Raw genomic sequence first — 72,089 nt, 5'->3', positions numbered from 1 at the left:
TAAATGCATTTTTAATTTATGAGAAAGAAGAAGAATAAAAGACTGGTTTAATTTGCCTCCCAGAATTTTCACACATGTATAACACACTCACTAATTGGAGGACAAGTTGGAAACATAATGGGACATGTTAAAGAACACAAGCTTTCATTTATAGTATGCAAAATGAGAAGAATTTATACAGGGAAACTCACATTTACAGAAGCGTTACTTCTTTATACCCATAAAAACATAATATAGGAAAGAAATACACGAGTTATAATGTTAAATCTATTTAAATGAAATTGGAATCCATGACACAGAAAAGATTATATTTAATAAAACAAACAGAAAACATTTTAAAAGAAAACTTGATTTAAATAAAGAAACACAAAATTTCCAAAGAAATACTAACAAAAAGGCAAAGATAAGTTTAAAACATCCTTAAGGGTATTTGGATAATAATTTCCATTAAAAATTAAATTACTACTATACACAACAAATTATTGCTAACAAAGTTGACAAGAAGAGTATAGATATATTAAAATAAAGAGGATAAATATACTATACTATACAAGATATAAAAGACAAATCCTGCAAAAATAAACCAGGAAATAGTATAGGAGGAACAACAAGCACATGGAAAGCACGTTTACTAAAAGGACTCAATGCAAATGAAAACACATTTGAAAAAATCTAGTTACTATTTTTTTTTAATTTAATGCCAAGTTTTTCTATGATGATATGCATATATTGCTCTTGCTATCATATTACACGTACAATTCCATACCATTGTTTTTATTTATAGTATTGTGAGCTTTTTAATTGTTATTGAATATCCACAATTTATTAAATATTGTCCTTACAATCGAATATCCACAATTTATTAAATATTTTCCTTACAATAGGAAGGTGTACATTTTTTCTTTAATTAATACTTGCATTTAGCATACTTGCACAAGTTTATTTATTTATGTTTTTAAAATATTTTTTAATGTTTATTTATTTTTGAGAGAGTGACAGAGCTCAAGCAGGGGAGGGACAAAGAGTGAGGGAGACACAGAATCTGAAGCTCCAGACTCTGGGTTCCAAGCTATCAGCACAGAGCGCTATACGGGGCTGGAACTCACAAACCTGAACCAAAATTGGAGTCTTAACGGACTGACCTCCCAGGTGTCTCACATACTTGCACGATTTTAGACTATGTTTACTATTATATATTTATAAAATAACATTTTTAGAAATACAATAGGTAAACCAAAAACAGGGATACATAACTAAATTTACACATACCATCAATTAGCTTCCTAAAATCATTTTCCAGGAGTGGTGGCTCAGTCTGTTAATTGTCCAGCTATTGATTTGGGCTTGGGTTATGAGTTCACAGTTCATGAGATCAAGCCCCATGTTGGGCTTCACAGACTTTGTGGAGCCTGCTTGGGATTCTCTCTCTCCCTCTCTCCTTAACCATCCCCTGCTGATGTGAACTCTCTCTCACTCTTTCAATTTAATTAATTAATTAGTGAATTGAAAAATTAATTAACTTTCCATGTTATTCTTACAAGAAAATGGCAGTCTTGCCTATCTATATAGTCATTCAATATTGTAATTTGAAAGTATACAATGAAAATGGGGTAATGTATGTATGGTTGTACCACTCCTCCAAAAACCATTAAATGACAGAAATGTGTTTTTTTAAATAATAAGAACACAAGAAAATGATACCTTTTGTCAGAAATATTGAAAAATTCAAGACAAAGAAAAAACATATAGAATATCTTAGAAAATAAAATTGAGGGAATCCATACCACAAAACCTAGCCCAAATGGTAAGTAAAAGAAATGAAAAGGCTTTGAATTTTTAAGTTCATTGACTCTGATCACTAATACAGGAATTACAAAGAGGTTGATTCAGGAATTTTTCTAGAGGAGCTGAAGATAATGACTCTTATTCTACATATGTGCCAAGAAAAGTTATTCAATTCCAACAATGAAAAATAAAGAAAATAAATCACAATAATGTTCAGCAAATAAAAGTTAGTCTTTCCTATATATGATATGGGGAGTCTCACAAAGCAGATGCTTTATTCTTTGAAATCTCATGTATAAAAATTGATTTCTATTACATAGAAATATCAACTTTTACCACATTTTTATTGCAAGAGAAACAAATTTTCATAATTTTTGAAGATACCATGTTGTAACTTTTATATTATGCTCTTATACTTCTATTTCTTTTCATATGTGATGTGTCTTTACATATGCGATGTGTGTATACTTTAAATAAATATGTTTGTACTCCTAGCTAACAAGGTATTTCATATGGATATTGGTTTTGATATGTATGTAAATCATGTTAGATTTTTTATATATTCTATAAAACTTTCATAGAACAATTAATAAAATGTCCTATTGTATTTTATATACTTAATGTTAATCATGATTATATGCCTGAGACACTTTCATATCTTCTAACATATTCTCAAGTACAAAACCTCAATTTATAATTTATTTTATACTGTGCGAACATAGCTTCAAGTTTTCAATCTCATTCAACTATATTTAGTTATGTAATAGCATATGCAAGTGACTTCAGACTGATAAAGAAAATCATCTCAATTTTTTAAAAATACAATTTATCAAGTTGGCTAACATTCAGTGTATACAGTGTACTCTTGGTTTTGGGGGTAGATTGCCATGATTCATCGCTTACATACAACACCCAGTGCTCATCCCAACAAGTGCCCTCCTCAATGCCCATCATCCATTTTCCTTCTCCCTTGATCCACCCCACCATCAACCCTCAGTTTGCTCTCTGTATTCAATAGTCTCTTATGGTTTGTTTCACTCCTTCTCTGTAACTATTTTTTCCTCTTCCCTTCCCCCATGGTCTTCTGTTAAGTTTCTCAAGTTACACATATGAGTAAAAACATATGATATGTCTCTTTCTCTGACTGACTTATTTCACTTAGCATAATACCCTCCAGTTCCATCCACATTGCTGCAAGTGACAGGATTTCATTCTCTTTCATTGCCAAGTAGAATTCTATTGTATATATAAACCACATCTTCTTTATCCATTCATCAGTTGATGGACATTTACACTTTTTCCACAATTGGTTATTGTTGAAAGCACTACTATAAACATTGGGGTACGTGTGCCTCTATGATTCAGCACTCCTGTATCCTTTGGATAAATTACTTGTACTATTATTGCTGGGTCATAGGGTAGTTCTATTTGTAATTTTTTGAGGAACTTTCACACTGTTTTCCAGAGAGGCTGCACCCATTTACATTCCCACCAACAGAGCAAGAGGGTTCCATTTCTCCAAATCCACTCCAGCATCTATTGTTTCCTGAGTTGTTAATTTTAGCCACTCTGACCATTGTGAGGTGGTATCTCAGTGTGGTGTTGATTTGTATTTCCCTGATGATGAGCGACTTTGAGCATCTTTTCATGTGTCTGTTGGCTATCTGGATGTCTTCTTTGGAAAAGTGTCTATTCATGTATTCTTCCCATTCTTCATTGGATTATTTGTTTTGGGGTGTTGAGTTTGGTGAGTTATTTATAGATTTTGGACACTAACCCTTTATCCGATATGTCATTCGTAGATATCTTTTCCCATTCTGTCTGTTGCCTTTAGTTTTGTTGATTGTTTCCTTGGCAGTGCAGAGGCTTTTTATCCTGATGAGGTCCCACTAGTTCATTTTTGTTTTTAATTCCCTTGCCTTTAGAGACATGGTGGGCAAGAATTTGCTGTGGCTGAGGTCAAAGAGGTTGTTGCCTGTTTTCTCCTCTAGGGTTTTGATGGTTTCCTGTATCACATTTAGATCTTTCATCCATTTTAAATTTATTTTTGTCTATGGTGTAAGAAAGTGTTCTTATTTTATTCTTCTACATGTTGCTGTCCAGTTATCCCAGCACCATTTGCTAAAGAGACTATCTTTTTTACATTGGATACTCTTTCTTGTTTTTTCAAAGATTAATTGGTAATACATTTGTGGGTCAAATTCTGGGTTTTCTATTCTATCCAATTGGTCTATGTGTCTGTTTTTGTGCCAATACCATACTGCATTGATGACTACAGCTTTGCAGTAGAGGCTACAGTCTGGGATTGTGATGCCTCCTGCTTTGATTTTCGTTTTCAATATTAGTTTTGCTATTCAGGGTCTTTTGTGGTTTCACACAAATTTTAGGATGGTTTGTTCCAGCTTTGAGAAGAATGCCAGTGCAATTTTGATTGGTATTGCATGGAATGTGTAGATTGCTTTGGATAGTATTGACATTTTAACAATATTTATTCTTCCACTCAATGAGCATGGAATGTTTTTCCATTTATTTCCTTGTGTCTTGTTCAACTTCATTCATAGGCTTTCTATAGTTTTCAGCATACAGATCTTTTACATCTTTGGTTAGGTTTATTCCTAGGTATTTTATGGTTTTTGTGCAATTGTAAATGGGGTCAATTTCTTGACTTCTCTTTCTGTTGCATCATTATTGGTGTAAATATATGCAACCAATTTCTATACCTTGATTTTGTATCCCGAGACTGCTGAATTCATGTGTCAGTTCTAGCAGCTCTGTGGTGGAGTCTTTCAGGTTTGCCATGGAGAAGATCATGTCATCTCTGAAAAGTGAAAGCCTGACTTCTTCTTTGACAATTTGGATGTCTTTTATTTCATTTTGTTTTCTGTTTTCTGAGGCTAGGACTACCAACACTATATGAAACAACAGTGGGGAGAATAGACATCCCTGCCATGTTTCTGATCTCAGGGGGAAAGCTCTCAGTTTTTCCCCATTGAGGATGATATTAGCTGTGGGCATTTCATTTATGTCTTTTATGATGTTAAGTTATGTTCCTTCTATCCCTATTTCTTGAGGGTTTTTATTAAGAAAGGATGCTGTATTTTGTCAACTACTGTTTCTGCATCTATTGACAGGCTCTTATCCTTTCTTTTATTAATGTGATGTATCACATTGATGGATTTGAAAACATTGAGCCAGACCTGCAGCTCAGGAATGAATCCCACTTAATCATGGTGAATCATTATTTTTATATGCTGTTGAATTAAATTTCCTACTATCTTGTTGAGAATTTTTACATCCATGTTCATTAGGGATATTGGCCTGTAATTCTCCTTTTTGGGGGTCTCTGTCTGGTTTGGGAATCAAGGTAATGTTGGCTTCATAGAATGATTCTGGAAGCTTTCCTTCCATTTCTCTTTATTGGAACAGCTTGAGAAGGATAGGTTGTAACTCTGCTTTAAATGCCTGGTAGAATTCCCCTGGGAGGCCATATGTCCCAGATCTTATTTGTTGGGAGATTTTTTATAACAATCAATTTCTTCACTAGTCATGGGTGTGGTAAAATTTTCTCTTTCTTACAGTTTGAGTTTTGGAGTGTGTGGGTGTCTAGGAATTTGTCCATTTCTTCCAGGTTGTCCAGTTTGTTGGCATATAATTCTTCATAGTATTCTCTGATAAATTGTTTGTATTTCTGAGGGGTGGGTTGTGATATGTACAGTTTCATTTGTGATTTTATCTATTTGGGTCCTCTCTCTTTTCTTTTTGAGAAGTCTGGCTAGTGGTTTATCAATTTTGTTTATTTTTTTCAAAAAACCACCTCTTAGATTCATTGGTCTGTGCTATGTTTTTTGTTTGTTTGTTTGTTTTTAGATTCTATATTGTTTATTTCTGCTTTAATCTTTATTATTTCTCTTCTGCTGCTGGCCTTGGGGTTTCTTTGCTGTTCTGCTTCTAGTTATTTTAGATGTGCTGTTATATTTTGTATTTGAGATTTTTCTTGTTTCTTGCCTGGATTGCAATACATTTTCCTTTTAGGACTGCCTTTGCTGCATCCCAAAGGGTTTGTACTGTCATGTTTTCATTCTCATTTGTTTCCATATATTTTTTTAATTTCTTTAATTACCTAGAGCCATTTATTCTTTAGTAGGATGTTGTTTAACCTCCATGCATTTGGAGGTTTCCAAATTTTCCTGTGGTTGATTTCACGTTTCATAGCATTATGATCTTACAATATGCATAGTATGATCTCATTTCTTTTATATTTATTGAGGGTTATTTTGTGACCCAGTATGTGATCTATCTTGGAGAATGTTCCATGTTCACTCAAGAAGAATGTGTATTCTGCTGCTTTAGGATGAAAAGCTCTGAATATATCTGTCAAGTCCCTCTGGTCCAGTGTATCATTCAGGGCCATTGTTTCTTTATTGATATTCTGCCTAGATGATCTGTCCATTGTTGTAAGTAGAGTATTAAAGTCGCCTGCATGCCGTAGTCTTATCAATAAGTTTGTTTATGTTTGTGATTAATTGACTTATGTATTTGGGTTCCTTCAGGTTGGGTGCATAAATATTTACAATTGTTACCTCTTATTGATGGATAGACCCCATAATTATAATATAATGCCCTTCTTCATTTCTTGTCACAGCCTTTAGTTTAAAATCTAGTTTGTCTGATATAAGTATGGCTACTCTAGCTTTATTTTGATTTCCAGTAGCATGATAGATGGCTTTCCATATCCTCACTTTCAATCTGAAGTTGTCCTCATGTCTGAAATGGATCTCTTCTAAACATCATATATACGGATCTTGATTTTATATCCATTCCAATACTCTATGTCTTTTGATTGGAGAATTTATTCCATTTATTCAATGTTATTATTGAAAGATTTGGGTTTAGAGTCATTGTGTTATCTGTAGGTTTCATGCCTGTGGTGATGTCTCTGGTCCTTGGTAGTCTTTGCAACATTCCACTGACAGAATTCCCCTTAGGATCTCTTGCAGGGCTGGTTTAGTGGTCATAAACTCCTTCAGTTTTTGTCTGGGAAAACCTTTATCTCTCCTTTTTTGAATGACAGCCTTGCTGGATAAAGGCTACTTGGCTGCATATTTTTCTATTCATCACATTGAATATTTCCTGCCACTCCATTCTGGCCTGTGAAATTTCAGTGGAGAGGTCTCCACTGGCAGGAGTGCCACTTCAGTGTCCCTAGTTGTTTTTTTTTTTTCAAAATTCTCTTTATCTTTGTAGTTTGCCAGTTTCACTATGACATAGAACAGGTATAAATAGAATTTATTAAATATGTCCATTAAACAAACCAACTACCAGAAAAACCAGACTAGAGAAGGGAAGGAATAAGGAGAAAAGGAAGAACAAATATATGTATATATACATATACCAAGAATTGTCTAAAAATTAAATCATAAAATGCAAAACCGCTGGGTGCTTTGGAACTAGTGGCAGTGCTGATCTGGAAGAAGGGCTATCTGGTTGATCAGAGCCAATCTTGCTCTTGTAGATAAACAGTTGACATGTGTGGAAGGGTGTGGTTTGGTGTAGGCTGGTCTTACCTCCACTATGGCCCCTTGTCCATTCCCTGAATCTCCACCTTGTTGATGATGGGGAGAAAAATGCGACACCCCAGTCTCTCCTCCCTGGGCCAGATGTTCTAAAACACTCTGTTCAGGCTGTCCTCACAGTGCTGTGTGAGTGTAAGCGGGCCTTTAAGTTTTGCCTCTCCTCAGTCTCCCACACCTCCCTGGCACTCGTCTAGGATTCAAATCCAAATGTCTTAAAGGATCCCATTCCACACTCCACAGTAGTGGAGAAATGCCTCTCCACCCTGCCGATAAAGGGCCTCTGACTGGCAGGTGCAGGCAGGGATCTTTGTCCTTGGAATGGCTATATGCCTTTTACCCACAGCACTCAAGGGATGGGATTATTATTCCAGCTGCAGACTACACCTCTGGGCCACACTGAGCCTGGAGCTTGGTCCCCTCCTCCCCAGGTGAGCAAACAGGGCAGCTGGCCCCTGTCTGAGATCTTTTTTCACTTTTTTCTTGATCCCCGGGCCACTGTTTTTCTCTTGTCCAAATACAATTCTACACTTTTACACCCTTTCTTTCTTTTATTATTGTCTCTCTGCAGAAGGGGATCCCTCCCCTCCATGCCTACATTACCCATTTTATATCTCCCAGGTGGCAATCACACACCTATTGCCCCCCAGGTTGTCCCCGTGAGCTCCTGGAGAGATCTCTGTCTCTCTGCAGCCCAGACTCTTGGAATTCCAAGGCTTCTCGCCTCAATATTGCTGTGTTTCAGGGACAAGAGATATTTGGGTCCCCCTACTTCTCCACCATGCTGAATTCAATTCCCTAAAATTTAAAAAAAATATTTATTTATTTTTGAGAGAGAGAGACAGACAGAGCATGAGTGGGAGAGAGAGAGGGAGATACAAAATCTGAAGCTTTCTCCAGGCTCTAAGCTTTCAGCAGAGTCCGATGCAGGGCTCAAACTCATGGACCATGAGATCGTGACCTGAACCAAAGTTGGATACTTAATCAACTGAGCCACCCAGATGCCCCATATAAAGAATATCATCTTAATTCTATTTTTTTCTTGTCCATTACATCTTCAGTGACTAGCACAGAGATGTTCCCACAAGAGACATTCAGTGACATTTGTAAAGTAAGTAAACCAATGACTATTGAAACATAGCATGTATAATCAATATATTGATGACTTAATTATGTTAATGATTGATTAATTGAAAATAGTCAACTGAAAACTGTTAAAATGGTAACCTGTTCATTTACTGGAAACAAGAAATGTTTTTATGTTTTGTTTTGTTTTGTTTAAATTTCTAAACCTTTGCATTATTTCTAGACTAGGAATTGCAAGTATAGAAAGCATGAGTATCCCCTGAGGACCCCAGTTCCCTCTGTGCCCTCTATGCTCTTTCTCTAAATAGAAAAAAGTGCTCAGATATTTTCTGACATCCCCTAATGAATACATAATGTCAAATATTAAACCAGGGATCACTAAGGAATGGAGATACCTGAGGAAACACCTCAGGGCAGGAAAGTCTGCAGCTATCTCCTAACAGGTTTATTTGTTGTCTAACTCTGCCACTGATTTGCTTTTAAACTAGGTATGGCATGTACACTTCAGGCAAAGCAGTTAGAAAATGAAGAAAGAAAAAATCAGACTTGCACAAATTTTGTAAGTATAACAGTTCCCTGGATTTGAAGGGAACTAATATTAGTAAAATAATATAACTATATTAGTAGAGCCTAGTGAAACAGGGGTATTTTAAGATGCACAAATTATTTTGTGCTCTTTTCTGCCTCAGTGATCTTATGCCACAAATTTATTATAAAATGTCAAAGTTAAAACACACATATGAACAAACTCCTCACTTTTTAAAAAAAATTTAATGTTTATTTATTTTTGAGAGAGAGAGAGAGAGAGAGAGAGAGAAACAGAGCATGAGTGGGGGAGAGGCAGAGAGAGGGACACACAGAATCCATATCAGAGCAATGAATTCTCATATCAGAGCAATAAATTGTTAAAATCTGTCATATTGGTCATGGCAAGAGATCTGATAAAAATAAATACAAGTAATATGCCTGATGGGGAATTTAAAACAATAATCATAAAGATACTTTCTGACCTTGAGAGAAGAATGGAAGCATTCGGGTAGGCTCTTACCACAGAGAAAAAATAGAAAATTATTGGTCAAAAATGAAATATGCAGTAACTGAGATTCAAAACAGTCTGAATGTAATGAAAACAAGCATAGAGGAAGCAGAGGAAGGAATATGTGATATGGAAACTTAAATAATAGAAAATAATGAAGCTGAACAAAAGAGAAAGAATTTTGGATCTTGAGAATAGACTTAGGGAATTCAGTGACTCCATGAAACATAATAACATTCATACCATAGAAGTTCCAAAAGAACAAAAAGAGTAAAGGGGGCAGAATATGTATTTGAGGAATAATAGCTGGAAACTTCCCAGACATTCAGTCAAGGAACCACAGAGAATTCTCATTAAAATTAACAAAAGTAGGCTAACATCAGGATAATTTGTAATTAAACTTGCAAAATATAGTAATAAAAGAAAAGAAAAAACAAAAACTAAACGCAGCAAGACAAAATAAGTCCCTCATTTATAAGGGAAAACCTATAAGGCTAGTATGAGATTTTCGAACAGAAACTTAACAAGTCAGATGGGAGTGGAATGATATACTTAATGTACTGAATGGGAAAAATCTGAATCCAAGAATACTATATTGAGCAAGGCTATATTCAGAATAGAAAAAGAGATGTTTGTCCAATGAAACAAAACAACCAAACAAACAAAACTAAATGAGTTCATCACCGCTAAACCACTTCTGCAAGAGATATTAAAGGACACTCTTTGAGCAGAAAGGAAAGATCATAAATGACAAAGACAAGAAAGGAACAGAGAAAATCTTCAAAAACAATGAAAAAACAAGTAATAATATTATACTAACATATTTACCAATAATTACACTGAATATAAATGGACTAAGTGCTCCAATAAAAAGACATATTGGGGTCTGAATGAATAAAAAGCAAGATAAATCTATATGCTGCCTACAAGACAATTATTTCCAACCTAAAGTAACCACTAGATTAAAAGTGAGAGGATGAAGAAACATTTATCATGCAGGTAGCAATACTTAAGCAAACTAGCTTTTAAACCAAACTGTAACAAGAGATGAAGAAGGGCACGATACAATAATAAAGGGGACAATCCAACAAGAATATCTAACAATTTTCAATATTTATGTTTCCACATGGAAGAAATTAAATACATAAAACAGTTAAAAAACATAAAGAAACTCATCAATTATAATACAATAATTGTAGGAGATTTTAACAACCCACTTATATCAATGGACAGACCATCTAAGTAGAAAATCAACAAGAAAACAAAGGCTTTGAATGACACACTGGACCAGATAGACATAACAGATATATTCAGAATAATTCATCCTAAAGCAACAAAACACACATTCTATCTAAGTGCATATGGGGCAGTCTCCTGTCTAGATCACATACTAGATCACAAATCAGGTTTCAACAAGTGCAAAAAGACAGATCATACTATGCATATTTTCTGACTACAACACTGTGAAACTTAAAGTCAATTTCTTTCCATTTTAAATCTTTTTTTTGTAATAATTGGTCTTCCCTGTTAGTTCCATTAGCTATTTTAATTGATGCTTTTCTGTTGTAGCTCTACTCTCCACATCCTGAGTCAATATTAATAAGCAAAAGGATCAGAATAAAGGTAAGAGTTGTAGAACAGGCACAGTTTCTATTTGGAAATATTTGGAATCTGGAAAACAATAGGATAGTTAGTATTTGCTTTATTAGATCTAAAACAAAGCAGAAAACTAAGCTGCCAACCAGGAAAGCTTAGACACAAGTTAAATCATGCTGGATTACCAAGTACCTCTTAATAATACAGGTATAACTGTAAGGGAGGCTGGGGTATTAGTCTCTCTCTATATAGACTACATGTAAAATTAGGCCTCCAATTCTCACAACCACTTTATTTAGCTGGGCAATTGCTCTTCCTCTCCCTGGCTCTTCTATTGTTATTACTTTTTTATACGTAGGGCCAGTGTGCCATATGCCCCAAGTAGCCTTATATAAATTTAAATTGACACTGGCCTTTATTATTGAAGGATTCAAAAGAGTAAACATTAGCTCTGATTGGAAGAAGAAAATCAGAATAATGTGTCTGCTATTTATTCAGCCTAAAGTCTCCACAGATGAAACATTTCATCTTAAAACAACAGAACACACGTTCTTTTTTCAAGCACAGGCAAATATTCATTAAGATACTCTATACCCAACAAATAAATAAAACTTAAATAAAAGGTAGTCTCTACCCTTGGCCATAAAACAAACCTCAACAAATTTTAAATACATGAAATCTTACAGAATGTGTTCTCTGTAAATAATTGAATAAAACCAGAAATCAATAACAAACACCAACAGGAGAATTTCTAAAAACACACAAAAAAATATTTTAAATAATCTATATGGCAAGCAAGAAGTCTTTTAAAAATGCCACTGTCACTTCTAAATATTCAACTCAGCTAAATTATCATTCAAACTAAGAGCACAATTTAAAAAAAAGGCATTTTCAGTTTCTTTTTTCTTCTACACATTATTCTTTACCATTCACTGAAGGAACTATTGAAAGCATAATTACACAAAGACCAGGAGATTGTGAGAGAAGACAGAAGCATTAAATATTTGGAATCTGGAAAACAATAGGATGGTTAGTATTTGCTTTATTAGATCTAAAACAAAGCAGAAAACTAAGCTGCCAACCAGGAAAGCTTAGACACAAGTTAAATCATGCCGGATTACCAAGTACCACTTAATACTACAGGTATAACTGTAAGGGAGGCTGGGGTATTAGTCTCTCTATATATAGACTACATGTAAAATTAGGCCTCTAATTCTCACAACCACTTTATTTAGCTGGACAATTGCTCTTCCTATACCTGGCAAAAAACATTTTATAGAGATGTTGAAACCAAAGGATTTTGTATTTCAACAAATTGCCATAGCATGGGCATGTACATGGAAAGTCAATACACTGAATTGTGACACACTTTTTCCTACTTTAGTTTTCAAAATGCTGGGAAACTTCAGTCTGACTCCTTTCAGAGGAGAATAATCCAAAGAATATATCTAGAGATAATGACATTTTGAGTTTCCATAGTTCAGTGTAGCTTATCAATTATTAAGACTTGATTATGTTCAGGGATATTCCCAAGAGAATAGATACAGGCATCAATAAACTTTTCAGGAAAGATTCTAAATAAAAGAAAAAAAAATAAGTAGGAAAAATAATAGAGTACGCATCAAACAAAAGAACTCAAAAAGGATGTATAATTAGTCTGTTCAGAATTAAGAACATATATCAAATCAGAAAAAGATGTTATAAAAATGTATTTAGATGAGTAAAAACAAAAGAGCTCCTGAACATTTAAGTTATGACAATGGAGATAATAATGTTAAAGAGATAGGAAAAATGTGGAAAAGATAATAAAGTTAGAATTTTAATTTGAAAAAGTCAAAATTCAAATAATAGGATTTCACAGGAAAATAACAGAAAATAGCAGAAGACAGGAAAATATTAAAGTATTTCAGTAGCAATACTGAAGGTTAGAAAACAATGGAGTGATTCCTTATAATGATGAAGCAAAAAATTTCATCTTAGAATTCTACTTTTAGCCAAATTTACATTAGGTAGGAAGATAAAGTCATTTTCAGACATTAAAGTCTCAAAAGTTTTCCTCACATGCACATATTTTAGGAATCTATTGAAATATATGCTCCACTAAGAGGGAGTAAATCAAGAAAGAGGAAGGATCTGGATATAGACATCAAGGGATGCATAGCAGAGGGGTGATGGTGAAGGATTCCTTGAAAACATCTGTATAGCTAAGGCCCAGGTAAGTAATCTGAGCAGGAGAAACAGAACAGAAGCTGCAGGTCAGATGGCCTAGAAAGAAATTTGGATAAAAATCCTGAAGTATTCACAATTTACAGAAGATATTTTTCAGGAAGGTATGTACATTTCTGGCAGAGAAGCAAATTAAAAACACACACACATACACGTAATGTGGTTTGAAGTGGGGTTTGTGAATCAAGAAGAGCCAAGAAAAAAATTTTGTGTATCTTTTTGGTGCAAAAAGGTGTTTTTATTATAGCACAGGGACAGGACCTGTGGACAGAAAGAGCTGCATTTTAAGGGTGAGGAGTGACTCACTATAGAAGAATTTCTATCCTGTGGAGGGAAGGGTGATATTAGGGTTCCAGAAAATTAAGTCTATAGGTTTTTGAGAGTCTTGCTATTGAAAAGATTGCTTTTTTTTTCTTGTAAATTATTAAGACAGTTGCAATCTGATGGAGACTCATGTCCTGCATGATTGTAATCTGTATTGGTTAACATGTGTTTTTCCCTTTCCTTTGTTCTTGGACTGCCTGAGGAATGTCACCTATACCCCACCCAGAGAGGGGTTGTGGGGTGTGAGTTTGTATTTTGCCCTCAGCTCCCTTTGCCACCTCATCATTTCCCCCCCGAGAAAGTTTGACCCTTAAATATCTAAGGCTGTTGAAGATGGAAGGTTTCATCTTTGGTAGCTTCTTGTTGCTGAGTAGGAATATGGAAATGTTCCTATCTATGGGACAATGTTTGTCACTCAGGGGATGTATATGGAGTTACAAAAGACAGAGGCCACTAAATTAACTGAAGATGATAAAGTAGTATCTCTGTAGGTCATAAGAGTGAGCTGTCCATTCTGTCTATGTGAAGTCATTGTAGCAATGGAGTGTAGGCACCAAGCAGAGACATTAAAAAAGGCAACATATTAAGATTAATATGGCTATAAGAAGGAGAAATCAAACGAAGAGACCTTTAATAGTTGACCATAATCCCCCTACAAGCAAGGAACTAAACCAATAATTGACAGAGAAGGAAGGATTTTATAGACCCTCAGTTTGTGTATTCATATCTTTTTTTAAAATTATTATTATTATTATTGTTTTAATTTACATGCAAAATAGTACATAGTGCAACAATGATTTCAGGAGTAAATACCTAAGTGCCGCTTACCCATTTAGCCCATCCCCCCTCCCAAACCCCTCGAATAACCCTCAGTTTGTTCTCCATATGTACAAGTCTCTTCTGTCTAGTCCTTCTTACAGTTTTTATATTATTTTTGTTTCCCTTCATTTATGTTTATCTGTTATTTATTTTAAAGTCCTCATATGAGTAAAGTCATATGATCTTTGTCTTTCTCTAATTTCACTTAGCATGATAACCTCCAGTTCCATCCACGTAGTTGCAAAGGGCAAGATTTCATACTTTTTGATTGCCAAGTACTCTCCATTGTATATATATATGTATGTATGTATATATATATGTGTGTGTGTGTGTGTGTATAAATAAAACACACACATATATATGTGTATATATATAAATATATACAAACACACATATATATACATATATGTGTATATATATAAATATATACAACACATCTTTATCCATTCATCAATCGATGAACATTTGGGCTCTTTCCATACTTTGGTTATTGTTGACACTGCTGCTATAAACATGGGGGTGCATGTGTCCCTTCGAAACAGCACACCTGTATCCCGTGGATAAATGCCTAGTAGTGCAATTGCTGGGTCATAGGGTAGTTCTATTTTTAGTTATCTGAGGAACCTCCATAGTGTTTTCCACAGTGGCTGCACCAGCTTGCATTGCCACCAACGATGCAAAACAGATCCTCTTTCTCCACATCCAAGCCAACATCTGTTGTTGCCTGAGTTGTTAATGTTAGCCATTCTGACAGGTGTAAGATGGTATCTTACTGTGGTCTTGATTTGTATTTCTGTGATAATGAGTGATGTTGAGCATTTTTTCATGTGTCAGTTGGCCATCTGGATGTCTTCCTTGGAGAGGTGTCTATTCATGTCTTTTGCCCATTTCTTCACTGGATTAGTTGTTTTTTGGGTGTTGAGTTTGATAAGTGCTTTATAGATTTTGGATACTAAGCCTTTATCTGATATGTCATTTGCAGATATCTTCTTCCATTCTGTCGGTTGCCTTTTAGTTTTGCTGATTGCTTCCTTTGCTGTGCAGAAGCTTTTTATTTTGATGAGGTCCCAGAAGTTCATTTTTGCTTTTGTTTCCCTTGCCTCTGGAGACGTGTTGAGGAAGCAGTTGCTGTGGCCAAGATCAAAGAGGCGTTTGCCTGCTTTCTCCTTGAGTATTTGATGGCTTCCGGTCTTTCATCCATTTTATTTTTGTGTAGGGTGTAAGAAAGTGGTCCAGGTTCATTCTTCGGCATGTTGCTGTCGTTTTCCCAGCACCACTTGCTGAAGAGACTGTCTTTATTCCATTGGATATTCTTTCCTGCTTTGCCAAAGATTAGTTGGCCACACGTTTGTGGGTCTGTTTCTGGGTTCTCTATTCTGTTCCATCGATCAGAGTGTCTGTTCTTGTACTGGTACCATACTGTCTTGATGATTACAACTTTGTAGCACAGCTTGATCTGGGATTGTGATGTCTCCTGCTTTGGTTTTCTTTTTCAAGATCGCTTTGGCTATTCGGGGTCTTTTCTGGTTCCATACAAATTTTAGGATTATTTACTCTAGCCCTGTGAAGAATGCTGGTGTTATTTTGATAGGGATTGCATTGAATACGTAGATGGCTTTGAGTAGTATTGACATTTTAACAAAATTTGTTCTTCCTATCCAGAAGCATGGAATCTTTTTCCATTTTTTTTTCTGTGTATTCTTCAGTTTCTTTCATAAGCTTTCTATAGTTTTAAGTGTATAGATTTTTCACCTCTTTGGTTAGATTCATTCCTAGGTATTTTATGGTTTTTTTGTGCAACTGTAAATGGGATCGATTCCTGGATTTCTCTTTCTGTCACTTCATTGTTGGTGTATAGGAATGCAACTGGTTTCTGTGCATTGATCTTATATCCTGCAACTTTGCTGAATTCATGAATCAATTCTAGCAGTTTTTTTGGTGGAATCTTTTGGGTTTTCCATGTAGAGTATCATGCCATGTGCGAAGAGCGAAAGTTTGACCACCTCCTGGCCGATTTGGATTCCATTTATTTCTTTGTGTTGTCTGATTGCAGAGGCTACGACTTCCAACACACTGTTGAATAACAGTGGCGAGAGTGGATATCCCTGTCTTGTTCCTCACCTTAGGGGGAAAGCTCTCAGTTTTTCCCCATTGAGGATGATATTAGTGTTGGGTCATTCATATATGGCTTTTATGATCTCGAGGTATGCTCCTTCTATCCCTACTTTCTTGAAGGTTTTTTTTTTTATCAAGAAAGGATGCTGTATTTTGTCAAATGCTTTCTCTGCATCTATTGAGAGGATCATATGGTTCTTGTCCTTTCTTGTATTGATGTGATGAAACACGTTAATTGTTTTGTGGATATTGAACCAGCCCTGCATCCCAGGTATAAATCCCACTTGGTCGTGGTGAATGATTTTCTTAATGTATTGTTGGATCTGGTTGGTTAATATCTTGTTGAGGATTTCTGCATCCATGTTCATCAGGGAAATTGGTCTATAGTTCTCCTTTTGAGTGGGGTCTCTGTCTGGTTTTGGAATCAAGGTAATGCTGGCTTCATAGAAAGGGTTTGGAAGTTTTCCTTCCTTTTCTATTTTTTGGAACAGCTTCAAGAGAATAGGTGTTGCCTCTTCCTTACATGTTTGGTAGAATTCCCCTGGAAAGCCATCTGGCCCTGGACTCTTGTTTTTTGGAAGATTTTTGATTACTAATTCAATTTCCTTACTGGTTATGGGTCTCTTCAAATTTTCTGTTTCTTCCTGTTCCAGTTTTGGTAGTGTATATGTTTCTAGGAATTTGACCATTTCTTCCAGATTGCCCATTTTATTGGCATATAATTGCTCATAATACTCTCTTAGTATTGTTTTTATTTCTGCTGTGTGGTTGTGATCTCTCCTCTTTCATTCTTGATTTTATTTGGGTCCTTTCCTTTTTCTTTTTGATCAAACTGGCTAGTGGCTTATCAATTTTGTTAATTCTTTCAAAGAACCAGCTTCTGGTTTCATGGGTCTGTTCTACTGCTTATTTATTTTTTATTTTTGGTTTCGATAGCATTAATTCCTGCTCTAATTTTTATTATTTCCTGTCTTCTGCTGGTTTGGGGTTTTATTTGCTGTCCTTTTTCCAGCTCCTTAAGGCGTAAGGCTAGGTTGTGTATCTGAGATCTTTCTTCCTTCTTTAGGAAGGCCTGGATTGCTATACACTTCCCTCTATTGATCACCTTTGTTGTGTCCCAGAGGTTTGGGGTTGTGGTGTCATCATTTTCATTGACTTGCATATACTTTTTAATTTCCTCTTTAACTTCTTGCTTAGCCCATTCATTTTTTTAGTAGGATGTTCTTCAGTCTCCAAGTATTTGTTACCTTTCCAAATTTTTTCTGGTGGTTGATTTTGCATGTCATAGCATTGTGGTCTCAAAATAGGCACAGTATGATCTCAATCTTTTTATACTTACTTAGGGCTGATTTGTGTCCCAGTATATGCCCTATTCTGGAGAACATTCCATGTGCACTGGAGATGAATGTATATTCTGCTGCTTTAGGATGAAATGTTCTGAATATATCTCTTAAGTCCATCTGGTCCAGTGTGTCATTCAAAGCCATTGCTTCCTTGTTGATTTGTTGATTAGATGCTCTGTCCATTGTTGTGAGTGGGGTGTTGAAGTCTCCTACTATCATGGTATTAGTATCGATGAGTTTCTTTATGTTTGTGATTACTTGATTTATATATTTGGGTGCTGCCACATTTGGCGCACAAATGTTTACAATTGTTAGGTCTTCTTGATGGATAGACCCCTTGGATTATGATATAATGCCCATCTGCATCTCTTGATACAGTCTTTATTTTAAAGTCTAGATTGTCTGATATAAGTATGGCTTCTCCAGCTTTGTTTTGTTGACCATTAGCATGATAGATGTTCCTCCATCCCCTTATTTTCAAACTGAAGTTGTCTTTAGGTCTAAAGTGGGTCTCTTGTAAACAGCAGATGGATCTTGCTTACTCATCCATTCTGTTGCCCTATGTCTTTTGATTGGAGCATTGAGCCCATGGACGTTTAGAGTGAGTACCGAAAGATATAAATGTATTGTCATTATGTTTCTTGTAGAGTTGGACTTTCTGGTAGTGTTCTCTGGTCCTTTCTAGTCTTTGTTGTTTTTGGTCTTTTTTTTTTTTCCTTTTTTCATCTATTCTCCCCTCAGAGAGTCCCCCTTAAAATTTCTTGCAGGGCTGGTTTAGTGGTCACAAACTCCTTTAATTTTTGTTTGTCTGGGAAACTTTTTATCTCTCCTTCTATTTTGAATGACAGCCGTGCTCTATAAAGAATTCTTGGAGGCATATTATTCTGATTCAGCACACTGAATATATCCCGCCACTCCTTTCTGGCCTGCCAAGTTTCTGTGGATAGGTCTGCTGCAAACCTGATCTGTCTTCCCTTTTAGGTTAGGGACTGATTTTCCCTTGCTGCTTTCATGATTCTCTCCTTGCCTGAGTATTTTGTGAATTTGACTATGATATGCCCTGTTGATGGTCAGTTTTTGTTGAATCGAATGGGGGTCCTCTGTGCTTCCTGGATTTTGCTGTCTGTGTCTTTCCCCAGGTTAGGAAAATTTTCTGCTATGATTTGCTCACATAACCCTTCTACCCTTATTTTTCTCTCTTCCTCTTCTGGGACCCCTCTGATTCTGATGTTGTTCCTTTTAATGAGTCACTGATTTCTCTAATTCTTAAATCATGCTCTTTTGCCTTCATCTCCCTCTTTTTTTTTCTGCTTCATTATTCTCTTTAAATTTGTCCTCTATATCACTGATTCTCTGTTCTGCCTCATCCATCCTTGCTGCTGCGGCATCCATCCATGATTGCAGCTCAGTTACAACATTTTTTTATTTCATTCTGACTAGTTTTTACTTCTTTTATCTCTGCAGAAAGGGATTCTAATCTATTTTTGACTCCAGGTAGTATTCTTATCGTGATTCTAAATTCTGATTCAGACATCTTGCTTGTACCTGTGTTGGTTAAATCCCTGACTGTCGTTTCTTCATGATCTTTCTTTTGGGGTGAATTCCTTCGTTTTGTCATTTTGAATGGAGAAAAGGAATTAATGAGATAGAAAAATCAAAATTACAAAAATATTAAAATTGAAATTAAAAAATTAAACACACACACACACACACACACACACACAAATCGAAGAAATGATGCTCGATCCTTGGTGTGTTTTGGTCTGGGTGTTGAAAGTGGTTGGACAGATTAGAGAAAAAAAGGGGGGGAAGGAAATCGTTTGAGAATTTGAAAAAATGAATACACTGAAAAATGAGATGATGGGAGTAAAATAGAATTTGAAAAAATCACACAAAAGTAACGGATATAGTAGAAAAAATTAAAGAAAAATATTTTAATTAAAATGAAAAATAAAAATGATTTTCATCTCTTTCCACATTCAAGAAAAAGAAAAGACATGAAAAATAGAAAAAGAAAAGAAAAAGGAAATCATTTGAAAATTTGAAAAAGTGAGTACTCTGTAGTAGACTAAAATAAAATGATGGATGTAAAATATAATTTGAAAAAATTTACACAGATATAAAAAATATTGTAAAAAATTAAAGAAAAATAGTTTTAATAGAGATTGAAAGTAAAAATGATTTTTTCTCTTTCTGCATTCAAGAAAAAGAAAAGAAACGAAACAAAGAAAAAAGAAAAAGGAAAAAAGGAAATCATTAGAAAATTTGAAAAAGTGAACACACTGAAGTAGACGAAAATAAAATGATGGAAGTAAAATAGAATTTGATAAAATTTACGCAAAAGTAAAAAATATAGTAAAAAAATTAAAGGAAAATATTTTTAATAAACATTTAAAATAAGCATGAATTTTTTCTATTACTGTATTCAGGAAAAAGAAAAGAAATGAAAAAGACAAAAAAAAGAAAGAAAGAAAATTGAATAGATGGACCTGCTAACAGATTGAAATAGAACTGAAATTACTTCGTTTTTCCCCTAGAAGTCAGACTATGAGTGCTTTATAGTCCATAAACCAAGCAGGTGGTGAGACTTGTGTTCTTGAAGAGCAAGGTTGGCCCAGTTGGGCGGGGCTCAGTGTAACAGCTCCATTCTCCACTACATGGCGCTGCTAGCCTACTGGGGTGGAGTGTTGTGGCGCTCTTAGGTGCATATGCCCATGCGCAGGAGTGGTAAAAATGGCGTCACCCAGCTACACAGTCTCTAGTATCGGAACTCTGTTCTCCCCGATCAGCAATCGTGCACCCATCCTCTGTCTTCAGCTTTCGTCCACTCCCCGCTTTTTCACTGTCTGTGACCAAACCCCAGGCAGTACCTCTCTCCCGAGTTTTGTCTCAGATGTGCCTGTTTTCCCTGGCCCTTTACTTCAGAAGGACTGTGGCTTTGACTCGTTCTGCTCCTCTGTGGGAGGGTCTCACCGAGCAATGTCAGAATGAGCAATGGGCCGAATGTCGGCTGCACCCAGAAACACTTTCTGGACCCTGCTGCTGCCGGTGCCCCGAGACTGCAGTCAGGTGCCAGCCTGCCCCAGAAAAAGTTCACGAGATAGTGTACCAGCAGCTTTTCAGGGATTATGGAAAATCACAACACACATCAGGCACTAGGCTTCACCCTTAACGACCTTGTTCCAGCACCAAAGAATGTGGCTGTTTTCTGGGGTCTGCTGGGACCAGGTGGCTTCAACAGTCTCTACCAAATGTCCTTCCAGCAGTGGAACGGCTTTTCCCTGTGTGGCCTGAGAACCTCCCGGACCCCACTCTGTTCCTGGGGATTCGCCCTTACCACCAGAGCACCGCCAGGTATGGAGCTGCAGAGTTGCAGACTTTGTGCTTCCCTTGTTTGCAGTCTTAATGGAATTTAATCCCTCTCCTTTCTCCTTTCTCCTTTCTCCCTTTTTAGTTTAGTCCCTGCAGCTGTTTCCAATTTTCCACTTTCTCTCCAGCTGCTTTTGGGAAGGAGTGCTTTTCCCATATTCTCCCCCCACCCCCGTCTCTGTCCTCTCTCCACCCACAAAAGCACCTCCCTTTCCGCAACTTCTTGCTCCCCAAGGTCACCTCTCCATGCCATGTACCTGCTGAATTCTGTGGTTCAGGCTGTGCAGATTGTTGTGTTAATGCTCCAGTTTTCTATGTGTTCTGGAATGCTTTAGTGTTGATCTGGCTGTATTTCATGGACGTGAGACACAAAAAACTTCCATGCCATTCCGCCATCTTGGTTCCTCCTGGAATATTTTCATGAGAATATATATTAACTCCTTTTAATGTTAGAATTTACTTGTGAATCTCTCTGGTCCTGGTCATTTATTTTTGACAGGTTTTGATTACCAATTCAATTTCATTATTTTTAATCATTGTATTTAGAATATCTATTCCTTCCTGGTTCAATATTGGAATATTGAAATTTTCTAAGGATTTATCCCTTTCTTTAGGTTGTCCAGTTGTTGGTATATACTTTTTCCTAATATTTTTATAATCATTTGTATTTTGGTGGTAGCAGTAATTATTTTATCTCTCTCATTTCTGGTGTTATTTATTTTTGTCCTTTTTTTTCACTTGATGAATCTTGCTAAATGTCAATTTTGTTTGTTGTTTGTAGAACTTACTTTTGGTTTCAATGAGTCTCTGATTTTGTGTCTACATTTTTAAATTTATTTTTCTCTTGTCCTCATTATTTCCTTTCTGCTACTCCCCTTGGGCTTTGTTCTTATTTTTATAGTTCCTTTAGGTTTAAGATTAGATTGTTTATTTGATGTTTTGTTTGTTTTTTGAAGTAAGTTTATATTGCTCTATACTTCCTATCTTGAACTGTTTCCACTGTCCAAGAGATTTGAAACATTGTGATTTCTTTTCACTTTTCTGTATGTATTTTTGTATTTTTGTTTGCATTTTTTTGACCCATTGTTTGTTTAGTATTATGTTGTTTTTCCTCCACGTTTTGCATTTTCAATGTTTTTTCTTGTGATTTATTTCTAGGTTCATAGCATTGTGGTTGAAAAGATGCATGGTTTGATTTTAATCACCTTAACTTTATTGGGGCCTGTTTTATGACCTAATATGTGACCTATTGTGGAGAATATTCCATGGGAATTTGAAAAGAATATGTATTCTGTTAGTGTTGGATAGAATGTTCTGCATATCTGTAATGCCCATCTAGTCCAATGTGTCATCCAAAGATAGTATTTCCTTATTGATTTTCTGTCTGGATGATGTATCCTTTGTTGAAAGTGGATACTACTATTATTGTATTACCATCAGTTTTTCTCTTGATGTCTGTTAACTGTTTTATGTATTTAGATGCTTCAATTTGGGATGCATAGATATTACAATTGGTATATCTTTTTGATGGATTAATTCCTCTATCATTATGTAATGTCCGTCTTTATTTCTTGTTACAGTCTTTATTTTAAATTATATTTCATGTAATATAAGTATTGCTATACTGGCTTTTTTTGGGGTGGGGGCGCCCTTTTGCATGATGAATGTATTTCCATACCCTCACTTTCAGTCTGTGTGACCATCAGAGGTGAGTTTCTTGTATGCAGCCTATAGATCTGTCCCAGTTTTGTATCTATCCTGCCACTCTGTATATTTTGATTGAAACATTGGTCATTTACATTTAAGGTGATCATTGATAGGTATGTGCTAGTTGCCATTGTTAAAATTTGTTTCGTGGTTGTTTTTGTAGTGATTTGTTCCTTTCTTTTCTTGTTCTCTTTCTTTTTATTCAATTAGTATCTATATAATTTTGTTTTTTTCTCTTTATTTTTTGTTTTTCCATTATAAGTCTTGAGTTGGTGGTTACTATGAAATTGATATATAACATCCTAAATAACTAATATTTCATATTAATTATTAATTTGATGACCATTTAAGTTCAAACATATTCTGAAAAAAAGAAAAAAATTATTTTCTTTCCTTTTTTTCCCTCTCTTCTTAGCATTTTATATATTTATTGACTTATTTTATCTTTTTTCAAATGTTTATTTTTGAGAGAGAGAAAGAGACAAAGTGAGTGGGGCAGGGGCAAAGAGAAAGGGAGACATAGAATCTGTAGCAGGCTCGAGGCTCTGAGCTGTCAGAGCCCAATGTAGGGCTCAAACTCACAGACCACGAGATCATGGCCTGAGCCAAGTCAGACGCTTAACTGATTGAGGCACCGAGGTACCCCTGACTTATTTTATTTTTTTATTTATATTTTTCTAATATTTAATTATAGCCCTTTATTTTCCATTATAAGAAATCCCTTTAAAATTTCTTCAAGTCTGATTTAGTGGTAATAAAAATTCTGTATATTTTGTTTGTCTGGGAAACTCCTTATCTCCTTCACATCTGATTTATAATTTTGCTGGGTAGAGTTTTTTGGTTGTAGGTTTTTGTTTTGTTTTATTTTGTTTTGTTTTCATTTCAGCACTTTGAATACAGCATGCCACTCACTTCTGTCTTAAAAAGTTTCTGCTGAAACAGTAGCTGATACTTATAAATTTTCTCTTGTAGATAATTTAGATTCTCTCTTGCTGCTTTAATATTCTCTTTATTTTTAATTTTGACATTTCAATTATTATATATCATGGTGTGGGTCTCCTTGGATTCATTTTGTTTGTAATTCTCTGTGATTCTCTGTGATCTATTCCCCTCCTAGGTTAGGTAAGTTTTAAGTTACTATTTCTTCAAATAAGTTTTCTATGTCTTACATTCTCTCTTCTTCTCCTGGGACCCCTATAATGTAAATGTATGTTCACTTAGTATTGTCCAAGTGATTTCGTAATTTATTTTCATTTTGACAAATGATTTTCTCATTTTACAGTTCAATTTCTGTGTTTTCCACTACTGTGTCATCCAGATTACTGATATGTTCTACATCGTCTAATCTATCATTGATTCCTGCTAGTGTATTTTTTAATTTCAGTTATTTATTTACCCAGTTATTTATTATTCAGTTCTGATTGATTCATTTTATTATTTTTTATCTCTTTATTAAAATTCTCACTGAGTTCTTCCATTCTTTTCTCCAGCCCCTGAGTATTTTTATGATCATTCCTTTAAATTCTTTATCAGGAATATTACTTATCTCTGTTATACTTAATTCTATTTCTGAGGTTTTTCTTGTTTTTTATTATGGATAACATTCCTGTGTCTCCTATTTTGCTTGATTTTCTATGTTCTTCTCCCCTTATGGATTAGGGGAAATGGCTACTTCTCAAGTTTAAGGAGTGGTTTTATGTATACTTTTCATTGTGTAGACTATGAGTGCTTGGTTCCTTTTGCTGGCTGACTGAAACTGTGGTTGTATATGCTAGTTATTCTTTTAAACTTTGTCTATTCACAGAGAGAAAAGAAAACAATAGTAAATTTGAAAAGAAAATTTATAAAATAAGGAAAAGGAGAAGTCATTTAAAAAGAAAAGAAAAAGAAAACAAAAAAAAGAAAAAAGAGAACTTGAAAGAAAGAACAAAACCAATAAGAAACAAAACAAAACAAGAGAAGACAAATTAAATATATATATACGAAACATGATATTTATATCTGAAATATATATACATATATATATATACATATACACATATATATGTAAATAAAGATGAAATAAAAATTAATTTTTTAGATGCAATATGATGGCTTGTTTTCTGTGTCCCAGCAGCACAGGGTGGCTAGCACAAGGTTGTGGACCCTGGTCTGGCTAAGGTTGTAAGCTCACTCTGAGTTAGACTTTGCTCCAGATATGCTTTCAAGGGGGAGGGGGAGAAAGTGTTGTCACAGTTCCTCAGTCCTGTTAAAGCATAGATTTTTTTCTATGCCCCAGTACATCTAGGGTTTCTGTGGGCTTGTGGAAACTGGGCTTGCTGAAGTCACAAATTCATTGAGGTGGCCTGACCTGTCCATTATGGTGTCTGGACTCTGGTCTAGTCTAGACTTCTAAGGTGGGGTGAGACTATAAACCATGTTGTTCTCTGATCCCTCTGACCTGAAGAGCTTTCCTGCAGCTTTTCCACCACTTGGTAGTGTTCTAAATTGCTTTTCAACCCATGAGTTTTCTTCTTTTCTGTGTCTAAGGGCAGGATTTGTTCTTGGTCCCTCAGCACTATCCCTCCACATTGCTGTCTACCAGTTTTGAGGTGGTATTTCCTTTTGTTGCCATGTCTCCATCTCTCTTACTATTCTCTTGCTGTTCTGTCTTTAATAGCTTTCAGTCAGCCCCCAGTTCTTCTTCAGGAGAAATTCTTCTATTAAGAAGTCTAATTTGCTGTATTCCTGGAGGAAGTGTATTTAGAGTCTTCCTGCATATCCATCTTGAACTGGAACTCTAAGATAAAGTTTCACTTTCATTCTTTTTTATTTGGATATCCAGTTTCTAACACGATTTATAGAAAATTATCCTTTTCTAATTGTGTATTCTTGGTTTCTGTGTCAAATATTACTTGAACATGCACATGGGTTTATTTCTGGGCTGTTAATTCTGTTCCACTTATTTATGCATCTGTTTTATTCCAGGTTCATACTATTTTGAATTTATCATAGACTGTAATATAGATTGAAATTGAAAAGCAGAATGCTTTGGGGAACCTGGATTAAGCATTCAACTCTTGCTTTGAGTTCAGGTCATGACTTCATAGTTGGCAAGTTCAAGCCCCACATTGCACTCTGCACTGACAGTGCAGACACTGTTTAGGATTCTCTCTCTCTCACTCTCTCCCCCTCCCGCTCTCTTTAGAGGTGCTCAAAGCAGCAGCACACCTAAAACTGCACCCTCTCAGGGTAATCAAGGTACACGAAGAGCTCTATTTACAGGAACTGAGTGTTGCTTTTGTAGTAGGACTTACCGTCTTCCTTTCTGATACACACCAGCCAGGTGACCCAGATGGAGGTGCCACTAGCTTCATTTCATTGTAAATGTCGTCCAAGAATTTTAGGAGCTCAGGATAAATCTTGATGAGCTTATCTGGATCAATCATATCAGGGGAGGTTGTTTTATTCATTTATTTTTTCCAGGGGAGGTTTTTAAAAGTATATTAATGATTTGGCACCAAATTACTCTCCATTATCAACATCTCCTACACTTCCCGTATCTGCTAGTCTGACTGGACCCCATTGTTGATGAATGCCCAGAGTCAGGACACAGCCACAATGCGGGTGGCTGAGGCCATCTTTTCCACATGCCAGTGAATATTGGGGAGAGAGATGTCCTTTGTCACAGTGTCGAGGTAGTGGTGAAAATACCATCAGGAGTTGACAATTGGTTTTGCACTCAGCAGCACCTGCAACAGGGAAGAGAACATCAGGCACATCTGTGGTCTCCAGCCAGTTGGAGGCAGCTCCTGAGGACCTATAACAGATGTGGCAGCATTTCTCCCAGTGCAGGGCCTGCATGGGTAACCACCACATTGAACCACGAAAGCACTGTGGAGTGGTCAGTCCAGTGGTGGTATGATGCCACCAGCTACTCTGTGAGTTGACCCAAGTACTCTCAGTAGAGATCTCTGCTGCCAGTGGCATCCTGCATGGTGGCCAGCACATCCATGGCATCCTGAACCTTGTCACCGAGGCCCATGACACCAAGAGAGCTATTATGGTCACCAGCAACTCCATGACTTGCATGGTGGACCCTGTGCAGTCTTCCTGATACAAGAAAACTGAAGTCCCCACACAGAGAAGAAGGTGCTGCCTGTAAAGGTGGTTTTCAGACCTTTGCCAGATTTGGGACTGGGCCTGTTCTGCAATGATGACCTTCAGGTGGGGCTTGAGGCCCTCTGTTGGGCAGCCTCAGGTGCTGGAAGCAAGAACCAGGAGCCTGGAGTGGCAGGGTGACTTCTTCAGTGCAGACAAGATCAGCTTCAGAAACGCTTCTAGGCTGATGAACACCCTGAACAGCTCTGTGGATATGGTACAAGTTTCTCACCACTGCCCTCTTGTGGTTGGCACAGGTCTGGTGCAGGGTTCTGAGGGTGACCGACAGGTGCTGCATGATGTGGTCTTCCGCAAGGAGAAATAGCAGCACTGACAGCAGCTGCACAGCCTTCTCCCTGAAGTAATACTTAAAACTTGTCACTTTAAACCCAGCTACCATTATGCCTGGACCTGACCATCATACATCTATGTTGAAACATGACTGCTCAGAGATTATTGATCTTATTTATTGTGACCAGATTTAAAAAAAATACCCCTATTGAAAATGCAGATGATAATTGGTTTACTGATGGCAGTAGCTTCGTGGATAACGGAGAGAGAAAAAGCTGGATATGTTATAGTTGAATTAAGATCATTGAGGCAAAAGCCCTCCCAATAAATACTTCTACTCAAAAGGTTGAATTAATAGTACTTACCCGTGTTCTTCAACTGGCAAAAAAAAGCCTAAAAAATAGTATTTATACTAACTCCAAGCATGCTTTTCTGTTGCTACATGCTCATGGAGCAATTTAGAAAGAAACGGGATTGCTATCAAGCCATAATTCTCCAATCAAATGTGAGCCTGAAATTATTCTTCTGGAGGCCATACACCTACCTACAGGAGTAACTATAATTCACCTCAAAGGACACCAAAAGAATATGACTTTAGAATCTAAAGGAAACAATTTGGCAAACTTTGCAGCCAAACAGGCAGGACAAAATAAATATTAAGTCTTATACCAGTCTTAATTCCAATACAGTCCATAACTCTAGTCTATTCAGACCATGAAATTTTCATAGCCCAGGAACAAGGATATTCAAAAAATGTGCAGGACTGTTTTTTTAAAAAATGAGGAAAAAAATCTTTTTTTTTCTTTAAGTTTATTTATTTATTTATTTATTTATTTATTTATTTTGATGGGGTCCCTGGTGGCTCAGTTGGTTAAGCATCCGACATTGCCTCAGGTAATGATTTCATGGCTTGTGAGTTCAAGCACCGCATTGGGCTCTGTGCTGAGAGGTAAGAGCCTGGAACTTCTCTGTGTCCAGGATTCTGTGTCTCCTTCTCTCTCTACCCCGAACCCACTTGCATTCTGTCTCTCTCAAAAATAAATACACATTAAATGTTTTTAAGTTAATTTATTTATTTTTGAGAGAGTGAGGGGGGCAGGGCAGAGAGAGACAAGAGAGAGAGTATCTAGCAGGCTTCTTGCTGTCAGCACAGAGTTCAATGCGGGGCTCACTCTCATCAACCATAAGATGGTGACCTGGGGTGAAATCAAGATCCAGATGCTAAACTGACTGAGAAACCTAGGCACCTCATGGGAAAAATCTTTATGCCCCCAAATAACCAATTGAAGATAATAAAGGTTTTATGCCAGGGTACTCACTTGGGCAAAAATTCTTTAAAAAATTTAATTAAAAATATATTTGATGGAGTAAATTTAACAGCTACAATAAAACAGGTCTACTGATCCTGTATTGTTTGTGCACAAGTAAATCCAGAAGGTGCACTTCACCCTCCCCCTTTAAAACCAGTCCAAAAACATGGAACATATCCAGAAGACTGGCAGCTTGATATCCCACAAATGTCTCCTTACAAAGGCTATAAGTTCCTACTAGAGTTTGTTTGTACTTTCATTGAGTGGATCCAACCCTTTCCATATAAAACTGAAAGAGGCAAGGAAGTAACCAAAGTTCTGTTGTGAGAAATTATTCCTATTTTGCCTTTTCACGATACTTCATCACCCTGGCATCCAAAATCCTCTGGGAAGATGGAGAAAGCTGATCAAACTTTAATACAACATTTTCTAAATTTAGTCTAGAGACCCAGGAAATCTGGGTCACTTTCTAACCAGTAGAACTCCTCTGAATAAGAACTGCTTTAAAACAATCTCTAGGACTCAGGCCTTTTGAGTTTCTGTATAGAAGATCATTCCGTACAATGGACCTGTTTTTAGATGAATACTGTAATACTTTATTATTTTTTTCACCAGAGGCTAGTTTAATTCATAAGTTACTTAATGAATATACTTATCACATGATCCCAAACCTGATTTAACTATAACTGAAAGTCCACCACATGTAACTCCTGGGTATATGGTTTACCTAAAAGATTTGAAGTCAAAGAGTGCCCAGGTAGCTCGATCTGTTAAGAGTCCAATTCTTTTTTTTTTTTTTTTTTTTTTTAATTTTTGGGACAGAGAGAGACAGAGCATGAACGGGGGAGGGGCAGAGAGAGAGGGAGACACAGAATCGGAAAGAGGCTCCAGGCTCTGAGCCATCCGCCCAGAGCCCGACGCGGGGCTCGAACTCACGGACCGCGAGATCGTAACCTGGCTGAAGTCGGGCGCTTAACCGACTGCGCCACCCAGGCGCCCCAAGAGTCCAATTCTTGATTTCAGCTCAAGTCAAGATCCCAAGTTCATGGGATTAAGCTCTGTATCAGAATCTGCACTGAGGATGGCTCCTGCTTAGAAGTCAAATATAGCAGGAGACTTAAATCCAAAATGGAAAGGTTTATATCAGGTCATATTAATATGTACTCCCACTGCAATAAAATGACAGGGGTACCCTTCAATGGACTCATATATCTAAAATAAGCTTACCTTATTCACAGGAAACCAATGAGCAAACTATTTTATTGTGCCTTCTTACTCCTGTGAACCTATAGAAGATCTCAAAATCCTCTTAAAACAACGATGAAGGTTGTATGTACAAGTACCATTATTAAAATGGAATGCTATGTATACACTTCAGGAGATAACAAACATGTCAGAGGGCTATTAAAAGATATGAAAACCGAAGATGGTGGAACAGCATGGAAGTTTTTTGTGTCTCACGTCCATGAAATACAGCCAGATCAGCACTAAAGCATTCCAGAACACATAGAAAACTGGAGCATTAACACAACAATCTGCACAGCCTGAACCACAGAATTCAGCAGGTACATGGCATGGAGAGGTGACCTTGGGGAGCAAGAAGTTGCGGAAAGGGAGGTGCTTTTGTGGGTGGAGAGAGGACAGAGACGGGGGTGGGGGGAGAATATGGGAAAAGCACTCCTTCCCAAAAGCAGCTGGAGAGAAAGTGGAAAATTGGAAACAGCTGCAGGGACTAAACTAAAAAGGGAGAAAGGAGAAAGGAGAAAGGAGAGGGATTAAATTCCATTAAGACTGCAAACAAGGGAAGCACAAAGTCTGCAACTCTGCAGCTCCATACCTGGCGGTGCTCTGGTGGTAAGGGCGAATCCCCAGGAACAGAGTGGGGTCCGGGAGGTTCTCAGGCCACACAGGGAAAAGCCGTTCCACTGCTGGAAGGACATTTGGTAGAGACTGTTGAAGCCACCTGGTCCCAGCAGACCCCAGAAAACAGCCACATTCTTTGGTGCTGGAACAAGGTCGTTAAGGGTGAAGCCTAGTGCCTGATGTGTGTTGTGATTTTCCATAATCCCTGAAAAGCTGCTGGTACACTATCTCGTGAACTTTTTCTGGGGCAGGCTGGCACCTGACTGCAGTCTCGGGGCACCGGCAGCAGCAGGGTCCAGAAAGTGTTTCTGGGTGCAGCCGACATTCGGCCCATTGCTCATTCTGACATTGCTCGGTGAGACCCTCCCACAGAGGAGCAGAACGAGTCAAAGCCACAGTCCTTCTGAAGTAAAGGGCCAGGGAAAACAGGCACATCTGAGACAAAACTCGGGAGAGAGGTACTGCCTGGGGTTTGGTCACAGACAGTGAAAAAGCGGGGAGTGGACGAAAGCTGAAGACAGAGGATGGGTGCACGATTGCTGATCGGGGAGAACAGAGTTCCGATACTAGAGACTGTGTAGCTGGGTGACGCCATTTTTACCACTCCTGCGCATGGGCATATGCACCTAAGAGCGCCACAACACTCCACCCCAGTAGGCTAGCAGCGCCATGTAGTGGAGAATGGAGCTGTTACACTGAGCCCCGCCCAACTGGGCCAACCTTGCTCTTCAAGAACACAAGTCTCACCACCTGCTTGGTTTATGGACTATAAAGCACTCATAGTCTGACTTCTAGGGGAAAAACGAAGTAATTTCAGTTCTATTTCAATCTGTTAGCAGGTCCATCTATTCAATTTTCTTTCTTTCTTTTTTTTGTCTTTTTCATTTCTTTTCTTTTTCCTGAATACAGTAATAGAAAAAATTCATGCTTATTTTAAATGTTTATTAAAAATATTTTCCTTTAATTTTTTTACTATATTTTTTACTTTTGCGTAAATTTTATCAAATTCTATTTTACTTCCATCATTTTATTTTCGTCTACTTCAGTGTGTTCACTTTTTCAAATTTTCTAATGATTTCCTTTTTTCCTTTTTCTTTTTTCTTTGTTTCGTTTCTTTTCTTTTTCTTGAATGCAGAAAGAGAAAAAATCATTTTTACTTTCAATCTCTATTAAAACTATTTTTCTTTAATTTTTTACAATATTTTTTATATCTGTGTAAATTTTTTCAAATTATATTTTACATCCATCATTTTATTTTAGTCTACTACAGAGTACTCACTTTTTCAAATTTTCAAATGATTTCCTTTTTCTTTTCTTTTTCTATTTTTCATGTCTTTTCTTTTTCTTGAATGTGGAAAGAGATGAAAATCATTTTTATTTTTCATTTTAATTAAAATATTTTTCTTTAATTTTTTCTACTATATCCGTTACTTTTGTGTGATTTTTTCAAATTCTATTTTACTCCCATCATCTCATTTTTCAGTGTATTCATTTTTTCAAATTCTCAAACGATTTCCTTCCCCCCCTTTTTTTCTCTAATCTGTCCAACCACTTTCAACACCCAGACCAAAACACACCAAGGATCGAGCATCATTTCTTCGATTTGTGTGTGTGTGTGTGTGTGTGTGTGTTTAATTTTTTAATTTCAATTTTAATATTTTTGTAATTTTGATTTTTCTATCTCATTAATTCCTTTTCTCCATTCAAAATGACAAAACGAAGGAATTCACCCCAAAAGAAAGATCATGAAGAAACGACAGTCAGGGATTTAACCAACACAGGTACAAGCAAGATGTCTGAATCAGAATTTAGAATCACGATAAGAATACTACCTGGAGTCAAAAATAGATTAGAATCCCTTTCTGCAGAGATAAAAGAAGTAAAAACTAGTCAGAATGAAATAAAAAAATGTTGTAACTGAGCTGCAATCATGGATGGATGCCGCAGCAGCAAGGATGGATGAGGCAGAACAGAGAATCAGTGATATAGAGGACAAATTTAAAGAGAATAATGAAGCAGAAAAAAAAAGAGGGAGATGAAGGCAAAAGAGCATGATTTAAGAATTAGAGAAATCAGTGACTCATTAAAAGGAACAACATCAGAATCAGAGGGGTCCCAGAAGAGGAAGAGAGAAAAATAAGGGTAGAAGGGTTATGTGAGCAAATCATAGCAGAAAATTTTCCTAACCTGGGGAAAGACACAGACAGCAAAATCCAGGAAGCACAGAGGACCCCCATTCGATTCAACAAAAACTGACCATCAACAGGGCATATCATAGTCAAATTCACAAAATACTCAGGCAAGGAGAGAATCATGAAAGCAGCAAGGGAAAATCAGTCCCTAACCTAAAAGGGAAGACAGATCAGGTTTGCAGCAGACCTATCCACAGAAACTTGGCAGGCCAGAAAGGAGTGGCGGGATATATTCAGTGTGCTGAATCAGAATAATATGCCTCCAAGAATTCTTTATAGAGCACGGCTGTCATTCAAAATAGAAGGAGAGATAAAAAGTTTCCCAGACAAACAAAAATTAAAGGAGTTTGTGACCACTAAACCAGCCCTGCAAGAAATTTTAAGGGGGACTCTCTGAGGGGAGAATAGATGAAAAAAGGAAAAAAAAAAAAGACCAAAAACAACAAAGACTAGAAAGGACCAGAGAACACTACCAGAAAGTCCAACTCTACAAGAAACATAATGACAATACATTTATATCTTTCGGTACTCACTCTAAACGTCCATGGGCTCAATGCTCCAATCAAAAGACATAGGGCAACAGAATGGATGAGTAAGCAAGATCCATCTGCTGTTTACAAGAGACCCACTTTAGACCTAAAGACAACTTCAGTTTGAAAATAAGGGGATGGAGGAACATCTATCATGCTAATGGTCAACAAAACAAAGCTGGAGAAGCCATACTTATATCAGACAATCTAGACTTTAAAATAAAGACTGTATCAAGAGATGCAGATGGGCATTATATCATAATCCAAGGGGTCTATCCATCAAGAAGACCTAACAATTGTAAACATTTGTGCGCCAAATGTGGCAGCACCCAAATATATAAATCAAGTAATCACAAACATAAAGAAACTCATCGATACTAATACCATGATAGTAGGAGACTTCAACACCCCACTCACAACAATGGACAGAGCATCTAATCAACAAATCAACAAGGAAGCAATGGCTTTGAATGACACACTGGACCAGATGGACTTAAGAGATATATTCAGAACATTTCATCCTAAAGCAGCAGAATATACATTCATCTCCAGTGCACATGGAATGTTCTCCAGAATAGGGCATATACTGGGACACAAATCAGCCCTAAGTAAGTATAAAAAGATTGAGATCATACTGTGCCTATTTTGAGACCACAATGCTATGACATGCAAAATCAACCACCAGAAAAAATTTGGAAAGGTAACAAATACTTGGAGACTGAAGAACATCCTACTAAAAAAATGAATGGGCTAAGCAAGAAGTTAAAGAGGAAATTAAAAAGTATATGCAAGTCAATGAAAATGATGACACCACAACCCCAAACCTCTGGGACACAACAAAGGTGATCAATAGAGGGAAGTGTATAGCAATCCAGGCCTTCCTAAAGAAGGAAGAAAGATCTCAGATACACAACCTAGCCTTACGCCTTAAGGAGCTGGAAAAAGGACAGCAAATAAAACCCCAAACCAGCAGAAGACAGGAAATAATAAAAATTAGAGCAGGAATTAATGCTATCGAAACCAAAAATAAAAAATAAATAAGCAGTAGAACAGACCCATGAAACCAGAAGCTGGTTCTTTGAAAGAATTAACAAAATTGATAAGCCACTAGCCAGTTTGATCAAAAAGAAAAAGGAAAGGACCCAAATAAAATCAAGAATGAAAGAGGAGAGATCACAACCACACAGCAGAAATAAAAACAATACTAAGAGAGTATTATGAGCAATTATATGCCAATAAAATGGGCAATCTGGAAGAAATGGTCAAATTCCTAGAAACATATACACTACCAAAACTGGAACAGGAAGAAACAGAAAATTTGAAGAGACCCATAACCAGTAAGGAAATTGAATTAGTAATCAAAAATCTTCCAAAAAACAAGAGTCCAGGGCCAGATGGCTTTCCAGGGGAATTCTACCAAACATGTAAGGAAGAGGCAACACCTATTCTCTTGAAGCTGTTCCAAAAAATAGAAAAGGAAGGAAAACTTCCAAACCCTTTCTATGAAGCCAGCATTACCTTGATTCCAAAACCAGACAGAGACCCCACTCAAAAGGAGAACTATAGACCAATTTCCCTGATGAACATGGATGCAGAAATCCTCAACAAGATATTAACCAACCAGATCCAACAATACATTAAGAAAATCATTCACCACGACCAAGTGGGATTTATACCTGGGATGCAGGGCTGGTTCAATATCCACAAAACAATTAACGTGTTTCATCACATCAATACAAGAAAGGACAAGAACCATATGATCCTCTCAATAGATGCAGAGAAAGCATTTGACAAAATACAGCATCCTTTCTTGATAAAAAAAAAAAACCTTCAAGAAAGTAGGGATAGAAGGAGCATACCTCGAGATCATAAAAGCCATATATGAATGACCCAACACTAATATCATCCTCAATGGGGAAAAACTGAGAGCTTTCCCCCTAAGGTGAGGAACAAGACAGGGATATCCACTCTCGCCACTGTTATTCAACAGTGTGTTGGAAGTCGTAGCCTCTGCAATCAGACAACACAAAGAAATAAATGGAATCCAAATCGGCCAGGAGGTGGTCAAACTTTCGCTCTTCGCACATGGCATGATACTCTACATGGAAAACCCAAAAGATTCCACCAAAAAAACTGCTAGAATTGATTCATGAATTCAGCAAAGTTGCAGGATATAAGATCAATGCACAGAAACCAGTTGCATTCCTATACACCAACAATGAAGTGACAGAAAGAGAAATCCAGGAATCGATCCCATTTACAGTTGCACAAAAAAACCATAAAATACCTAGGAATGAATCTAACCAAAGAGGTGAAAAATCTATACACTTAAAACTATAGAAAGCTTATGAAAGAAACTGAAGAATACACAGAAAAAAAAATGGAAAAAGATTCCATGCTTCTGGATAGGAAGAACAAATTTTGTTAAAATGTCAATACTACTCAAAGCCATCTACGTATTCAATGCAATCCCTATCAAAATAACACCAGCATTCTTCACAGGGCTAGAGTAAATAATCCTAAAATTTGTATGGAACCAGAAAAGACCCCGAATAGCCAAAGCGATCTTGAAAAAGAAAACCAAAGCAGGAGACATCACAATCCCAGATCAAGCTGTGCTACAAAGTTGTAATCATCAAGACAGTATGGTACCAGTACAAGAACAGACACTCTGATCGATGGAACAGAATAGAGAACCCAGAAACAGACCCACAAACGTGTGGCCAACTAATCTTTGGCAAAGCAGGAAAGAATATCCAATGGAATAAAGACAGTCTCTTCAGCAAGTGGTGCTGGGAAAACGACAGCAACATGCCGAAGAATGAACCTGGACCACTTTCTTACACCCTACACAAAAATAAAATGGATGAAAGACCGGAAGCCATCAAATACTCAAGGAGAAAGCAGGCAAACGCCTCTTTGATCTTGGCCACAGCAACTGCTTCCTCAACACGTCTCCAGAGGCAAGGGAAACAAAAGCAAAAATGAACTTCTGGGACCTCATCAAAATAAAAAGCTTCTGCACAGCAAAGGAAGCAATCAGCAAAACTAAAAGGCAACCGACAGAATGGAAGAAGATATCTGCAAATGACATATCAGATAAAGGCTTAGTATCCAAAATCTATAAAGCACTTATCAAACTCAACACCCAAAAAACAACTAATCCAGTGAAGAAATGGGCAAAAGACATGAATAGACACCTCTCCAAGGAAGACATCCAGATGGCCAACTGACACATGAAAAAATGCTCAACATCACTCATTATCACAGAAATACAAATCAAGACCACAGTAAGATACCATCTTACACCTGTCAGAATGGCTAACATTAACAACTCAGGCAACAACAGATGTTGGCTTGGATGTGGAGAAAGAGGATCTGTTTTGCATCGTTGGTGGCAATGCAAGCTGGTGCAGCCACTGTGGAAAACACTATGGAGGTTCCTCAGATAACTAAAAATAGAACTACCCTATGACCCAGCAATTGCACTACTAGGCATTTATCCACGGGATACAGGTGTGCTGTTTCGAAGGGACACATGCACCCCCATGTTTATAGCAGCAGTGTCAACTATAACCAAAGTATAGCAATACTCCCATATAGGAGTATTACTCGGCAATCAAAAAGAATGAAATCTTGCCATTTGCAACTACATGGATGGAACTGGAGGGTATTATGCTGAGTGAAATTTGTCAGAGAATCACAAATATTATATGATTTCACGCATATGAGGACTTTAAGGACAAAACAGGTGAACATAAGGGAAGGGAAACAAAATAATATAAAAACAAGGAGGTGGGTAAAACAGAAGCGACTCATAAATTTGGAAGAAAACTGAGTTTTACAGGAGGTGTTGTGGGAGCAAGGATGAGCTAAATGGGTAAGGGGCACTAAGAGTCTACTCCTGAAATCATTGTTGCAGTGTATGCTAATTTTGATGTATTTAAAAATTTTTTTAAAAATTAAATTAAAAAAAATAAATGCAGGGGCGCCTGGGTGGCGCAGTCGGTTAAGCGTCCGACTTCAGCTCAGGTCACGATCTCACGGTCCGTGAGTTCGAGCCCCGCATCAGGCTCTGGGCTGATGGCTCAGAGCCTGGAGCTTGTTTCCGATTCTGTGTCTCCCTCTCTCTCTGCCCCTCCCCCGTTCATGCTCTGTCTCTCTCTGTCCCCAAAATAAATAAACATTGAAAAAAAAAATAAATGCAAACTATTTGCACAATGTAAAAAAATATTCCAAAAAATATGAGAAAGGAAAGCTTCCAAATACATTCTAGAAGGTTAGCATTATCCTGCTATAAAACCAAGAACACCACACACACAGACACTGACACACACACACACACACACACACACCACAGACCATAACCCTGATGAGCACAGATGCAAAATTTCACAACAAATATTAGCAAATCACATACAATAATACATTTGAAAGATCATTCACCATGATAAGGTAGGATTTATTCCTGGGTTTCAAGGGCAGTTCAATGTTCAAATATCAATTGACATCATACACCATGTAAACAAAATGAAGGATTAAAAACCACATGATAATTAAATAGATCCAGAAACAAATATTTGACAAATATACATCCATTTGTGATAAAAAGTCTCAATAAAATGTGTTTAGTGAGAACATACCTCACGATAATAAAGGTCATACATGAAAAAAAAAACACAGGTATCATCATATTTAATGGTGAAAGTTGAGAGCTTTTCCTCTAAGGTCAAGAACAGGAGAAGAATATCAACTCTTGATACTTTTATTCAATGTAGTACTAGAAATCTTAGCCACAGCAATCAGATGAGAAAAATAAATAAGAGGTAGAAACATTGGTAAAGAAATTAAACTTTTGCTATTCACAGGTAAAATGATACTATACGTAGAAAATCCTAAATATTACACACACACACACACACACACACACACACAAACACACACAAATGAAAACAAAAACACTAGAGGTAATCATCTAATCCAGTAAAGTTGCAGTATATAAAATGAATACCCCCAAATTGGTAACATTTCTATACAATAAGAAGAAAGTAACAGAAAGAGAAATTTAAAAATTTCACAATTGCACAAATAGAATAAAATACCTAGGAACAAACTTAGCCAAAGAAGTGAAAGATCTGTTCTCTGTAAACTATAAAAAAATGATGAAAGTAATTGAAGGTGACACACACTAATGAAAAAGAAATATTCCATGCTCATGGATTGAAAGAATTAATGTTGTCCCAATATCCATAATAACCAAAGAAATTTACAGATTCAATACAATTACTATCAAAATACCAACAGCACTTTTACAAAACTAGAACACATAATACTAAAATTTGTATGGAATCACAGAAGGCCTCAAAGAGCCAAAGCAATACTGGATAAGAATAAAGCTGGAGATACCACAATTCCAGATTTCAAGATTTACTACAAAGCAGTAGTATTCAAAACAATATGGAGCTAGCACAAGTGTAGGCACATAGAACTTGTAGTTCTATGGTCAGTTTATCTGTGACATAGGAGGCAAGAAGTAAATCTAGACATTCTATGTAAAAGAATGAAACTAAACTACTTTCTAACACAATGCAAACAAACACAAAATGGATTAAAGATGTCAATGAGAGACCTGAAATCATAACAATCCTGGAAGGGAATACAGGTATTAAGTTCTCTGCATCAATCAAAGTAACATTTTTTTTTATTTACATGTGTCTGCTGAAGCAAGGGAAACAAGATCAAAAATAAACTATTGGGACTATAATAAAATACGTTTCTGAACAGTAAGGAAATAATCAACAAAATAAAAACACAACAAACTCAATGGGAAAAGATCTGTTTAAATGATATATGAGATAAGGGGTTCATGTCCAAACTATAGAAATAACTCATAGAACTCAACACCAAAAAAAAAAAAAAAAAAAAAGATTCAATTTAAAAATGGGCAGAGTACCAAGGGCTCCTGGGTGGCTCAGTTGGTTAAACGTCCAATTTTGGCTTGGATCATAATCTCATGGCTTGTGGGTTTGAGCCTCATGTTGGGTTCTGTGCTGACAGCTCAGAGCTTGGAGCCTGCTTCAGATTCTGTGTCTTTCTTTTGCTCTGACCCTCCCCCGCTCATGCTCTGTGTGTCTGTCTCTCTCAAGAAAAAATAAACATTAAAAAACTTTAAAAAATGGGCAGAGTACCTGAATATACATTTTCTAGAAGAAGACATACAGAAGGCCAACAGACACATGGAAAAATGTTTATCATCACTTATGATTAGTGAAATGCAAATCAAAACTACAATCACCTATCATCTCATACCTGTCAGAGTGGCTAAAATAAAAAAAACAAAAAAAAAAAACAAAAAAAACAAGAAACAACAGGTGCTGGCAAGAATTTGGAAAAAAAGGAACACTTGTGCCCTGTTGAGGGAATGCAAACTGGTGCAGCACTATGGAAGACATTATGGAAGTTACTCAAAAAGTTAAAAATAGAACTACCACAAGATCCAGTAATCACATTATTGGGTATTTACCCAAATATTCAAAAAAATTAATTCAAAGGGATACATTTTCCCTGATATTTATAGCATCCTTATTTATAATTGCTAAGATATGAAAGCAGCCCAATTGTCCGCTGACAGAAAAATGGATAAGAAAATGGATAAGTAGTGGATTATTACTCAGAAATAAAAAAAAAAATGAAATTTTGTCATTTGTTATAACAGGGATGGAACTAGAAAGTTATGTATTATTCTAAGCAAAATAAGTCCGTCATAAAAAGACAAATACAATATTATTTCACTGATATGTGAAAATTAAGAAAGAAAACAAATGAGCAAAAGGAAAAAAGAGAGAGAGAGAGGTAAACCAATACACAGATCATAACTATAGAGAACAAACTGGTGATTCGCAGATTACTATAAGGAGGTGGGAAGAGGGATGGATTAAATAGGCAATTGGGATGAAGGAGTGCACTTGTTGTTATGAGCACCAGGTGTTGTATGGGAGTGTTGGATTATTATATTGTGCAACAGAAGCTAATATTACAGTGTATGTTAACTAACTGGAATTTAAATAAAAATTAGAAACTACAAAAAATAAACTACACAGTGCCAACAAATAAATTTAAAATTTTTAAAAAATGAAATAGAAAATTTGAAAAGAATGATTATTAATAAAGACATTGAATCAGTAACCAAAACTTCTCAACAAATAAAAGTCTGGATGAAAAGGCTTTCCTGGTGAATTTTACCACTTAAAGAAGAATTAATGCCAATCCTTCTAGAAGCCTCCAAAATATAAAAGAGGAGGAATCACTTCCAAATTCACTTCAGGAGGACAGTATTATCTTGATACCAAAACCAGGCAAGGATACCACAAGAAAATAAAATTATAGGTCATTATCTCTGGTGAACATAGGTTCAAAACTCTGAAACATGATAGGAGCAAACCAATTTCAGTAATACCATAGAAGATACAGTAGAGGAATCAAGATACATTAGAAAAATCATACACCATGAGTGGGTGGGATTTATTACAGGGATAAGATATGGTTGAATCTGCAAATCAATGTGATAAGTCACATTAGAAAAATGAAATATAAAAAACATTGTCATCTCAATAGTTGCAGAAAAATCATTTAACAAAATTCAACATCCATTTATGACTAAAATTCTCAACAAAATGGATATAGAGGAAATATGTCTCAACATAATAAAAGCCACATATGTCAAGATCACAGCTCACGTTATATTAAGAGGTGGTAAGAGCTTTCCCCTAAAATCAGGAACAAGATAAGGGTGCTCTCTGTCATGACTTTTATTAAATGTAGTATTAGAAGTCTGAGCCATAGCAACTAGGCAAGAAGAATAAATAAGTTTTCCAAATTTGTAAGGAAGAAGCAAAGCAATGAATATTAGCCGACAGCATGATATTACATTTAAAAAACCCTAAAGACTGCACCAGGGGCGCCTGGGTGGCTCAGTCAGTTAAGCGTCCGAATTCAGCTCAGGTCATGATCTCACAGTCCGTGAGTTCGAACCCCTGGTTAGGCTCTGTGCTGACAGCTCAGAGCCTGGAGCCTGCTTCAGATTCTGTGTCTCCCTCTCTCTCTGCCCCTTCCCTGCTCATGCTCTGTCTCTCTTTCTCTCTCAAAAATAAATAAAAACACATTTAAAAAATTAAAAAAAAAGATTGTACCAAATATCTACTAGAACTAATAAATGAATTCATAAAGTTGCAGGATATAAAGTAAATACTCAAATAAATATTGCTGTTTATTCACTAGCAGGGTAACAGAAAGAGAAATTAAGAAAAAAATCCATTTATAATTGCATCAAAAAGAACAAAATACCAAGAAAACATTTAAACAGTTTTAACAGCTGTGAACTGCAAACTATAAGACATTTATGAACGAAATGGAAGAACACACTAACAAATGGAAAAATATGCCATTTCTATTGGTTAGAATAATTAATATTAAAATCCCCACACTAAGTCAAGCAATCTATACATTCAAAGAAATCCTTCCTAAAATTCCAATGATAAATTTCACAGAAAGAGAACAATCCTAAAATTTTTATGGAATAACAAAAGGTCCTGAATAAGCAATCTTGAGAAAGAAGAGTAAAACGAGATATCATGTTCCCAGATTTCAAATTGTATTACAGTCACTGTTCTCAAAACATTTTGGTATCAGCATGAAAACAGACACACCATTCAATGGAATATAATAGAGAACCCAGAAATAAATCCATGTATATACAGTAAATTAATTTATGACAAAGAACCATGAATATACAATGGGGAAAAAACAGTTACAATTAATAATGTTAGGGAATCTGGCCAGTCAACTGCAAAACAAATAAATAAATAACTCCTAGGGGCATCTAGGTGGCTCAGTCAGTTGAATGTCTGACTTTGGCTCAGGTCATGATCTCATGGTTCGTGGGTTCGAGCCCCACGTTGGGCTCTGTGCTGACAGCTCAGAGCCTGGAGCTAGCTTTGGATTCTGTGTCTCCTGCTGTCTCTGCCCCTCCCCTGCTCATGCTCTCTCTCTCTCTCTCTCTCTCTCTCTCTAAAATAAATAAACATTAAAAAAATAAATAACTCCTATATTTCACCATATACAATACTTAACTCATGGTAGATTAAAGATTTGAATGTAAAACCTGAAATCTTACCATTCATAGAAGAGAAAAAAATAAGCAGTAATCTCCTTGTCATCAGTCTTGGTGATGATTTTTTTTATTTGACACTGAGAGCAAAGGTAAAAAAAGAAAAAAAAATAATTGGCTCTACATCAAACTTACAAGCTTCTTCACAACAAAGGAAAATATCAACAAAATGAAAAGACAACTGCTAAATGGGAGAAAATGTTTGCAAATTATTTTTCTGGTAAGAAGTTAATATCCAAAATATATAACAAACTCATACAAGTAAGCAACAACAACAACAACAACAACCATACAATCTGATTTATAAATGAACAGATCTGAGTAGACATTTTTCCGAAGAAGATATAGAGATAGCCAACAGGTAACATGAAAAGGTGCTCAATATCACTAATAATAAAGGAAATACAAATCAATATGTCCCTGAGGTATTACCTCAAACTTGTTAGGATGGCTATAGTAAAAAGATATATATATATATATATATATATATATATACACACACACACACACATATGTATGTGTATATATATACATATGTATGTGTATATATATATATGTATGTGTATATATATACATATGTATGTGTATATATATATATGTATGTGTATACACACACACACACACACACACACACACACACCTCCATACTTATTGAAGTATTATTTACAATAGCCAAGATACGAAAACAATCTGGGGCACCTGGATGGCTCATTCAGTTAAATGTCATATGTATGCTCAGGTCAGGATCCCATAGCTCATGAGTTTGAGCCCTGCATCAGGATCCTCACTGACAGTGCAGAGCCTGCTTGGGATTCTCTCTCTCTCTCCATTTCTCTCTGACTCTCTCTCTCTCTCAACCTGTCTCTCTCTCTCCCTCTCTCATAATAAATAAACTTTAAAAACCTGAGAGTTCATAGATTAATGAATTATTTTTAAAACTATAATACACACATACACAAACATATGCATACACATAAACGTACATACATACAATGGAGTGTTATTCAGCCATGAAAACAGAAACTCATTTTTGACAATATGGATAGGCCATGAGAATCTTATGCTAAGTGAAATCAAGTCAGATAAAAAGAGAAAAATGCCAAATTATCTCATTTATATGTGGAATTAAAAAAATCAATCCCATAGATACATAGACCATTTTGTTTGTTACCAGAAGTGGAAAGTCGGGAAGGTGAAATGGGTGAAGATAGTTTTAAGGCACAAACTTCTAGTTATAAAATAAAGCATTCAGATGAAATGTACTGTTGGTGACTATTATTAGTACACAGTATTGCATACTTGAAAGTTGCTTTCAGGTAGTAGATCTTACAAGTTCTCATCAATAGAAAAATATTGTTACAATGTATGGCAATTCTTGTTAACTAATCTTATTGTGATCATTTTGCAATATATACAAATACTGAGGATTATGTTCCACACCAGAAGGTATATAACGTTATGTCAATTATATCTAAAAAATATACTTAAACATAAGCTCTAAAACCATAAATTCTGGACACTGTACTGGACAAAGAATTCTTGGTATAATACCCAAAGTCCAAGTAACAAAAGCTACAGTAGCTAAGTGTCACATTAACCTAAAAGTCTTATTTATGGCAAAGGAAACAATTAAATAAAAATGCAACAAGGGAATGGGAGAAAATATCTGCAGACCTCATTTTAGACAAATTGTTAATATCCAAAATATATAAGGAACCCATATAACTCAGTAACAAAAAAAAAGTTCCCTAACAACTCAATTAAAAATAGGCAAAGGAAGTGAGTGGATACTTCTCAAAAGGAGACACATGGTCAACAGATATATAAAATTGTGATCAGCATCACTAATCATCAGGGAAATGCAAATCAAAACTGCAATAGATATCACCTCCCACTTGTTAGAATGCTTATTATTAATAACAACAAAGAAGAAGAAGTGCTGGTCAGAATGTGCAGAAAAGGTAACCCTTGTATACTCTGGGAATTTAAACTTGTGTAGTCACCTTGAAAAGCATATGTAGGATTCTCAAAAATTTGAAAATACAATTACAATTAGGGGTGTCTGAATGGCTCAGTTAAGTGTCCGACTTCAGCTCAGGTCATGATTTCACAGTTTGCAAATTTGCACCCAGCATTGGGCTCTGTGCTGACAGCTCAGAGCCCGGAGCCTGCTTCAGATTCTGTGTCTTTCTCTCTCTGTGCCCCTCCCCCAGTCTCTCTCTCTCTCTCTTTCTCTCTCAAAAATAAATAAGCATTAAAACATTTTTTTAAAAAAAGAAAATAGAATTGCAATTGGATTCAGCACCCCCACTTCTTTTTTTAATGTTTATTTATTTATTTTTGATATATAGAGCCCAACTGGGGGGTGGGCAGAGAGGGAGACAGAATTTGAAGCAGGCTCCAGGCTCTGAGCCATGAGCACAGAGTCCAATGGAGGGCTTGAATCCATGAACTGTGAGATCATGACCTGAGGCAAAGTCCAATGCTTATCCAATTGAGCCACCCAAGAGTCAACAACCCCATTTCTGGGTGTATATCTAAATTAATTGAAATGTGTATCTCAATAAGGTATCTGCACTTCCATGTTTATTGTTTCATCATTTACAGTAGATAAAATAAGGAAACAAATTAAATGTCCATCAACCAATGAATGAATAAAAAATGTGGCAAAATATGGAATGTGGTATATAATGGAATATCATTCAGCCTTAAAACGTAAGGACATTTTGCCATTTGCAATTACTTAGATGAGTCAGAAAGACATTATCCTAAGTGAAATAAATTTGACTAAAACAGCTACCATATTATTTCAGTCATATTTGGAATCTCAAAATACACTTGAATAAACAAAAAGCAGAATCAGACCTATGAATGCAAAGAACAAACTGATGGTTGCCAGAGGTGAAACAGGTGGAGTAATAGACAAAATGGGTGAAAGAGAGCAGGAGATACTGTCTTCCAGTTATGTAATGAATAAGTCATAGGAATAAAAGGCACAGCATAAGGACTATAGTCAATTATATTTAAATAGTGTTGTATGGTGACAAATGGCAGCTACAGTTGCAGTGACAATAGCATAACGTATAAACTTGTCAAAGCACCACGTTGTACGTGAAAAACTAATGTAACATTTTATGTTATATATACTAAAATAAGTTTTTAAAATATTAGTTGACAAAAAGTAAAAAAAAAATCTAGAAAGTATTTAGCCCAGTGCCTGGTACACAGTAAACCTCAATAAATGAAAAAGCTAGACAAATATGCACATACAAGGTCAACATACATATGCTTGTATACATATGTACATATATACATAGAAATGCATGCAAGTTAATTACTCATATAACATTCTGTCTTGCTTATAGAGTATTATTTACCATTCACAAATGAAACTAGTTACCATTTTATAAGTCAGCCTGAATTTTACACCTTGTAGTCAATCTAGGGAACCACTTTTAACCAGATATCTTCTGCTCAAAGCCTAGGGTTGATGTTCTTTAATGTTTAACCAGTGAAATTAATTATTAGCTGGACAATTCAGAGCTTTGCTTAAGATGTTAACTGATATTTATCATTATCTCTAATATGCGCATGTGTGGTATACATATTTTCACAACTCAAATTTGAAATCTATAATCTAGCAATAACTTGTTATACCAAGCAACCAGAACTTCCTGGGAGGCTAACATCTATATAGAGGGAATATCCAATCCTTCTAAAACTATGGGAAAAAAAAAACTTCTGTGGTTATGATTTTATAACAATAATGCCTTATTTTGTCCTTTATATTGCAACTTTGTGGCATTTATGTTTATAGCATTATAAAATCATACCATAATTAAAGTATAATTATTCACATTTGAGAAATAATTTGAAAACAATGTGTGACATCTTCTATATTCTCTCAGAAAATGTACAGTATCCATGAATAAATTGAATTCTAAGAAAATGATTTTCTCTAGAACTTAATACCACCAAGTTTTCAGTCTAGAGCAAAGATGATGGAAGTCACTATAACTGAAATACACCATTTTTCACCGTGGAAATGCCCAGTTACTCAACTATCTCTGAGTTCATGCTTATTAGCAAATATTCATTTGGACATTACTACCTAATGGCCTCAAACAAAATATTTAACCTGTTGGTGCCTTAGTTTCCTTCTCTGTAAAAGGGAGATAATAAAAACACCTTCCTTATAGTCAATAATACTATAGTGTACACTTAAAAATATTGTTGAAAAGTTTATCTCATGATAGATGTTCTTATCACAGTTAAACAAATTTAACCACCATTACCACCACAACAAAATATATCTGCTTCAAGAAGTTTAAAAGGTTTAAATAAGTTAATATATGTAACATCATTGGAACAGTGGCTGGCACACAGTGTAAAATCAACAACAAACAAATAAATGCAATATGCCATAAAAAAATAAAAAGCAGAATATTTGTGAAAAACAATGCAAGCTTCTCCACCTAATCCATGGTTTACTACTAAATTTGGTAATAATTTAAATCATTGTATTTCATGTCTTTTGGAAAGTGCAGGAACACTGAGGGCTTGTTTTCATGGGTTAAAAATTATTTGTCTGGCAAGATGCTGGTGGAATCATGTTGCACATTTTAAATTACTTCAGTGCACAGCTACTTATGTACCGCTGTAAGCAAGTGCATATGAGTTCAAGAAACTCTTTCCACTTGTTGCTTACATTTTAGATACCAAAAAATTGAAGCAGCAAATTTCCTCTATGTCTAGTAACTCTGAATATTAGGTATATTTTCTAACTCCACAGTTCTTGTAAATCATTAGTATAAACTATGAAAAATTGTATTTTGAGCACTTTATTTAGGAAAGAATTCATTATTCTAAAATATTTTAATCTCATTATTTTTTGTTTGAGATAGAGTAAAGTCTATTTTTGAAAAAAAATATTCAATAACACATTTTGTTTTGTCTGACTAAATTTTGTTTCTCATGTTTACAGTGTTTTAAATTTTAAATGTGTGTGTTACAGTTCAAATTGAAGGAAGGGACATATATACTACTCAGTTATTTTGGAATTAAAGGGTGTGCATATTTTATGTATTTCATTTGCAACAAAAATATTGCAAAAAAATTTTCTAGCTTCATTTCCCCAAATACTGCAAGATACCTATTTTACAGTCATGAAGGAACTGAGAGTATCAAGAGAAAAAGGGAATCTCTACTTTTTAAAAAATTTTTTTTAATGTTTATTTATTTTTGAGACAGAGAGAGACAGAGCATGAACAGGAGAGTGTAAGAGAGAGAGGGAGACACAGAATCTGAAACAGGCTCCAGGCTCTGAGCAGTCAGCACAGAGCCCGATGCGGGGCTTGAACTCACAGACGGTGAGATCATGACCTGGGCCGAAGTCAGACGCTTAACTGACTGAGCCACCCAGGCACCCCAAGGGAATCTCTACTTTTGAAACCACTTGATATTTCACAAGTTGTCACAGGTAATTGGAAACTGGTACACATGCAACCAAGTTTCTGGTTTTATGGAACAGATTTTACAAGACCCTGCTTACACCCCAAACCCCATAATTCCAATTGGAATGGTCCATTCCACTTACATCAAGACTATTCGTCTTATTGTCCTCACACAACTTGTCTCCATACCTCCAGTGTTGCTCTTCTCCAATTGGTTCCCACTAATTTCACTCTTCTTAAATCCATGTGTCATCATTTTATTATCATTTGTAAATACCTGGGTCGCAAAAGGAGAAGAATTGAGGCTATAAAGTGAGCCAGAAAGGAGGTGCCATTGGAGCATTCTTCTCCTTCTTGATCGACCACTTGAACTTTGTTCATAGTGATCCTTTTATGTGGCATCATGTCTTTGAGGAAGATCCCGTGTCCCAGCCTCCTATACTCATGAAGGTAGTATCTAGTCACCATTCAACACTGAGTCTAGGGTCTCTTTTCAGACTCTGTTTGGTTGAACTTATATGTCATAGGTAGAACTGGTGTGTCCTTATGAGTTGTACCTTTTCCACATGTGTCTCAAACCAGTTTGTGTAGTTTATTACAACTATTTGCAAAAATTACACCTATGGATAAAATTCCCTTGAGACAGTAGACATTTGTTATGTACATGTGAAATTCACTTAGCTGTTAGTTATTATTTTCGTTTTAATATAGAATAAACCATGTTTTTTGACTAAGTGAAGGATTGAATGTTAGATGGACTTTACTTGTTTGTATGATAAGTTACATACTCCAGATCTCGGTGGCAGTACCAACCACCTTATGCTGGAAAGCTTCCCTAAGTCCTCCTTCTTGGGGTTAATATTTTTCCCACAGTACCTCCTACCACAATGTGCTAATGATTTTAGAGAGGTACTCACCACTAGATAGCTTCAGGTTTGGGAGCTAAAGAATAAATTTGCCCTAATTAAATTCATTCCAACAACTGAATTGTTGTAGTAAAGATCAGCCATGATAACATGAGCATGATTTCTAAGATTTGTTATTTACACGACCAACATGCAGTAAAGACAACTTTTTAAAATATACAAAAGTCTGATATTTTACGTTTTATTCTTAAATAATTTCAAATTTACAGAAAATTAGTATTAATAATGGTAATAGTAAATTCGTATAAATATTAATAATAGTACAATAAACAATTAATACACCCTTTGCCTAGATTCACTTATTAACTTTATACCCCGTTTGCTTTATCATCTCTCTCTCCATCTCTCTCCCTTTCTCTCTCATCAGTTGCACACATTATGATCTTTGTTTCTAAATATTTAATTATGTATTTCCAAAGAATATGCATATTTTCCCACAGAATCACAGTGCAGCTATGAACTACAGAAAAATATAGCATGAATACAATACAATTGTACAAATATTTGAGTGCAGAAGTGTAAAAATGAAGAGCATTCCATTACAGGGAAACGATGCCTCCAAAAAGGATGAACAGGTAATGACACATCATGGTATGAGAATCTAAGGAAAAACATTGGCATTGGATCCTACTTTTAATCTGTACAGTGAAGAAAAAAAACGTTAGTACAAATATTTCCTATTTTATACTTTCCTGAGAGACAGACTTAACATTCAACATTTTTTTTAGAGCCCTTGTAACATCCTTATTCCTAAGACTATAAATTAAAGGGTTCAGAACAGGAGTGAGTATGGTGTAAAAGACAGATACAATCATGTCCTTCTCAGGGGTGTGGTAGGTGTTGGGGAGCATGTAGGTGTAGACAGCAGCCCCATAGAAGAGGACGACCACGGTCATGTGGGAAGAACAAGTGGCAAAGGCCTTCTTCTGTCCCTCTGCTGACTTCATCCTGTGGATGGTGAAGAGGATGAAAGAATAGGAGCTTGAAATGACTGTCACAGGGAAGAGGAGTGAGATGACACAACAGAGGTACATGAATGTCTCATAGAGGGAAGTGTCTGAGCAGGAAAGTTTCATTACAGCAGGAACTTCACAGAAGAAATGATAGATCTCCCGAGATCCGCAGAAGGGGAAGGTCATGGTGATGGGGGTTATCATAAATCCATCCACAGATCCCAGAAACCAGGAAGAAGACACCAGGAGGAGACACACCCTATTGTTCATGAGGATAGGATAACGGAGTGGATGGCAGATAGCCACATAGCGGTCATAGGCCATAGCTGCTAGAAGGAAAAATTCTGAACCTCCTAGTGTCAAATAGAGAAACATCTGCATCCCACATTCGGGGGCTGAGATCTTATTCACACCCATGACCTGGTCCATGAGCATCTTGGGCACAGTGACAGAAATGTACATCACATCCATGAGAGACAACTGGGTGATAAAAAAGTACATGGGATTATGAAGGTGAGCATCAAAGTATATCAGAAGGATCAGGATGATGTTTCCAGACAAAGCCATCAGGAAATCCACTAAAATGACCACACAAAGGAGAGCTGGGTGCTTGGATTGACTGAAGAGTCCCACTAGGTCAAAATCTGATTGTCCAGTATGGTTGTTCACCCAAGTGTTGTTCTCCATTGGATATCACCTGGATCACCAAGGAAAACTATGGAGTTAATAGATCACTAATGGGATATGATCACCTGAAATAAATTTTTAGTGAGCTTGTGTGTGTGTGTGTTTATGTTTACAGGTGGCAACCCAGTATAGTAATAAGGGGACTTTCCAAGGGCTAGTGTATATTAGGATTAAAAATTACCTGTAATTGAACAAATTTAATTGAATTCTAAGAATTCACATATGTGAATCAAAAATATTTGTTCCCCAAAGATAACAAAAACACAAATCAAAAAGATATATGCACCTCTAGGTTTATTATTTTTTTCAAATCTTTATGACATTTATTTTTTCATGTTTTTCTTTCAATTCCACTTAGTTAACATATAGTGTAATATTAGTCCCAGGTGCACAATATAGTGATTAAATACTTCCATATAACAAGTGCACTCCTTAATCCCCATCACTTATTTAACCCATCTCCCACCAACCTCCCCTCCGGTAACCATCAGTTTGTTCTCAGTAGTAAGAGCCTGTTTCTTGGTTTGCCTCTCTCTCTTGTTTTCCCTTTGCTCATTTGTTTTCATTCTTAAATCCACATATGGGTGAAATCATATGGTATTTGTCTTTCTCTGACTGACATCTTTTGCTTAACATAATACTCTATAACTCCAAACATGTCGCTGCAAATGGCAAGATTTTATTATTTTTCATGAGTAATATTGCGTTATAAATTTATATATACACCCTTATGCTTATGGCAGCATTATTTACAACAGCCAAGATATGTATTTACATATCTTGACATGGGCACTTGAGTGTCTGTCAATATATGGGTGCATAATTTAGGAATGATTGTGTGTATGTGTATATGCACAGAACACACACACACACAATGGAATATTATGCAGTTATAAAATCCTTAAGTTTGTGCCCTTTTTGACAACATGATGGGCCTAGATGGTACTATGTTAAGTGAAATAAATCTGGCTGTGAAAGACAAATACCACATGATTTCAATCTCATATGTAGAATGGAAAAATACAAATTAATAAACAACAAAAAAGGGGTGGGGGCGCCTGGGTAGCTCAGTGGGTTGAGCATCTGATTTCTGCTCAGGTCATGATCTCGCGGTTCATGAGTTAGAGCCCCACATTGGGCTCTGTGCTGATAGCTCAGAGCCTGGAGCTTGCTTCAGATCCTGTGACCCCTCTCTCTCCACCCCACCCCTGCTTGTGCTCGTTCTCTCTTTGTCTTTCAAAAATGAATAAACATAAAAAAAATTTTAAAAAGCAGAGTCAGACCTATAAATACAGAGAAGTAACTGATGGTTGCCAGAGAAGAAACTGATGTACCAATGACAAAATGGGTGAAGAAGAATGGGAGATACTGGCCTCTAGTTATGGAATAAATAAGTCACAGGAATAAAGGCAAAGCATAAGAAATATAGTCCATGACATTGTGTTTTTCTTTCATTTTTGTGGGTTTTTTTCCTCCTTAAGCTCAGTATTTTGAAATTTCCTGATCATAGTGTTGTTTATCAATGAGTATGGGAATTTGCAGAATCACTTCCCTACAAAAATACAAAAAGTGAATCACTGTCCTAAAGAATAAAACCCCTTATTTCTAGACTTTTTTTTTTGTTATAGAAGTTAAAATGGAATCAACTTCTCTGGTTTAAGTATCCAACTGGATCTTAAAAACTCTGAGAGATACATTCCATATAAGCAAGATTTAGAAAATAACTGAAACATAATTTGGAGAATACTCATAACAAAAGTTTGAATACCCTTTGCCTGAACAATCAGGCAGAATGTGATCTCTGATGTTCTGTGGAGTAAGCCATGCATCCACAGGAACAGTCCTCACCAATGGCCAACCCCTAAGATATGATAGGGACATCAATTTAGGAGCTAACACTTTAAGTCTGGACTATAACTGTAGGTCCAGATTATCTTCTACTTACCATTCTTTTGTCCACTTTACATAAAAGAGGATAATAAGGTTAAATCTTAAGTATATTCCAGATTAAAATAGTAAAAGTGCTTAGACATTACTAGTTACAGATTAATGAGTCCACATATTGTTAAAGAGTTAAGATCTTCAATAATTATTGTGTAGATTCTCTGTAAGAGATGGTTGTTATCATTTTTTGTTTAATAATATAAGATGAATTTCTTTGGTTTGCTTAATTTTAGTATCTATTCATACACATAAGAATTGGGGTTTGGTAATTTCTATAGTCCCAGACTACATATATGTATTTCTTATTTTAACTTTGGTTCAACAGATCTTTATGGGGAGTCCTACCTTAATTTTGTCTAGTATATACTCATCCAGCTTCATTTATTTAAAGTTCCTACTATTTATTTTAAATTTAAGGAGGAAAGCTCTGGCATGTAGGAGATCATTTCCATTTACAAGACTAGGCTTTAGTTGTTTCCATAAGCATTATATACCTTATTGTCTATAGCAACATATTTTTTCATAGAAGCTGAGATGCATGGAGAAAAACTTAACAACACTGAGTTGTTTCTAACTCTAATTCCTTTCCCCTCATATCTGGCTACTCAAACCCTACATCTTTGTTAAATGCTAAAGACAAATAAGAGAAAATTTAAATTGGTTACACTGAAGTAGGTCACAGTCCATCTATTCAGGCAAAACTATTGTGTGTGTGTATGTGTGTGTGTGGGAGTGTGTTAGTGTGAGTGTGTGTGTGATTTAAAGTAGAATTTTAAAATAGCTCAAAATAAGAAAGAACAATAGTAGTAAAATATATCTTTCCTTTCTTTTAAAAATTTTTTTTTCAACGTTTTTATTATTTATTTTTTTGGGACAGAGAGAGACAGAGCATGAACGGGGGAGGGGCAGAGAGAGAGGGAGACACAGAATCGGAAACAGGCTCCAGGCTCTGAGCCATCAGCCCAGAGCCCGACGTGGGGCTCGAACTCACAGACCGCGAGATCGTGACCTGGCTGAAGTCGGACGCCCAACCGACTGCGCCACCCAGGCGCCCCTATCTTTCCTTTCTTAATAGAATCACTAACAAATTATTTTCCATATTCTCTTATGAATATAAACATTTGCAGCTTTTCAATTTCTGACATGTTAAATGTTAAATTTTCAAAGTACTCACCACCAACAAAAAAAGGAATATTGTTTCTTCTCTCCAGAAAAAGTTGAGAAGTGGTTATGGTACAGGAATATTTCAGGAATAATCTCCAACTATCGAAGCATTCTATACTCTTATGATTCCAAAGACTAATTACAATATTCAACTTATTAACAGTTCCTAGTTTTGGGGTGCTAAAACAGTAGACAACAGTGGAAATTATTTTACACCTTAAATAAATATCCAGAAAATCTGGTACACATTAGATTTAAAAATATAATCTGCCAAAACCACACCTAATGGCAGATGAAACTGTAAAATTAAAAACAGCCCAATAGGAGCAAAATATACCTGCTTTCTTTTTTTTTAATATTTTAAAATATTTATTTCTTTTTGAGAGAGAGACAGACAAACAGAGCATGAGAGGGGGACAGGCAGAGGGAGAAGGAGACACAGAATCTGAAGCAGGCTTCAGGCTTTGAGAGGTCAGCACAGAGCCCAACGTGGGGCTCAAACTCACAAACAGTGAAATCATGACCTGAGCCGAAGTTGGAAACTTAACTTACTGAACCACTCAGGTGACCCAAAATATACCTGATTTCTGAGTCAATATTTGTGGTCAAAGTGAAATAAATCTTTATTGCAATTTGGTAAATGATAGTGACTGTGATCAAGTCACTCTGAAGAGTCCACCTGGCACACCAGACAGACAATAGAATGCCGTCTGTACCATGTAAGGTAATTGGCCTCCATGTCTATTTCTACGTTTCTGAATCCAATTTCTTTAGTTTAATATAAACAGAACAGTGCACTATTTAATTTGGGAGAATTATTAATAGTGGTAACAGAATAGCATCAAATCTTTATTTGAGGTGACAGCATCCCAGAAATTGTTCTCTTGCTTTATGATGTTTTATCTTCCCCAAGAGTCACTGAGGTACATCCTCACCTTATTTTCTCCTTTTACAAATTAAATAATTTAGATTCCTAGGGCATCTGCCTAGCACAACATAATTTATCTCAGGGAGGATTTGTGTCTCAACTCAGATATTGGGGCTCAGAGCCTATAATGCTGTCTTAGCTCTCTAAAATACTATCTTCCTTCCACAGTCTACAATTCGGAATAACCCCTCACTGTTAGTTTCATCTAATAAAATAAATATTGTTGAGACATTTGTTTCAATTTTTAACTCCCAGAAATAATTCCCACTCAAAGAAGAGTCAGTCTTAGTTATTCTGTAAAATTTCAGCTTCAAGAAAACAAAATCATCATCCAATATTATAGAAGGAATGTGTAGTCTTTTGTCCCTATATAATGGAAATAAAAGCCTGTTTCTTAACATGTTGCAGTAAGTTATTGTTATATTAAATATTCAATCAAAAAAGAGCAATTAAGATTACACTTATCCTGATGAGCACTGAGAAATGTATAAATTGTTGAATCAATATATTGTACAATGGAAACTAATATAACACTGTACATTAATTATACTTGAATTTAAAAAAACGCATTTGCTTTTCTACATAAAAATAGATGATGGGGAAAAGTTGAGAAAATATGTTCAAGAATTAATAGTATGCATCAGAAGGAGAACAAGTCAAAAACAATAATTACCTTTTTGCTTTTGCAGTTCTTTTTATATGATTGAACTCAGCATCAAATGATGCTGCAACCCTTTATCCATATGAGTAATGGAGTGTGGCCATGGTTAACTGCATAAAGATAAACAGGAAAGCGAGTCTATCCTGGTTTTATTATGCCCATCATGGGAGTTGATGAACTTTGCTATTGCAGAAATTCCTTCTGGAGCTTTGAAGAAGAATGCAATTAAGAGACCGAAAAACAACCACAAAAGGTAATAGGTATCTATGTTGCACTGTTCTGTGTCTCTCATGTCTTTTTAAAATCTTTTGTTATTAATAAACTGGAAATCTTAACCAATATAATCTAAAACTTCACCATCAGCTATAAACTCTTATCTGTGAAATAGAGGACAGTTTATAAGTAGCCTTTTTCACATTATAAAATATTTTTCTTATATTGTATATATCTACCCTCACTCCATTTCAAGAGTATTGTGTGAGATATTGATATAGTTCTCTTTCAATGATGCAGCCTCTGAAGCTCATGGACTAAATGATATGTCAACCTCTTTGGTTAAGTTTATTCTTAGGTATTTTGTTATTTTTGGTGCCATTGTAAATGAGATTGTCTTCCTAATTTCTTTCTGTTACCTGATTAATAGTTTGTAGAAATGCAACAGATTTCTGCATACTGATTTTGTATACTGTGACCTTACTGAGTTTATTTAGCAAATCTAGTAGGTTTTTGGTGGAGTCTTTAGAGTTGTCTGTATATGGTATCATGTCATCTACAAATAGTGAAAATTTCCCTTCTTCCTTACCAATTTGGATGCCTTTTATTTCTTTTTGTTTTCAGAATGCTGTGGCTGCGATTTCCACTACTTTGCTGAATAAAAGTGATGAGAGTGACTTTGCCTTTTTCCATATCTCAGGGGAAAAGCTCTCAGTTCTTCGCCATTAAGTATTAAATTAGCTATCAATTTTGATATATGACTTTTATTTTGTTGAGGTATGTTCCCACTAAATTACTTTTTAAAAAAAAATATGAGTGGATGTTATACTTGGTGAAATCTTTTTCTGCATCAATGGAAATGGTAATTAAAAAAAAATCTTTCTTTTGTTGAATGATGTCACATTGATTGATTTGCAAATATTGAACGACTGTTTCTAGAGAATTTTTGCATCTGTATTCTTAAAGGATACTCAACACCGTGTCTCTTTATTTTTGTAATCTTTCATTTTGTTGGTATCTGGGTAATGCTGGCCTCATAGAATGAATTTTGAAACTCTCTTTACTCTATTTTTTTTTGAAGAGTTTGAGAAGAATAGGATTACCTCTTCTTATTTTTTAATATGAAATTTATTGTTAAATTGGTTTCCATACAATACCCAGTGCTCATCCCAACCAGTGCCCTCCTCAATACCCATCACCCACTTTCCCCTCCCTCCCACCCCCATCAACCCTCAGTTTGTTCTCAGTTTTTAAGAGTCTCTTATGGTTTGCCTCCCTCCCTCTCTAACTTTTTTTTCTTCCCCTCCCCCATGGTCTTCTGTTAAGTTTCTCAGGATCCACATAAGAGTGAAAACATATGGTATCTGTCTTTCTCTGTATGACTTATTTCACTTAACATAACACTCTCCAGTTCCATCCACGTTGCTACAGAAGGCCATCTTTCATTCTTTCTCATTGCCAAGTAGTATTCCATTGTGTATATAAACCATAATTTATTTATCCACACTGAGATATTACCTCACACCAGTCAGAGTGGCTAAAATGAACAAATTAAGAGACTATAAATGCTGGAGAGGATGTGGAGAAACAGGAACCCTCTTGCAGTCTTGGTGGGAATGCAAACTGGTGCAGCCACTCTGGAAAACAGTGTGGAGGTTCCTCAAAAAATTAAAAATATTTCATTCTTTCTCATTGCCACATAGTATTCCGTTGTGTATATAAACCACAATTTCTTTATCCATTCATCAGTTGATGGACATTTTGGCTCTTTCCATAATTTGGCTATTGTTGAGAGTGCTGCTATAAACATTGGGGTACAAGTGCCCCTATGCATCATCACTCCTGTATCCCTTGGGTAAATTCCTAGCAGTGCTATTACTGGTTCATAGGGTAGATCTATTTTTCATTTTTCGAGGAACGTCCACACTGTTCCAGAGCGGCTGCAGCAGTTTGCATTCCCACCAACAGTGCAGAAGGGTTCCCATTTCTCCACATCCTCTCCTGCATCTAGTCTCCTGATTTGTTCATTTTAGCCACTCTGACTGGCGTGAGGTGATATCTCAGTGTGGCAATGAGAAAGAATGAAATGTGGCCTTTGTAGCAATGTGGATGGAACTGGAGAGTGTTATGCTAAGTGAAATAAGTCATACAGAGAAAGACAGATACCATATGTTTTCACTCTTATGTGGATCCTGAGAAACTTAACAGAAGACCATGGGGGAGGGGAAGGAAAAAAAAGAGGTTAGAGAGGGGGAGAGCTAAAGCATAAGAGACTCTTAAAAACTGAGAACAAACTGAGGGTAGATGGGGGTGGGTAGGGGGTAGAGGGGTGATGGGTATTGAGGAGGGCACCTTTTGGGATGACCACTGGGTGTTGTATGGAAACCAATTTGACAATAAATTTCATATTCAAAAAAAATTGAAAATAGACCTACCCTATGAATCAGTAATAGCACTGCTAGGAATTTACCCAAGGGATATAGGAGTGCTGATGCATAGAGGCACTTGTACCCCAATGTTTATAGCAGCACTTTCAACAATAGCCAAATTATGGAAAGAGCCTAAATGTCCATCAACTGATGAATGGATATTAATTCTTCTTAAACGTTTGGTAGAATTTACCTTTGATGTCATCTGGTCCTGGTCTTCTGTTTTTTGGTAATATTTTCTTTACTGATTCAATTCATTGCTGGAAATGAGGGTGTTCAAATTTTCTATTTCTTCCTTATTTAATTTTGGAAGGTTGTGTGTTTCTAGGAATTTGTTTATTTCTGCTGGATTTTCCACTTTGTTGGCATATAATTTTTCTAATTACCCTTTTATAATTCTTTGCATTTGTGTGCTATTCATTGTCATTTCTCTTCTTTCATTTCTGATTTGTTTTTGAGTCTTGTCTCTCTTGTTTATAATGAGTTTGGCTAAGAGTTTATCAGTTCTGCAGGTCATTCAGAGAATGAGCTTTGCATTTAATTGATATGTTCTATTGTGTTTTTTTCTTTGTTTTTGTTTTTATTTTCTGATGTGTTCATTTCAGCTGTAATCTTTATTATTTTCTTCCTTTTACTGGTTTTGGATTTTGTTTGCCTTTCTTTTTCTAGCTTCTTTTTTCATAACATTAGGTAGTTTCTTTCTTTTTTTTTTTTTTTTTTTTTTTTGCTTTTTGAAATCTTTTTTTGCCTATCACTTCTTACTTAGAAATGTTTTGTTACATACCAAATATTTTGGACTGTTGTGTTTTTATTTTCATCATCTTCAAGTATTTTTTTAATTTCCTCTTTGATTTCATTGTTTAGTAACATATTGTTTAACCTTCATAGTTTTGTGTTCTTTCAGATTTTTCTTGTTCAGATTTTTTTGTGCTCTTCCAGATTTCCAATTTCATAATGATGTTGTCAGAAGAGATGCATGGTATGACCTCAGTATTCTTGTGATTGTTAATCTTGTTCTGTGGCTTAATAAATGTTTTATTTTGGAGAATGTTTTATGTGCACTTGAAAATAATGTGTAATCTGCTATTTGAAGATGAAAAATTCTGAATGTATCTGTTAGTTTCATCTGTTCCAAAATGTCATTCAAAGCCACTGTTTTCTTGTGAATTTTCTGTTTGATCTATTCATTGATATAAGTAAAATGTTAAATTCTCCTATTATTTTTTTTTAATTTTTAATTTAAATTCCAGTTAGTTAATATAAACTATAAAATTAGGTTCTGGTATAAAATATAGTGATTTAAAACTTCCAAACAACACCCAGTGCTCATCATAAGTGTATATTTAGTCCCCATTACCTATTTAACCCATCCCCCACACACATCACCTCTGGTAACAATCAGTTTCATCTCTATAGTTAAGGTTCTGTGTTATGGTTTGCCTCTCTGTTTTCCCCTTGCTCATTTCTTTTGTTTCTTTAATTCCACATTACTGAAATTATGTGGTATTTGTCTTTCTTTGATCTATCTCACTTACCATAAATCCTTCTGGCTTCATACATTTCATGGCAAATGGCAAGATTTCATTCATTTTATTCCTGAGTAGTATGCCACTGAATATGTACACTACTTCTGGTTTAACTATGCAGTTGATGGACACTTGAACTATTTCCATAATTTGACTATTATAGGTAATGCTGTTATAAGCATCAGGGTGCATGTACCCATTGGATTAGAACTTTTGAATTATTTGAGTAAATACCTAGTAGTTCAATTGCTGGGTCATGGGGTAGTTTTATTCCTAATTTTTTGACGAACCTCCATACTGTTTTCCAGAGTGGCTGCAGCATTTTTCATTCCCACCAGCAATGCAAAACAGATCCTCTTTCTTCGCATCCAAGCCAACATCTGTTGTTGCCTGAGTTGTTAATGTTAGCCATTCTCATAGGAGTAAGGTGATATCTCATTGTGGTCTTGATTTGTATTCCCCTGATGATGAGTGATATCGAGCATTTTTTCATGCGTTGATAGGCCACCTGGATGTCTTCTTTGGAGAAGTGTCTATTCATGTCTTTTGCCCATTTCTTCACTGGATTAGTTGTTTTTTGGGTGTTGAGTTTGATATGTTCTTTATAGATTTTGGTTACTAACCTTTATCTGATATGTCATTTGCAAATATCTTCTCCCCCTCTATCATTTGCCTTTTAGTTTTGCTGATGGTATTCTTCACTGTGCAGAGGCTTTTTATTTTGATGAGGTCTCAATAGTTCATTTTGCTTTTGTTTCCCTTGCCTCCAGAGACATGTTGAGTGAGAGGTTGCTGCGGCCAAGATCAAAGAGGTTTTTGCTTGCCTTCTCCTCAATGATTTTGATGGCTTCCTGTCTTACATTTAGTCTTTCATCCATTTTGAGTTTATTTTTGTGTTTGGCATAAGAAAGTGGTCCAGGTTCATTCATCTGCATGTCACTGTCCTGTTTTCCCAGCACCACTAGCTGAAGAGACTGTCTTTATTTCATTGGATATTCTTTCCTGCTTTGTCAAAGATTAGTTGGTCATACGTTTGTGGGTGCACTTATGGGTTCTCTATTCTGTTCCATTGATCTGAGTGTCTGTTCTTGTACTGGTACCATACTGTCTTGATGATTACAGCTTTGTAGTACAGCTTGATGTCTGGGATTGTGATGCCTCCTGCTTTGGTTTTCTTTTTCAAGATTTCTTTGGCTATTCGGGGTCTTTTGTGGTTCCATACAAATTTTAGGATTATTTTTTCTAGCTCTGTGTGAAGAATGCTGGTGTTATTTTGATAAGGATTGCATTGAATATGTAGATTGCTTTGGTAGTGTCGACATTTTAACAATATTTGTTCTTCCTACCAAGGAGCATGGGATCTTTTTCCATTTATTTGTGTCTTCAATTTCTTTCATAAGCTTTCTATAGTTTTCAGCGTATAGATTTTTCACCTCTTTGGTTAGATTCATTCCTAGGTATTTTATGGTTTTTTGTGCAACTGTAAATGAGATCGATTCCTTGATTTCTCTTTCTGTCATTTTATTTTTGGTGTATAGGAATGCAACCGATTTCTGTGCATTGATTTTATATCCTGCAACTTTGCTGATTTCATGAATCAATTCTAGCAGTTTTTTTGGTGGAATCTTTTGGGTTTTCCATGTAGAGTATCATGTCATGTGCGAAGAGTGAAAGTTTGACCACCTCCTGGCCGATTTGGATTCCATTTATTTCTTTGTGTTGTCTGATTGCAGAGGCTACGACTTCCAACACACTGTTGAATAACAGTGGCGAGAGTGGACATCCCTGTCTTGTTCCTGACCTTAGGGGGAAAGCTCTCAGTTTTTCCCCATAGAGGATGATATTAGCATTGGGTAGTTCATATATGGCTTTTATGATCTCGAGGTATGCTCCTTCTATCCCTACTTTCTTGAGGGTTTTTATCTTATTATTTTTTTTTAACGTTTGTTTATTTTTGAGACAGAGAGAGACAGAGCATGAACGGGGGAGGGTCAGAGAGAGGGAGACACAGAATCTGAAACAGGCTCCAGGCTCTGAGCTGTCAGCACAGAGCCCGACGCGGGGCTCGAACTCACAGACCGCGAGATCGTGACCTGAGCTGAAGTCGGACTCTTAACCTACTGAGCCACCCAGGCACCCCTTGAGGGTTTTTATCAAGAAAGGATGCTGTATTTTGTCAAATGCTTTCTCTGCATCTATTGAGAGGATCATATGGTTCTTGTCCTTTTTTGTATTGATGTGATGAAACACGTTAATTGTTTTGTGGATATTGAACCAGCCCTGCATCCCAGGTATAAATCCCACTTGGTTGTGGTGAATAATTTTTTAATGTATTGTTGGATCCTGTTGGCTAATATCTTGTTGAGGATTTCTGCATCCATGTTCATCAGGGAAATTGGTCTATAGTTCTCCTTTTGAGGGGGTCTCTTTCTGGTTTGGGGATCAAGGTAGTGCTGGCTTCATGGAGTTTTTAAGTTTTCCTTCCTTTTCTATTTTGTAGAACAGATTCAAGAAAATAGGTGTTGGGGCACCTGGGTGGCGTAGTCGGTTAAGCGTCCGACTTCAGCCAGGTCACGATCTCGCGGTCTGGGAGTTCGAGCCCCGCGTCAGGCTCTGGGCTGATGGCTCAGAGCCTGGAGCCTGTTTCCGATTCTGTGTCTCCCTCTCTCTCTGCCCCTCCCCCGTTCATGCTCTGTCTCTCTCTGTCGCAAAAAATAAATAAACGTTGAAAAAAAAAATTAAAAAAAAAAAAAAAAAAAAAAAAAAAGAAAATAGGTGTTAACTCTCCCTTAATTGTTTAGTAGAATTCCCCTATAAATTCATCTGGTCTTGGACTCTTGTTTTTTGGCAGATTTTTGATTACTAATTCGATTTCCTTACTGGTTATGGGTCTGTTCAAATTTTCTATTTCTTCCTGTTTCAGTTTTAGTAGTGTGTATTTTTCTAGGAATTTGTCCATTTCTTCCAGATTGCCCATTTTATTGGCATATAATTGCTCATAATACTCTCTTAGTATTGTTTTCATTTCTGCTGTGTTGGTTGTGATCACTTCCTCTTTCATTCTTGATTTTATTTATTTGGGTCCTTTCCTTTTTCTTTTTGATCAAACTGGCTAGTGGTTTGTCAATTTTGTTAATTCTTTCAAAGAATCACCTTCTGGTTTCATAGATCTGTTCTACTGTTTTTTTTTTATTTTGATAGCATTAGTTTCTGCTCTAATTTTTATTACTTCCTCTCTTCTGCTGGTTTTGGGTTTCATTTGCTGTACTTTTTCCAGCTCTTAAAGGCATAAGGTTAGGTTGTGCATCTAAGATCTTTCTTCCTTCTTTAGGAAAGCCTGGATTGCTATATACTTCCCTCCTTTCACCACCTTTGCTGCATCCCTGAGGTTTGGGGTTGTGGTGTTATCATTTTTATTGGCTTCCATGAGGTTTTTAATTTCCTCTTAAATTTATTGTTTAGCCCACTCATTCTATAGTAGAATGTTCTGTAGTCTCCAAGTATTTGCTACCTGTCCAATTTTTTTTTCTTGTGGTTGATATTGAGTTCATAGCGTTGTGCTCCTAAAATATGCATGTTTTGTCTCAGGTTTTTGTACTTGTTGAGGGCTGATTTGTGTCCTATTATGTGGTCTATTCTAGAGAACGTTCCATGTGCACTGGAGAAGTATGTATATTACGTTCCTTTAGGATGAAATATTCCGGAGTGCTGAAAATGGCGTCCCCATCTCCCCAGTCTCTAGTATCCGAACTCTCTTCTCCCTGATCAGCAATCAAGCACCCGTCCTTTGTCTTCGGCTTCTGTCCACTCCCTGCTTTTACACAGTCCTGGCAGCACTTCCATCCTCAGTTTTGTCTTAGATGTGGCTGTTTTTCCCTACCTCTTACTTCTGAGGGACTGAAGCTTTGACCTATTCTGCCCCTCTGCAGGAGAGTCTCACCAAGCAATGGCTGGGTGCTGGCTACACCCAGGAATGTTTGCTGGACTGTGCTGCTGCCAATGCCCAGAGACTGCATTCAGGTGCCAGCCCGCCCTAGAAAAACTTTGCAAGATCGTGTAGCAGCAGCATTTCAAGGATTATGGAAAATAACAGCACACATCTGGCACCAGGCTTCACCCTTAATGACCTTGTTCCAGCACCAGCAAATGTGGTTGTTCTCCTGGGTCCACTAGGCCTTGCCTTTGTGGGACCCACACAGCCTCTACCAGGTGTCCTCCCAGCAGGGGAACCAGCTCTCCCCGTGTGGCCCTAAGACCTCTGGACTCTGCTCTTCTCCAGAGGATTCACCCTTCCCACTAGAGCACCACCAGGTATTGAGCTGTGGAGTTTTAGACTCTGTACTCCTCCTGTTTATAGAGTTAATGGAATTTAAACCCTCTCCTTTCTCCCTTTCTAGTTCAATCCCTGCAGCTGTTTCCACTTTTCCACTTTCTCTCCAGCTGCTTTTGGGAGGGGAGTGCTTTTACCATACTCTCTCCCCATCTCCATCCTCTCCCTGCATGCAAAATCAGCTCCCTGCCCTCCACAGCTTCTCACTCCCCCAGTTCACCTCTCTGTGCTGTGTACTTGCTGAGTTCTGTGGTTCAGGTTGTGCAGATTTTTGTGTTAATCTTCAGATCAGTTTTCTAGGTGTGCAAGATGGTTTAGTGTTGGTCTGGCTGTATTTCATGGATGTGAGACACATAAAAATCTTCCATGCTGTTCTGCCATCTTGGCTCCTCCCAACACCAGCATTCTTCACAGATCTAACAAACAATCCTAAATTTTGTATGGAACCATAAAAGACCCCGCATAGTCAAATAATGTTGAAAAGGAAAACCAAAGTTAGAGGCAACTTTATTCTGGACTTCACACTGTATTACAAATATACAATCATCAAGACAGTATGGTACTGGCACAAATACAGACACATAGATCAATGCAACAGAATGTAGAACCCAGAAATGGACCCACAGATGTATGACTTGCTAATCTGGGATAAAAAGGGAAAAAATATCCAACAGAAGAAAGAAAGTTTCTTCAACAAATGGTGCTGGGGAAACTGGACAGTGACATGCAGAAGAATGAAACTAGACCATTTTCTTACACCATACACAAAAATAAATTCAAATGGATGGAATATCTAAATGTGAGACAGGAAACCATCAAAATCCTCAGAGAACTCAGGCAGCAACCTCTTTTACCTCTGCTGCAACAACTTCTTACTAGACACATCTCTGGAAGCAATGGAATTAAAAGCAAAATGAACTATTGGGACCTCATCAAGATAAAAAGCTTCCACACAGCAAGGGAAACAATCAACAAAACTAAAGGCAACTTACAGAATGGGAGAAGATATTTGCATATGACATATTGGATAAAGGGTTAATATCCCAAATCTATAAAGAATTGATAAAACTCAACACCCAAAAAAAGAACCCAAATAATCCATTGAAGAAATGGGCAAAAAAACATAGACACTTTTCTAAAGAAGACATCCAGATGGCTAACAGACACATGAAAAAACATTCAATGTGACTCATCATCAGGGAAATAAAAATCAAAACCACACTGAAATACCACCTCACACAGATGTTGCTGAGGATGTGGAGAAAAGGGAAAAATTTGCACTGTTGGTGGGGATGCAAACTGGTGCAACTTCTCGGGAAAACAGTCTGGAGGTGCCTCAAAAACTTAAATATAGAACTATGCTACCACCCAGAAATTGCACTACTAGGTATTTATCCAAAGGATACAAAAGTGCTGATTTGAAATGGCACATGCATGCCAATGTTTATAGCAGTGCTATCAACGATAGTCAAATTATGGAAAGAGTCCAAATGTTCATCATCTGATAAATGGATGAAGAAAATGTTGGTTTACATATACAATGGAATATTACTTGGTGATAAAAGAATGAAATCCTGACATCTTCAACAAAGTGTATAGAATTAGATTGTAGTATTATAAGTGAAATAAGTCAGAGAAAGACAAACGTATGATTTCACTCCCATGTGGAATTTAAGAAACTCAACAGATAAACATAAGGGAAGTGAAGGAAAAATAAGATAAAAACAAAGGGGAAACATACCATAAGAGACTTTTAAATACAGAGAACAAACTGGGCATTGCTAGAGGGGATGTGAGGGGATGGGCTAAATGGGTGATGGGCATTAAGGAGGGTGCTTTTGGGGATGAGCACCAAGTTTTATATTTAAGTGATGAATCACTGGGTTCTAATCCTGAAACCAATACTACACTGTATGTCAAGAAACTTGAATTTAAATAAATAAATTTAAAAAGGAAGAACAATTTTCTAACTTGTTTTTAGATGCCAGAAGTAGAAGTCCATATCTGTTGATTGTTTGTTTGTTTATTTATTTATTTATTTAGGAGAGAAGCAAATCATGAAACAGACTCTTAACTATACAGAACAAGCTAAGAGTTTCTGGAGGCAAGGTTTGCAGTGTTAAATGGGTGATAGGTATTGACAGCAGTTGTGAACATGTGTGTGTGTGTGTGTATATATATATATGTATATATGTATGTATATATAATATATATTTTAAATATATTTGTATATTAAATTATATGTTATATATATTTATTATGATTATAGATTATATTTATGTTTTTAACTTACTTTGAGAGAGAGAGAGCAAGTGGGTGAAAGACAGAGAGAGAGGGAGAGAGAGAATCCCAAGCAGGCTCCGCAGTATCAGCACAAAGCATGATGCAGAACGTGAGCACACAGTCCATGAGATTATGAACTGAGCTGAAATGAAGTCAGACACCTAGCCTACTGAGCCACCAGACACCCCTATATTGTATTTACAAATATATATTTTTGGTTCAATTTGTGTGTGTGTGTGTATGTGTGTGTGTATATACATACATATATATATATGTATATATATACATATATATATATATATATACAGAGAGAGAGAGAGAGAGGGAGAGAGAGCTACCATCTCAATAGATTTAGGAAAAGCACTTGACTAGGGGCATATGTATATAATTTAAGTTTTATTTAAAATCAATGAGTTAAATACCTTTACAAAAAATACAAAAATACACAAAAGAACAGCAAATGAAATGTTAAATATGTGATATATGTCAGTGATGAATCACTGAATTCTACTGCTGAAACTAATATTAGATTATTACAGGTTTGAAGTGAAATCACATTGTAGTTTTGATTTGCATTTCCCTGTTGATGAGTACTGTGAGCGTCTTTACATGGGCCTGTTGGTCACCTAGATGTCTTCCTTGGAGAAATATCTGTTCATTTTTCTGCCTATTTTTAATTGGATTGTTTTGGGGGGTTTTGATTTGTAACAGTTCTTTACATATTTTGGATTCCAACCTTTTTATCAGGTATGTCATTTGCACATGTCTTCTTCCATTCAGTACATTGCTTTTTTTGTTGTTCATTTTTACTTTGCTGTTCTGAAGTTTGTTGTTTTGTTTTGTTTTGTTTTTTAATTTTCATAGTCCATAGTTTATTTTTGTTCTTATTTCTCTTGTCTCAGGGGACATATCTATAAATATGTCTGTGAGAAATTACTGTCTGTGTTCTCTTCTAAGATTTTTATGGTTTCAGGTCTCACACTTAGGTCATTAATCCATTTTGAGTTTACTTTTGTATATGGTGTAAGAAGTAGTCCATTTACATTGTTTCATATGTAGCTGACCAGTTTTCCCCATACCAGTTGTTGAACAGATTGTCCTTTTACCATTGAAAATTATTTCCTGGTTTGTTGCAGATTATTTTAAAATAAAGTTGTGGCTATATTTACGGGTTCCCTATCCTGTTCCATTGATCTATGAGACCATTTTTGTGTCAGTACCTTACTGTTTTGATTACTACAACTATAATATAAATTGAATTCAAGAATTGTGATACCTCCAGTTTTGCTCTTCTTCTTCAATGTTCCTTTGGCTATTCAGGGTCTATTGTGGTTCCAAATAAATTTTAGAATTCTCTGTTCTAGTTCTGTGAAAACTTCTGTTGGTATTTTGATAGGGATTAAATAAAATGTGTAGATTGCTTTCGGTAGTATATACATTTTCATATTTGTTCTCCCAATCCATGAGCATTTCCTTGTGTCATCTTTTATTTCTTTCACTAATGTCTTGTAGCTTTCGAGTACAAATTTTTCACCTCTTTGTTTAAGTTTATTCATAAGTATCTTATAATTATAAATGAAATTCTTTTTAAATTTCTCTTTCTGCAGCTTCATTATTAGAGTATAGAATGCAACAGATTTCTGAACATTGATCTTGTATCCTGCAACATTACTTAATTCATTTATCAGTTCTAGTAGTTTTTGATACAGTCTTTAGGGTGACACACACACACACACACACACATGGCACCATGTAACATGCAAATAAGTGAGTTTTATTTCCTTTTCTTTATTTTTTGAAAGTTTTACTTGATTTTTACCAATTGGGATGCCACTCTTTTTTTTATTGGTGTGACTAGCACTTCCAGTACAATGTTGAATAAAAGTGCTGAGAGTGGATATCCTTGTCATGAGAACTTTCGGGTTAAACTCTCAGTTTTCCTCATGAGTATGATGCTCACTGTGGGTTTTTCATATAGGACTTTTATTATGTTGATGAATGATCTTTCTGAACCTATTTTGTGAGGGCTTTTACCATGAATGAGTGTTGTACTTTGTCAAGTGCTTTTTCCTTTTTTTCTTAAACTTTTTAATATTTATTTATTTTTGAGAGAGAGACAGAGCACAAGTGGGGGAGGGACAGGGAGAGAGGGAGACACAGAATCCAAAGAAGTCTCCAGGCTCTGAGCACAGAGCCCGACACGGGGCTCAAACCCATGAGCTGTGAGATCATGACCTGAGCCAGAGTCTAATGCACAACTGAGTCACCCAGGTGCCCCGAGTCAAGTGATTTTTCTAAATCTATTGAGATGGTCTTATGATTTTCATCCTTCCTCTTATTGATGTGATGTATCATGTTTATGGATTTGTGAATATTGAACCATACTTGTAACTCAGGAATAAATCCCACTTGTTTGTGGTGAATGACTTTGTTTCCTTAAGTTTATTTATGTATTTTGAAAGAGAGAGAGAGTGAGTTGAGGAAAGGAAGAGGGAAAGGAGGAAAGAGAGAATCCTAAGCAGTCTCCATGCTGCCAGCATAGCATGTCCTGTGAATGATTTTTTTAATGTATTGTTGAATTTGGCTTGCTAATGTTATGTTGATGTCTTATGGACCTGTGTTCATCAGGTCTATTAACCTGTGTTTCTCCTTTTTTGTGGTATATTTATCTGGCTTTGGTATCAGAGTGATATCTCATACAATGAATTTTTAAGATTTCTTTCTAATATTTTGTAGAATAGTTTAAGTAGAACAGCTACTAATTCTTCCTTAAATGTTTGGTGAAAATTCCCTGTGAAGATATCTGGTTGTAGGTTTTGTTTGTTGAGAATGTTTTGATTACTGATTCAATTTCAGTGCTGGTAATTCGTTTGTTCAAATTTTCTATTTATTTATACTTTAGTTGCGATAGGTTACATCCTTCTAAGAGTTTATGCATTTATTCTAATTTTTTGGCTTAGACATTTTCATAACCTCTTATCGTACATTTCATTGTATTTTTGTGGTGTTGGTTATTTATGCTTTCACCGGTGATTTTTTTTCTTTAATTTCAGTCTTCTCTCTATACATACATCCTTTTGATGAGTCTGGCTAGAGATTTATCAATTTTGTTCATCTTTTCAATGAACAAGATCCGGGTTTCCTTGATATGTTTTATTTTTTGTTTTATGGTTTTTGTTTTTGTGTCTATGTTATTTTCTTTTTCTCCTCTAAGCTTTAGTATTTCTGCCTTCTACTGATTTTGGGCTTTGTTTATTGTTCTTTTATACCTCCTTTACGTGTAAGTTTTGATTGCTTACTTGAGTTTTTTATTGCTTCTTGATATAGGCTTGCCTTGCTATAAACTTCCTTCTTAGAATGGCTTTTGCTGCATCCCAAAGCTTTTGGAACATAATGTTTTCATTTGTGTTTGTTGCTACGTACTTTTCGATTATTACAATTATTATTATTATTATTATTTCTTGGCTTATCCATTCATTTTTTAGTAATACATGTTATTTACCTCCATGTTTTTGTGTTCTTTACAGATTTATCTGGTGGTTGATTTATGATTTCATACTGTTGTGTTCATAAAAATGCATGAAATTGCTTCAATGTTTTTGAATTTGTTGAGACTTGTTTAGTGGCCTAATGTGCAATCTATTTTGGAGAATGTTTTATGTGCACTTGAAAGGAATGTGTATTCCAGTATTTTAGCATGGAATGTTATGAATATTTGTGTTCAATCCATTTGGTCCAGTGTGTCATTCAATCTACTGTTTCCTTCTTTTATTGTCTGTTTGGATGATCTCTCCATCAATGTAAGTGGAGTGTTAAAATCCTCAACTATTATTGTGTTACTATCAATTAGTTCTTTTATGTTTGCTATTACCTGTTTTATGTATTTGGATGTTCCCATGTGGGTGTATATATATTTACAGTTGTCATATAATCTTGTCAAATTGTCCTTCCTATTATTATATAGTGTCCTTTGTCTTGCTGAGAACTCTGTTTTAAAGTGCATTGTACTACAGGCCAATATCCCTGATGAATATGGATGCAAAAATTCTCAATAAGATACTAGCAAATCGAATTCAACGGCATATAAAAAGAATTATTCATCATGATCAAGTGGGATTCATTCCTGGGATGCAGGGCTGGTTCAACATTCGCATATCAATCAACGTGATACATCACATTAACAAAAGAAAAGATAAGAAACATATGATCCTGTCAATCGATGCAGAAAAGACCTTCGACAAAATCCAGCACCCTTTCTTAATAAAAACCCTTGAGAAAGTCGGGATAGAAGGAACATACTTAAAGATCATAAAAGCCATTTATGAAAAGCCCACAGCTAACATCATCCTCAACGGGGAAAAACTGAGAGCTTTTTCCCTGAGATCAGGAACACGACAGTGATGCCCACTCTCACCGCTGTTGTTTAACATAGTGCTGGAAGTTCTAGCATCAGCAATCAGACAACAAAAGGAAATCAAAGGCATCAAAATTGGCAAAGATGAAGTCAAGCTTTCGCTTTTTGCAGATGACATGATATTATACATGGAAAATCTGATAGACTCCACCAAAAGTCTGCTAGAACTGATACAGGACTTCAGCAAAGTTGCAGGATACAAAATCAATGTACAGAAATCAGTTGCATTCTTATACACTAACAATGAAGCAACAGAAAGACAAATAAAGAAACTGAGCCCATTCACAATTGCACCAAGAAGCATAAAATACCTAGGAATAAATCTAACCAAAGATGTAAAGGATCTGTATGCTGAAAACTATAGAAAGCTTTTGAAGGAAATTGAAGAAGATATAAAGAAATGGAAAGACATTCCCTGCTCATGGATTGGAAAAATAAATATTGTCAAAATGTCAATACTACCCAAAGCTATCTACACATTCAATGCAATCCCAATCAAAATTGCACCAGCATTCTTCTCGAAACTAGAACAAGCAATCCTAAAATTCATATGGAACCACAAAAGGCCCCGAATAGCCAAAGGAATTTTGAAGAAGAAGACCAAAGCAGGAGGCGTCACAATCCCAGACTTTAGCCTCTACTACAAAGCTGTCATCATCAAGACAGCATGGTATTGGCACAAAAACAGACACACAGACCAATGGAATAGAATAGAAACCCTAGAACTAGACCCACAAACGTATGGCCAACTCATCTTTGACAAAGTAGGAAAGACTATCCAATGGAAAAAAGACAGCCTCTTTAACAAATGGTGCTGGGAGAACTGGACAGCAACATGCAGAAGGTTGAAACTAGACCACTTTCTCACACCATTCACAAAAATAAACTCAAAATGGATAAAGGACCTAAATGTGAGACAGGAAACCATCAAAACCTTAGAGGAGAAATCAGGAAAAGACCTCTCTGACCTCAGCCGTAGCAATCTCTTACTCGACACATCCCCAAAGGCAAGGGAATTAAAAGCAAAAGTGAATTACTGGGACCTTATGAAGATAAAAAGCTTCTGCACAGCAAAGGAAACAACCAACAAAACTAAAAGGCAACCAACGGAATGGGAAAAGATATTCGCAAATGACATATGGGACAAAGGGCTAGTATCCAAAATCTATAAAGAGCTCACCAAACTCCACACCCGAAAAACAAATAACCCAGTGAAGAAATGGGCAGAAAACATGAATAGACACTTCTCTAAAGAAGACATCCGGATGGCCAACAGGCACATGAAAAGATGTTCAGCATCGCTCCTTATCAGGGAAATACAAATCAAAACCACACTCAGGTATCACCTCATGCCAGTCAGAGTGGCCAAAATGAACAAATCAGGAGACTATAGATGCTGGAGAGGATGTGGAGAAACGGGAACCCTCTTGCACTCTTGGTGGGAATGCAAATTGGTGCAGCTGCTCTGGAAAGCAGTGTTGAGGTTCCCAAGAAAATTAAAAATAGACCTACCCTATGCCCCGGCAATAGCACTTCTAGGAATTTATCCAAGGGATACAGGAGTATTGATGCATAGGGGCACTTGTACCCCAATGTTTATAGCAACACTTTCAACAGTAGCCAAATTATGGAAAGAGCCTAAATGTCCATCAACTGATGAATGGATAAAGAAATTGTGGTTTATATACACAATGGAATGCTATGTGGCAA

At 36.2% G+C, this 72,089-nt stretch overlaps 1 protein-coding gene and 1 pseudogene across 1 annotated transcript; both read right to left on the bottom strand.

The window, feature by feature from the left end:
• Positions 1 to 26,186: 26,186 nt before the first annotated feature.
• On the bottom strand, positions 26,187 to 27,516 carry LOC122478899 (annotated as a pseudogene).
• A 22,008-nt stretch (positions 27,517 to 49,524) lies between these two features.
• On the bottom strand, positions 49,525 to 50,487 carry LOC122469317 (olfactory receptor 2T29-like). Its single transcript, XM_043556649.1, has one exon. The coding sequence runs from the start codon at positions 50,485 to 50,487 to the stop codon at positions 49,525 to 49,527; it is 963 nt and encodes a 320-aa protein (XP_043412584.1).
• Between the last annotated feature and the right edge of the window lie 21,602 nt (positions 50,488 to 72,089).

This window comes from Prionailurus bengalensis, chromosome A1, assembly GCF_016509475.1.
Source record: "Prionailurus bengalensis isolate Pbe53 chromosome A1, Fcat_Pben_1.1_paternal_pri, whole genome shotgun sequence".
Taxonomy (NCBI): Eukaryota; Metazoa; Chordata; class Mammalia; order Carnivora; family Felidae; genus Prionailurus; species Prionailurus bengalensis.
Note: the sequence above shows the minus strand (reverse complement) of the source record. Positions and strands in the feature narration are given on the sequence as shown.

Bases quoted from the DNA above. Each gene is read 5' to 3' on its own strand.
- LOC122469317 (XM_043556649.1), bottom strand. From the start codon at position 50,487: ATGGAGAACAACACTTGGGTGAACAACCATACTGGACAATCAGATTTT.